This window comes from Strigops habroptila, chromosome 9 (assembly GCF_004027225.2).
Source record: "Strigops habroptila isolate Jane chromosome 9, bStrHab1.2.pri, whole genome shotgun sequence".
Lineage (NCBI taxonomy): Eukaryota > Metazoa > Chordata > Aves > Psittaciformes > Psittacidae > Strigops > Strigops habroptila.
In genome coordinates this window covers 8595421-8667509 of record NC_044285.2, presented here as the reverse complement: position 1 = coordinate 8667509, position 72089 = coordinate 8595421, and the positions used below count along the sequence as shown (strand labels likewise).

Sequence of the window (72089 nt, the reverse complement as noted above, 5' to 3'; positions counted from 1 at the left end):
CTTCTGGCTGCTGCAGGCTTGATACCAGGAGATCAGCCTGACCTGACAGAACTCGCTAGGGAAGGGATACTTGTAAACATGGGGCAAACAAAGAGCATTTTCCAGCAATAAGTGTTCCTTAGAAATGGGCCACCTTGGTCATAGGCTTCCCAAGACCATCGCAAAGGGCTTCTCTTTATCTCAACTCATAACACCCAGCTCTGGGACAAACCCACATGCACGGTTCCTCAGAGCCACTGTGAGCTTCGTGAGACCTGATTTCCCATCTAAAGAGCCAGGCTTGGTGTTGCTGGAGCCTTGTTACATTTTTCAGTATATTCCTTAATGCTAACCCATTCCTGGTTCTGTCTGAGTTTCCTTTCTAAGCTTCTCTTTCTAAAAGCTTATGAGATTTTTCCTAACACCAATAATTTTCAACAATGAGCACTGTGAGCAAACCAGCGAGAAAAAAAATCCACTTTGGATCTCCAAAGAGCTTACCCAGCGGTTTTTACAAAAAGAAATAACTTAAAACATAATTTATGAATTCAGAAGCCTGTTCTGAGATAAGTATTTTAGCCTTTCTTCTCCAAAAAGAGGGATGAGAGTGAAAGAAAGATGGAGAAATGAAAAAATAATCTGTGTGGGAGATATGGCAGATATCACTAACCAAGCACTTTCAAGATTGATGCCACAGCCCAAAAAGCTTTTGCATTTATTACAGCTATTTTGCATTCTTCACTGTATTTTGAAAGAGCTTCCTTAGTTTAAAATACCATTCAGATCTCCTGTCCCACGTGCCTCTAACCAGCTAGAATAACATATGTAAAATAATGTATGCCCTATGCAATTCCTCTGTGCCACCAAAGTGCAGACTAGGTCCAATGTTTTTAATAATGCAAATGGTGCTGCCCCTAGATGTTGGCTACTCTCAGAGTTATCGTTTAGCCAGCATTGTCAGGGTAAAGGGACCAACTCTATTTGGGCTGAAGACAGACAGTGAAATAGTTAGCTTTCAGGGGAGTAGGGAGCAAAAGCAATAGTCCCCACTGATCCCATGCAGCTGGAGACCAGAGTGGTCCTTATATCAGCATTGCTTTGTGCTGGGTTTGAATCTCTGACCCACCCAGTGTGGGATAAAAAAGCCATTCTAATTAAACTCCCCACACACCTTTTCTGAGCCTGAACAACAGCCCTCATGTACATTTAAATGGAAGATGGTATGCTGTGGGAGCGCATTGCAATTTTAGGTTGAGATGGAAGCGAGATTATAGTAGAGCTTTCACATCTTCACATAGCTCCCCAGTCATGAATGCCCAACCCATGTGGAAGACTAGGACATGTTCTTTGAAAAATTCACCAGCACCTTAAACAAGCATTTAAATTGTGCTGGACATGAGAGGACGATGTTGCCAGCAAAGCCATGCTGCACCCATTGATGTTAAACTGCTGGGGGACAAAGGACTGCTACCTCTCTTTGCAGACTCCAAGAGCGAACAATAAAACGCAGAAGAATGAGGAGACAAAGATAGTGGGATTTGAGGACTGCAGAGTTGGGGACACAGAACTGTTCTCTGATAATCATACCCCAAAAAATGATCCTGGTTTGGGGATATTTAATATAATACTCCCCTCCCCCAGTTCTTCTATGGTAGCTTTGCCACATTTATATGTCTTTTTGACATTGTTTTATGGTTTTTAACCCTCCATCCTTTCTTCCTGAAAGACCTTTCTCAGCTTGTTTGTTTGCATGTTCCCTTCCACAGGCTCCTTCAACAAAAATCACAGCCTGTCAAAAGCAAGGCACTTGCATTTCTGAGCCCTCACTGCCTTCCCAGGTAATTTATGAAAATGGAAGAGCCTGTTTCAGGTGTAATCCAATTCGTTCTCTCTCAGCATCATAAGCACATTTGAAACCAGATAAGACAATTATCACATGGATCTTTAATAGCTGCAATTTATAGCTAAAAGGTTTATTCTGATAACTCTGTTTTCAAATGCCATGTGCTAAAGCACAGGGACGGGGGCTCTGCGGCAATGAGACAGCAAAACTGTTCCTGCAGCAGTTCTCCTGGCACATCCATGCAACCATCCATGCACATCCACTGGCATAGGGAGAAGACATCTCAGAGCAGCAATATAAGAACATAGATTGCATTGCTCTTCAGGGAGAGGGGGCACAGGGAAGGCAGGAAACAAGGCTCTACTCCTTGCTGGTGGCATGTGGCTTCCCCATGAGGAGGTATGGAGGTGCTCCAACACTTCACCATTTCTGACATGGAGGAGGAACTCAGAAAGCACCCAGAAAGAGAGGGTTATTACCAAAATGTGTTTTCATAAAAACTTACTTTTCAGTTACCAAATGTGACTGGCATACCTAACCTTCCTCACCTTGTGCAGCAGGAGCCCACAGTCTAACAGCAGCATTCAAGGCTGAACACCAGAAAGTATTTTCAAGAGAGCTCTGTGAAGTTGCTAGCAAGCCCTCAAACATTTACTCTTCAGCTTTATACATGAATACTGATATCACAATGTATAGTTGCTCATTAGAAAAAGAATCTGATTTTTAATTGAATTACTAGCCTTTTATCATTGTTTATGACTCAGGGTGCAGAAATGAAATTTTCTATTTCGTGATAAGAAATGAAGATAAGAACTTACGATTTCATCATGTAGAATGATCTGTGGCAGCGTCTATTTTCAAAAGATAAGGTCTGGTTTGATAAAAATATGATAAAGAATTAGCCAACAGATACCATAACAGGTAGCCGGGAGTTATTTTGAGAGAGTGAACATCAGGCACTTTTTAATTCAATTCAGTTGTGCAACCTTTGAACATTATTAGTGTTTGTATTTGACCAACAGTGAAAAATCAAGTATATCATGACCATGCACTGTAGATTTTCCAAATAAAAAGTGATATCTTTTTGTAAGACAAAAATTAATTTGTTTCAAAATATGTAATTTTATAAGTCATCACAACAGCTTAAGAGCCACATTACTTCTCATAGCTATGCATCTAGGACACTACCCTACTTTTTTATCAATCCAAATATAAGAATATTTTATAACAGTTACAAGTTAAGACTCTTTGATGTTTGTGTGCTTCTTTGGTGAATTTTACTAGGAAGATCTTATATCTAATGCTATTTTAGCTATCTCTTGATATATCCAAGCCATCAGAATATCTCAGCTCAGAAGGTCTGTGGTGCAGTTCTTTAGGGACTTCATTAGTGCAAGATACCCTGGCTTAGTATATGGGCTACTTGTGATGCATCATTCCCACATACGATGTTAAACTCCACATCACAGGGTTGGGGGGATATTTGGAGGATGGAGACAGTGGGTATTTTGTGTAGTGATTTATAGTAGTTACCCAAACAGTGTTCTAAAATTAAAAGGCATTAATTGCATATGTATAACATTAACTAAAGACTTTCAAACAATAAATCCTTACTGTCAGCTCATGCCCACATGACCAATTAGCTTTTTCTCCATAGATAATGTGACCTGCAAATTACCCAGGATACTTCAGAGCAAACAGTCTGATCTCTTCCTGAATCCAGAGAACACGAGTCGGGTGAGTGCGGGAAGGGGGGCTGCAGTAGTGCGCAGAGGGGTGAGAGCAGAGGGGGCGTGCTTCAAAGGAAGGAGGAACTGGTCAGATTTGGGATAACTGAGGAGTGAGCTGAGCTGCTCAGAGGACGGCGCTTCTCCCCCATGCCTTTGCCTTTTTTCAAGGAACTGCAATGTCTCAAAGCAGATAAATTGTGTTAGCCTGCTCATCCCAGGGGAAATTGCTCACATTTAGGCAGAAAGAGAAACCTCAATGAGTAAGTGATGAAATGAGAATTTTACCTTTTCTGGAAGATGGTATTTGGCCCTAAGACAGGCGGAGATTATCCATTCTCTGTGCTGCTTACTTATACTTTGAGGAGCTGACAGCTCTTTTAAAAGCAGACGGAGGGCTTTTAGTCTGAGGTTTAAAATTAGGCACTGGAACTAATAGGCTGTTATTGTCTCATAATTATATTTGACATGATGCTCTTAACTCTTTTCTGAAACATCATCCTGCATCAAATGGAGTCAGGATGCCATAACTTTGCAGCAGCAGACATCAACCATGCCATGACATGGGGACATCACGGCTGCTGCTCTTCCCAGTGCCCTCTGGATGGCACACAAAGGACCAAGCTTGATAGAAACAACCCACCTGGGTAAAGCTATACCTTTAGCTGCCAACTTAAAGAAAGGGATGCTGCTTAGAGACCTGAGAGGTGCAATTCCTGTCCTTGCTTCTCCCTTGCACTGGGAGCAGAGGAAGCAATTTGTTGTTGGCCCATTCTAGTAGCTCCTTACACCACCTTCAGGCTGGTGCAGCACTCCATCAGAGCTGAGTCAAGCCAAGCAAGGGCCTGCTTCCCTCTGCCACCCTTCTGGTAGTGTGGGAAGATCTACAGACCTTTCCTTCTTCCCTTGTCATGACCTGGAAGTCTAAGAACCATGTTTTCACCACAGAAGTCAGACAGGCACCAGCCTTCTGTCAGCAGAAGGAAAAATAAAGGATTGCAAGTCAAGTCCCTTCAGTTACATGAGGCATTTAGGAGGTTCAAATTTTAGAGGTTTTCCTCCCAAGCTGCTGGAGCTGTGACCTTCAAGGTATTGCCTTTACAACTTCTGGTTTTTAATAAAGCACAGTCTGGTGAAAGGGAGTTAATTTACATGGGTTTCATTCTTTGAGCTCTGTCATCAGTGCGCCAGCCTCATTTATTGAATTCCCCTGTCGACAGAGCAACCAACTGCAGCACATTCGCATCCAAGTACCCAGATGAAGCACCTGTTCTCAGTTACTTGAGGATTAATTTCTCTTTTCTACTTAGTTCCCTTTCTTTCTCTGTTTTTGGCTTCTGATTCTCCTGGCACAGATACAAATACTAGGAGCTCCAGTTGGGGAGGCAGCCACCTTAAACAGCCCTTTTATTTGCTTAGTGCCTTTTCTTTATTTGCCTTGCTCTGCTCTTTCATCTGCCTCTCTCTCATTGGAAACCCAGTCCAAACCAATCTGTGCAATCTAATGCAAGCCAACATAAGGGGTTTTGGGTAGAGTTGTATAAAGCAAATAAATGGAAAAGGAAAACAATCATATTCCAAGCAGGTCTCTTAGGTTCTGCCATCAGGCATAGCATCATCTAGGCAAAGTGCTTGAGTACCTTAAAGAACTAAGTAGATCCCCCAAAGCCTCCCCTTCATCTGAGCCAGGTAGTCCCGTGGGTCCTTAGCTACCCAGGTGAAGAGCAGAAGACTCATCTCAGCCTTTTGCAGTGCTAAATGCACAGGTTGAAGTTTGACCCAGAAACCATCATTTTGTTTCTCCAGCAGTTGTGCTGGGATAGTGAAGAATGGGATCTCTCCGAGTGTCTAGGGATGGCTGTTATGGGTTAATTAATGCTTCAGCAGTGGTGATATATAAGGGAGAGTTATGCATGTTTAAGGTGATTCATGTCACCTCACTGGATTTAAGTCTAATGGGAAACTTATTTCACTGTATTTATGGGTAACGTCCATCCATATCCTAGATATCTCCCCAGGGAGCCTTCTCTCCACGGCCATCCAACTCCTACGAAGAAATATGGACTCCTCTGTACCCGTCTTGGCTATAAATCTGCAATTAAGCGAACGGTCCATTTACTTACAGCCGAGACGTTGCTAACTCATGGCTCCATCAGCCAACAAGCCCTTTCCCTGTGTGCCCTGCTGCAGCCCCCACCCAGAGCAAAGAAATGCTTTCACAGGGGAGCTGCATCTCCCCAAGTTGACTTTGCAGCTCTTTTACTTCCCTCTCACTTTTCAGAGCCATTGGATGTATTAATGGGACAGATCTGAGCCTGGGTTTTGGCTGTATGAACTGCTGCCCCCTCCCAGCACAGCCAGTGTTGCCCTCTTCCCCCCCACACACACTGTTTTCCCTTGTCCTCCCCTGAGGTTTAATTCACTCATGCCCTCAAGGCAGAGCCATTTTTGCATTGGACCTTCAGGGCAAGCTTTTTTTACATGACATTGGGTGATTAATTTCATGCTAAGGTGGCAGGAATAGGATGGTGACACGACAATCTGTTTAAATTCCCTTTTCTATCTTCTTTTCCCCCCTTTCTTTTGTTGTTTCTTGGCTTATGCTAAGCCTCAAGGAACTGCTGTCTAGTAACCCTCCACCATCTGCTGCAATGCTAGCAGAGATGAGCTATGGCTGGAGCTGGTTTTGATTCCTTCTTTTCCCTTTCCCCTCTGCCAGGATTTTTCATGATCACATATCTTGCCTCCACACTTCAAGGACCACAAAGGTCTGGGCTGCTAAATGAATGTGCAGAAATACTAACATCAAACTCTTCAGAGCCCAGAATTATCCTGATGTATACAGAAATGTAAGAGTGGATGCGCTCTTGATGCAAGACTGATTACTTAATGTAAGAGCAGCACTCTGCACACCTAACTCCTGCAGCTGTGTACAAGAGGGTGTAAACAACCTCAGCATGTGTATTTGGAGGCAGAAGGAAGGGAAAGGAGAAATACAAACTCTGTCAAACTCCCTTGCACAGTTCCTGGGGCAACCCTGAACCGGAGCCCTGATTACCAGCATGGCTGGATCCAGAATCAATACAGAACCTGCTTGCACTGAGAGAGGAATTAAGTGCCACCAATTCAGAAGACCTCCTTGTCTGAAACTAAGCCTTCAAGAACAGAATTTCAGAGAAAACTCAATCATCTGCATAATCTGAACACTTACACAAAGGGTTCTCATTGCATTAAGAAACACCTTCAAAACCCATTTTTCCCTGTTAGGCAGGTACTGGTGGCTGCAGTAACAGTTCGGAGATACTAGTGATGTTTTCAAAATATGCGGGAGACTTTGTGCATGTGAATGTGTCTGTGTCCTCCATAGCACAATAGGTGCCTGACCTATTTGGATGCTAGGCATGAATATATAAATATTAAGTAACTGTTAAACTGCTAAATCAATTCAGTATCTTGAAGAAAACCTCTGACTGAGGCTTTTTCAAATCAGCAAGATTTAGATTGTTTTCCCTTTTGCAGTTTTATCCAAGTGTATTGCCAAGTTTACCCCATTAGAACTCTGTGCTGAGTCGAGGTGGAATACGTGTTTGTTGAACAAAAGAAAGCACAAAGATTTCTTAAGGCAACAAAAAGAAGTCTAGTAAGATTTCTTAGTAGACTAAGTAACTAAGACTTCAGTAACTAACCCGTTACTGCGCAGCCTGAGCTGCAGGAGGCAGCATCCCAGCACCACCCCACAGGCTGGTGACCACCAGCCACAATGCATGAGCAGGGAGCAGGAGTGTACTTTAGCAGCCAAGCTATGTCTGCCCTCCCTCCACATCTACAGGGGACCACAACAGTGCAGACAGCCAGGAAAAGAAAAGCAAAAACAGCAAACAAAATCAAACAGATACATATATGCGAAGCGGATGACTGGACCCAACATCGTGACTGCATGGGGTTTGGACCATCAAGGTGGGTTTTGCTGGAATGAAGATGAGTGAATTTGAGGATGTGTAGCACAACGTGTCAGAGTACTTAAGCATTGTTTGTTGCTGCTGACTGTCTCAGTCCCTTGGCTCATTTCCTAGCCTCAGCCTTCAAGTCCAATACCCATACCCAGAATTACCCACAGTTTGAAAACCTTACAGCTCACTGATAGTAAAAACTGGTGCTTCCCTCTTCCTTTTAATCTTGTATTAGTATAGAAAGTGGCTCCCCAGGGTTTACAAGGCTGTGACAGGTAGTAGGATTTACTGGGGTAGTGAAGAATGGAGGGAGGAGAGAGGAGGAGCATAACAGGAGGGTTTGCTTGCCTATACCACCAGCTCTCAAAGCATGCACTCCTGCTTCACATGAGAGCATTCCCTGCCTGCAAAACCTCCCCTTGCCCTTCCCCATCTGCTCTGGACCAAGCCCTGTGTCCATTATCCAGCACAGGTTTTGGGGCTGGACCTGGAGGACACAACGGAGGCATGGTGCCTCTGTGGGCATGGGACATTTGTCTTAAATCCTAATGCTTTGCAGACAAACTGTTATTTAATCATCTTGGGCAAGTTACTGGCAAATTTATCTCTGCATACAGTCATTCCTTGGGAATTGCTTTGGGATATTATTTACAGCAAAAAGTCCGTTCAATGGCAGCAGCAAGAATCATGCTTTTTAATAGTGATGAGCTGCACAGTTTGAATCCATCAGGGCAAGGTGTGGTGATGAATTTCCCAAGACTGCATGCAAAACTAAATGAAACAATGGCATTACCAAATCTCTTACCTGATTTTTATGAATTCAAGACTCAGGGTCTGTGTTAAAAGATTCTTGTGAACTGAATTTTATGGAATATATAATTTTTCACAAATGTCTTCTATGTTCCAAATCCAAGACAAGCACCAGATCTTGAATCAAGCTGAGATAATACAAGCCATAGTAAGAGACAACTTGTATCCCAAAGACCCTAAATAAGTTCTCTGGAGAGGCAGAAGTAGGATCTCCCTTATACAGCAATCCAGGGAGATTAAATGGCTTGCCCAAAGTCACATAGGAAGCCAAAGCCAAGATTTCAATCCAGTTCTTCAGCAAATGCCTTAGCCCTTAAGTCTACCCTTTCCTCCTTAGCACAGAGTAAGAAAAATTATTACAGAAATCTCAAGTTCAAACTACTTGCTACTTGGAGAGCAGCCCATATCCTGGCTGCTTTATCAGTTTGTGTGGAAAGACTCCAAGACATTACTTACATTGACTCAATATGGCAATAACCAGCATGACAGATTTACTGTCTGACGATGTCTTCCTGTCTGCCTGTAGTAACAGTAATGATAAATTTTTTCCTCATTAAAGTATTTAGGTACTTAGTCCCTCTAGTAACAGTTCAGATTTTCCTGTTCTCGGGAAGATCAAATCCTTATCCACAGTGTTTTATCAAGGAAAGATCACACCTGGTGCTACGTTACTGCACAAGGCAGGTTTTGCCTGGGAGCGATGCTGTGTTTGAAGACACCATTTGGCTTTCATGCTGTAGTGCCACGCGGCAGCAACCCACAGGCAGATCCAGGATGCTCCAGGAGGATGCAGGCAGCAAACATCTGCTGTTCTCTGGGGAAGGTTCGGCTCCAATGCTGAAATAAGCGCCTGACAGTCATGATGAGAGGGAAAGAATGGCTCTGGCATCTCTGTACCAGCTTAAAACAGGATGTGCAACAGGAAAAAAAACCCAAACATACGGACCTAGGATAAAGTAATATGTCCTCTCTTTCTGTCACCTTAGGGAAGGGTCCAAAATGGAGAAAATTTTAGGAACCCAAGTTCGGGTTTCCCTTCGTTGTACCTTTAAACAGGACTTTAAAGCTGTTACCTGTCAGAAACCTGCCTTAGCACTCAGGCTCAGGCCTGAACGAGCACTACCCTTTCCCTGTTTCCTCATATTGCTTGCCTAAGTATGGTATAGGTGACTGAAGTGATGAGACCATTTCAGTTGCTCTTTGGTTTTTGAGCTGCAATTGGTCATGTCTGCTGTTACCAAACCACACAAACACTCATCCAGCCCGATCAAAATAGCCTAAATAGCCCTGGTGCTCCCTTTTGCATCACTGAAAATAGCAGGAGGCAACAAAGAAAATGCATTAAGGAAGGCCATACGTGCAGCACTTACTCATAATGTTTGTGCTGGCTCTGCATGTGCATACACCAATGCGAGGGACCTCTAAACTTTTGAGCCATATGCTGGAGGTAAATGGTGGGAAATGTGTGATGAATGATTTTTCTGACACCTCCTGCACTCAGACAGGCTCTGTGAATCTCACTCTGCTCCTCACTGCTGCTGCTCTCTCATTAGGAGCAATCACCAGACTGTTAATACCCCAAGGGAGCATGGTGGCCTCTGCTTTGCATCTCCAGGCTGTCCTCTAGCTGCGCTGCTCTTCTCCCCCTCACCTTCCTTTAAATCTACATATATATATTTATTACTTTTCATCACACACATCAAAGGTGCAAAGGGAGAGAAATGTCAACAATTAATCACAGGATTGGTGCTGAAGATCTGCTTTTCCACTCTAAATATCAGAATCAATGTCCACCACTTCAAGAGATGAAATAAAGCTAATGCGTTTGTGGCGCAGAAGACATAGTTCTGCACTTGACCCAGGAGGAACAGAGAAACAGGCACTAGAAGAAATACTATAACTAAACACTTATTTGCTGAGTGTCTTTGTTCTCTGCCCACTCTTTGATAACAGGTTGTTCTGTGCTGAACAAGCACAGGACTGGTTCAGGACGGTGCTCAAGTGCCTGCTTAGTTTTAAGCTTGTGCCTCTATTTTTGTCAGAGTTCAAGCCCATGCAGAAACACCAACCTGAATAATGACACGCTGCAGTGGGAGCTGGAGAAAGACGGAAGCAGCTATGTTATGTGACTCAGAACCTCACTAAAGTGTATCTCTGTCCTGGCTTTCCCTCCTTTGTTGACTTTGATTATTCCATTTGCTATCAAAGTGCCACCCATCAAAACTAACCAAGTGATCAATGCCTGCAGGCTTTCACAGGGAGAGGACACATGGGCTCAGGCAGTGATCCCAATCCAGGCACAGAGGAAGAACTCCTGGCAAGACCCTCCAGCTCTGGTTGTGACCATAGGATATTTTTTTCCTGCATGGGATCACAAGGCATCTTTCCCTCCTGTTGCATGCACCTGGATACATGCACAAAGAATTCACATTTCGCTCTCAGAAAGCAAGTCACCATAAAGCCCTATATGTATAAAGACAAAATAGTAACTCTGGGTGAGGGACTTACTGTGCTGCACACTACACATCAAACTACGAGAACAACTCCAAGCAAAAGCGCAGTGTATCACCCCATGGTGGCAGCAGCAAGATGGGTACCATCACAGGCCTGTGCACAGGAAACCAGGGTAAATATTTGTACAGTATTTTGAAGAGGTAATGTAGCACTGTCTGCATTATTCATTCAAATTAGATTCTTTGCAATGTTTCCTTTTTCCTCTCATCTTAATTCATTCGTGAATGAGTTTGAAATTCATTTGATGCATTTCTTATAATTGACCAGATGCTGTTTGGGCACATGGTTTCCAAACAGCCCAGGCTGTCTCACAGGCAGCACTGTCTGACTCTTCCCTCCTCAAACCCCCCCACTGTTCTTGATTATTATTACAGCTATATGGCTGGCCATATGTATTCTTTCTGCTTCCTAATTAGTCCAAATTTTCCTAGGGGAAAACTGTACAAGCACACTCCTGTTTGATGGGGGGTTTTGGTAGGAGATCTGAGAATTATTCTGAACAGGGGAAAAAAATCCATTCACCTAAGGAGCTGCGAGTTATGAACTGCAAGGGGGCAAAAAAAATAGACTGGGCTGCTTTATTGGGTAGAGCAATTAATCTCCTCCTCTCTCACGTCTCCTCTCTTGTTCTCTACTCTGGATTTTCACATGTTCAGAATTGTAAAAGCAAGAGCATCACTAGGCTCGGGAAAGTGGAAGATCCTGGGGTTTCCATGTAATTTTGGATTTGCACTGAAGTTTGCCAGTGTTGTTGGTGGGAAATGTGTGGCACCAGCCACAAAGCAAGGTCAGGGAAGGTGAGCCACCACTTGCAGAAGCTGCGGTGTCCTTGTTGCAAAGTTTAACCTTAATAAGCAGTGGTGGTTTGATTTAACTGGTGCCAAGTGATGCCGACTGTATTTCACCCAGGGTCCCTGCTGTAGGTATTCTGAAGCTTTGATGGGAATATTGCTATTAATCTACAATGAGGGCAGGTTTCAGCTCGGTGTTAATGATGCCCATGTTGCAAGCACTTGCTTAGGACTAGGGAACTTTTAACTGCTGACTGTGTCTATTCTCAGTTTCCTCTTCCAGCAGTAGGAAATAATGATCCATCTACTCCAGTGGAGCACTGCACATTTACACCTGCTGAGCATCCCGCCTAAGGTGTTTCATTGATTCCACTGTTGGAAAAAACGCACTGAAGTGTCTCATTCTGGTTTAGATTATGAAAATGTGTTCTTTCTGATGGAGCATCTGGGCAGCACATTTAAAGATTATCTCCTCTCCTGCACAGCACCAAGTACTGGCATTATTTTGTATCAAGTGATGATTTTTAAAAATATATTCAGCTTTTGCCTTCTATTATCCTGGATCATTAGCCAGCATCCTGTTATGCAATGCGAACAGTGGAGCTTGGTGCAGTATCTCACAATGTGATATCGTTTCTCAAACAGAGCATGCAGCGGGGAAGAAATTAATTTCTCAAAGCTGCGGCATCATTACTGACACAGTAAAATCAGATGGCTTCCCTCATTGTTTTAAAGGTTTTAAATGCTCAGGCTGAACACTGAACTGAGAACACTGGAGAGTTATTTAATGTATCAATTTCCAGGACAAGAGGGCTATTTTCTTTTAGGACATAATTACATCAGTGAATTAAACCTTCGTGTGCTCTTTTAGGTTTCCCTTTTGTTTAGGGTTGTCAGAGTAAACTCCGGGTTTTGGGCATAACTCAGATACACAAAGATGAAGGCACAGGGAAGAGCAGATCTCCATCCACAGGCTCTCTGATATCCTCCTGCAAAGCAATAATTTAATGAATGCCTCCAAGGCAGCTCCACTGTTCCTGGGCAGGGTGCAAGCTGGAGACATGACCAGCCATAGATTCATCAGACAGTCAGTGTTCTAGATATGTACAATACAGCCCCAGAGCATCCCTCACCACAGCACAGATGAGAGATGTGGGGGTGCAGCCTGCCCATTCTGCAGGGCACACCACTGTGCAGACTCTGCTGACTGAATGACACACTGACCTTCCCTGCATAAACCACTGCAAACTATACATTTTTTGTTCAAACGCCTGGACCCCTTTTTGTACATCCAGAGTTTAGAAGCATGAATCTCTCCTGCAGAGGCATTCATGCAGATAGTGCTGTGCACCACTTTGAAAAATTACCTCTAGAAATATGGATCAAATGATGCAAATCCAAGGGATGCAATATGGTGTTGAGCACTCATTAAAACCTTCACTTCAAGAAGGTTCCTTAAAAAATTGTTGTCTGTGCTGAAAACAGGCACACAGTCTGAGCCTGAGAGCAAAATTAGTTTGTTTCTTCCTTGGGAATGGAATAGCCAGATTTCATTTCAGACACTTCCTTGCACTTTTTCATCCCTAAATTGTTATCCACAAATAAATAAAGTAAATAAGACATTTGTCCTTGCCACCAAGCCCCAAAAATGCGAGAGAACATCAACTTTTCCGCTCAAGCTGTGACCTGCTGTGCATGTTAGCAGCTGGTGGAATTGCCTCTCCGAGGCAAAGAGGACACCTCCCCATCTGCTTTGTACTTATCAGCCTTGACTTAAGAAAACAAACTCATATTTTGCAGCAGTGCAGCTGGAAACTTATTTTTTGCCAGGGGGCTCATCAAGCAGCCTAGAGGAATCCAAATATGTGCCCTAATGTCATAAAAGCCTCAAAACCTGAGGGCAGAATGAATGCACTGAACCAGTGCAGTAGAGATGTTCCTCAACCTTTATATACAAAAGCAGAGACAAGCAGCTCACACCAAAGTAACCACAGAAAAATGCCTAATTCTTCTTCATCCAGCCAGGATCACAACTAGCTCCTCTCTGCTCTGGGTACAGCAGTCATAGGATTTCTGAGGATTGCTTATCAGCAGACGACAATGACACCTAGGGTTCTTAATTTCACTGCTGGGTTAAGCCTAGGTGACCTGGTCCTGGTGGGTTCATTTCCTCAGATAGCCTGGGCTCCAGATCACACAACAGACAGCAAAGTCACCCAGCAGGTAGCAGAGCCCCACTGCTGCCCATGGCTCCAGCACTAACATCCTCCAGTGGCCCAAAGCAGCTGCTCTACCAGCACCCTACCCTGAACCCTGTTAGTCCTTGAAACTTTCTCCAAGGGAGCTCTGGAAGCTATTTTCCCCCCTTATTTGTTCTCTGATCCTTTAGGAATATAGCATTTGTGAGCCTGCGCTTGCACCGGGCAGCCCTGCACACTCTGCAAACCAGCTTCTGCAAAGAATTCAGCCTTTCTAATGCACATCTTAGGAATGCAAATTTTTGCAAATGAGAAACGTTCTCTAACATTATGGATACAGTTTATGTTTTTGTGGAGATCAGAGAATCTGGCAATGCTACACAGCGACGACATTATTCCAACTCTGGCAATTCAAAAAACCCACTGAAATGCTGTCAGTCACATATAGAGTTTTTCTTTGTGGACTGCTGCTGCTGTCAGCTGCCTATGACTACCAGTTGGTGAGAAGAAGGGCACGGATTACAGGCACATTCCAAATGTTTGTCTTTTCCATGCATTTTTCAGAGGGAAGCAGCATGTTTCAAAGGGAGGCAGGAGATTTCTCTTCCCCACCCCCCCTCCATATCCAAGGCCAGCCAGACCTTCAACTGCTTTAGGAAGAATTCACAAATAAAGCAGCAAAGCATGAATTGCAGATATACCAAACTTCTTGCCTTTCTTCCTCTCTCTCTCTCTCTCTGCTAATATTGGGCAAACTTTATAAATTGTACAGTTATCAGGTGTCTAAGCAATATGACATTGCTACTTTATTCACCTTTTTGCCCAAAGCTATGCTTGATGGGACACATAACTCAGTGCTAAATGGAGAGTGATACTGCCCAAGTCTTTAAATCATTTTTCTTGAAAATTGAACTCATTTCTGTTATTCTGTATAAAACCCCTGGCAGCAGAGAGCGGCAGGGAAGGCAGGTATTCATCCTGCAGCTTTACAAAAGAAGCCAGGATGGGAAGGTTAAATGATGAGCCCAAGGCTACACAGCACAGGAGTAGTCAAGCTGTGAGTGGAAACTAGCAGCCATGATCCCCTCCCCTCACTTAACCATAATGCTGCTGCCCAGTTCTTCCCCAAGCCAGGAATGCTGGCATTTCATTCCATGCAGCTCTGTCAGAGGTACTAACTTAAGTTCAGTTATTCAGTTTACAAAGAGAAACACTAAAGGGAATGTTTGCCAGCAATCTCCTGAAGCGAGCATGTAAAGCAACAACGGTGCTACACTTGGCATATTTCATGCCTGAATGAAGGACCTGGGGAGTGGCCTAATGAAGAATGGCAATTCTTCATTGCAGGTATGGCAATGCATGTGATGAGTATTTAATGGTCAGAAATATGAATGATGATATCTAGCTTGGAAGCACACGAGAGGATTCAGAGAATTTCTCCATCCCTGAGTAGCCCTCAGTCATGTCTGTGGTCCCTCTGAAGGAAAAGGGATAACTGTCTCCAAAACCTGCTTGGCTGATAGAAATTTTGCAGAATCCATTTCAGACCCAGGCAGAGGTTAAGATATGAAATTTTACCAATATCATCAGCAAGAATCCCATTGATTTCAGGGGTGAGAGGCTTCCTGTCCAGGGCCTGAACCAAAGTCCAACCAAATCCATTGAAAATCTGTCACTGTTTTTGAAGCTGTGATGCACCTCATATGCAGACTTCACAAATGAAATGCTTGTCAAGTCTCTGAAATTCATGACAAAATACCTATCTCTTGAAATGATCTGGACTTTTGCATCAGCCATAGTCAATGCTACCCTATTTCTCCCTAATGACTTGCTTCTCTTCCTGCAGAGCTTGTGAATAATGTTGCTTTAGGAAAGAAACAGTGAAAGTTTGCCAAGAGCCTTATTTCTGTGCTCAACATTCACAGATGGTCGAAGAAATAACCTCTGCCAGAAGGATGCACTAGAACAGCTTTAAAAACCAGAGCCTGTGTATCCAATCTTCTGAGTTCATGAGCTTATTAAGTTTTTAAAACCAATTCTGTAATTCCCTTTAATTCCAATAACCTTTGCATGGGTTGTTGACAGTTCTATTGAAACTGCCAGATGCTGTTAACTGGAATTACCAGTCAGTTTTACATGTGCAGGTGCTGCTGTTGTGAATAGCTTTGTGCAATTAATTTAGCTGTCACAGAGACTTTGGAAGCCTGTTGTGGATCAGATTGTATTGGTCTATTTTAGGGCTGATCAAGAATCCTCCCCGGCCAAAGGTAATCCTTAGACCACACAGGCATTAAATCCCAGCCCACTTCCAAGCATAGGGACTGCTCCCTTTTTTCTCCAGGCACTGTGGCCAGAACAACCAGTTTGAGGGAAAGAAACCAGCTGCTCCAAGGGCTGGAGTAAATAGTTTCCTTTCCTAGTCAGAGGCTGTGATAACACTGCTCCAGGGCAGCAAAGCTCTGCCTTACTTGCAGGGTTACATGAAGTTTACACCACATCAACATTAAGAACTTCAGTCTAGATTCATCTCACCTACCAAAAAACTTCTACAGAATCTCACTCTAAGAAAGGCAATAGGCATGCAGAGATGCCACTGAATAGACCTTCCTGGGGAGCCAGACTAAAAAAGCTCAGCGTTTACCCTGTGCCAAGTACCTGAAACCTTTCTGCGCTAAATCTTCTGAGCCAGTTTGACTCTCCTAAAGTTTCTGCTTTGGATACAGATTGCCAACCCAAACCTTGTTTAGCTCTACCAAACCCTCCTGATCTGACTGCCTGCATCCAATTAATGTGCTGCTCTTCAATAGTTTTAAATAGAGATTATTGATCGAATGCTTTTTCACCCTGATAAAATCCTAGATTGATACCAGAAATCTAGTGATTGGTGAGGGAAACCAGTATCAGTAAGCACTAAAGATCAGCACAGCACTTCCTGCCGTGGGACATTACTGGATAAATGCTAAGCTATTATTATCATCATGATCTCTTGAGTGAAGCCTTGCTCCACATTTTAGAGCCTTAGATAATTAGATAGGAAGATAAAAATATGTAATGGAAAAGAGAGACTGTGGGTCTTAAGCAAACACCTAGCTGAGAGGCAAGGTGGCTCCTGAGACGCAGTAGCTGATCTGGAATTACTCTTTGTTGCTCAGTGTGGCCACTACTCAACCTCCCACAGGCATATGCACAGGGGCTTAGGAACATCTTCTGCTCCCTGCAGCCCCTCGGGGTCTCTTCCACTGAGACCCCCCTGGATGCAACGGCACTGGCAGTCACCAGAGCTGAAGGCATGGACCACCCACCACCTTAAGCTCCTTGCCCCAGACAATTTCATTAATCTCACCATTAATTGCAAGGGAATTTATGCTACTGCAATATACTGCTATGCAATACCAACAGCACTGCAGACCGGAACTGTTTCCAAGCCAAGAAGAGACAGGGTCTTAGGGTCATCAGGAGAGTACACTTCTAAAGTGGATTAATATGTTACTCCTTCCACAGCCCATACCCTACTGGTGTTCCATGGGTCACCTGGCACTTAGCTCTTAGGGCACTGCTATTTTTCCTCTGCAATGCAACATGAATGAGAAATACAGTCTGGAGGAACAAGTCATCTGGAGCAGGGCAGACAAGAAAGGGCCTTTGTAAGATTACAGTCTCCTTATGTATTTGAGGAATTAGGGAGCATCCTTACTTTGTCTTAGCAAACGCCGGGGCTTCAAGCTTGTTCTCGGTACCAGCCTACCCTGTGCCCTTGGATTAAATGCTTTCCTGTACTTCAACTTCTTCCATTTGATGGTGGGGATGATACAGATCTCCCTCATTAAATCCCCATAAATGGCAAGTATTTTTATGCTGTTTTCTGAAACCAGCCTGCTCTTGGATTGTGACCTGGCTGCGAACCAGATTTCAGTGGTCACAGACCAGTCCCTACCAGGAGAAGATCCAGCTCCCCATTTGCCTCCAGCAGGAAGCTTCCCCAGTCCCACACTCCAGGGTGATGCTGATCAGAGCTGACAGGCAGATGGGTGATGGTACCCCTGGTGCTGCAGTCAGGGGTGGTTTTGGTATCTTTCTCCTCCTCTTAGTAATTACAGAATATTGTGAAACAAAGTAAAATTTCTCATCTAATGTCTGTACTTAAAGATATGTTTAGATAGGCAATTCAAAGAAAAGAGGTGAGTCCTCCTACCCTGCAACTTAAGATTTAACAACATAACTTAAACAACGACACTTACTCCTCAGTGAAACATCAGCAAACCATGAGCAGTGGACCTCTGACATAACGTTTAGTCAGGCTCAGCACGAGTTAAGCAGCAAAGCAGCAGAATCAGCACATTTCCTTTTGTTTCTTTTACAAACTCTCATGTCAACAGTCTCAGCAGTTGTTCTTTGGAGGGCATTTATACTGTCGCACATTGCATTACACTGCTATTTATTCTTTCCCGGCTTTGTGAGAGGAAAGCAGAACAAGCAGACAAAGGCATGTGGAATTAACACATCCATGAGAGCAATTGAGGGAGTGAATATTAAAGCAGGAGAGCTATGTGACACATCAGCACCCTGAAGCTGTAGGTTTTTCCATTGAAGTAACAGTGCTGCTGCCTGCATGAAATTCATCTACTGGCAATAACATGGTGCTGGTGGCACGTTAATTTGATGAACGCTCAAGCAAAACTGGTATTCTCCTGACCATCTACACTGTGACATTAAGAACAGACTCAAATGGCTTTATAAACATACCTATCAGGTATGGCATGCCCCACCAAGTTAATAAAGTTATGTCTATACACATTTGGCCTCCAGCACTGGCTTCCACATGAGCACAGCAATGTTTAGAGGCTCCCCTTCTAGGGATTTGTGTTCTGGGTTTTTTCCACATTGACACAGTACAAACCATACAAGTTCTGTCAGCTGCTGGCCCAGTATTCCCCGCTGGGCTAGTACTGGCCAGCTTAGGATGTTCTTATTTGGCTGATGGAGTAGGCAATTCCTTTCCAGCTCCCAACAAAGCTTTGGTGGCTGCCACCACACAGCCAAGCACCACACAGCTACAGGTCACCATCTCCCACGCCAGCTGTCGGATGTGGTGAAGAACATCTGAGTTTACTTTGGCCTCTGGATTTGTGATTTTGTAGAACTCAGTCATATTCCTCCATACCCTCTCCTCTCCAAATGAGGAGACCCAGTCTCTTCTCACAAAGCAGCAGTTTATTCCCCTCAATTATTTTGGGCTACCTATTTTTCCCTGCTGATGGGCTCTTCAGGTATACAATCAAGCCCAATAGCCAGAAAACTAGCTTTGTGTCAGTCCCAAATCAGTATCACTAGCAGGTTAACACCTAACCAGATATGTGATATATCTATGACCTACTGCAATGATAAGATCTGCATAAGCAGTTTGTCAATTTAAAGGAAAATTTGCAAAACTATAGGTTTCCAGCACTTTGCTGACCTCAGAGTGCTCCTCTCTTCTCCTCAGTCCTGTGAGTAACACAGATTTACCCAGAGTGCCATTCTCCAGGTGAAGTAAGATCTGGATGAGAAGCAGTTGGCTCCAAATCAACCGAGACAAGAGAGGCAGCCGTTGGTGAGCAGCTGGGACCGTGAAAAATAATGGAAAAAACCCAGTTACCTCACCCTGTGCTCACAGCATCTCCTCTGTTCAAGAAGATGGATCGTCTTGGGGTCATAGAAACCTCATCTGCTACCGTAACAGCCAAAACCAAGTGCTGATTGCTAAGTGAATTTCCACAGGCTCCTTTTGTGCCAATCCCTGAAAATAAACCACTTCATACATTCCTGGGTAGGAGTGCTCAGTCAGTGTGGAATTTGGGCCATATATACTGTGGGGGGCATCGTTATCCTGCCACCCACACCTCGGGTACCAGGTTGTGGAGGGAAATAACCATTTCCCCCCTACTCGAGTAATTGCTTTCCCTGCAAGAAAGCAGAGGCTTAGTCCTTCCCCCATGGGCAGCAGATGGTCCAGCTACTACCAGAGAGCTGGAGGACGTGTGCCGGGCCAGCAGCAGGCAGATGCAGGCTCTGCTCCTCCAGAACAGGGAAGCAGACTAAGAATGCCCAATGTGCATCTCTGGTTGCTCCTGAGGCAGCCCAATGGGTTCCCCTCTTTCATTGTCCATCCAGCAGCCATTTCTCCATGGTAATGACAGAAAGTTGTTTTATAGCATCAATGCCGTCATCAGTCGTCTCAGACTTCATGGCCAGGCAAAGCACATGAACTGCCCATGCGAAACACAAATTGAGGCGCTTGAAGCAAGAAAGGTACAAGCAGACCAAAGGGGTGCATATAGGACTTCTTGTATTTAAAACCTGTTTTGGTTACTAAGAGAAGCAAAAGGTAAATTCAGCAAATAACCAAAACACTGACAACAGTGTTTCTAAGGATGGCTTTACAATGTCAGAAAGTTAAGGCAACATCATATGCATGAACACAAAGATCTGAACTTCTGTTCCCTTTGAGTGCCTTATTGCCGGGTTTAGGACTGACAGTAAATACACTCAGACTGCAGCTGATCCAGCACGTAATGCCACAGCTGCTGATTTGTACAGGCTGGGAAGGCATATTCTGTCCTGTTCTGCTCGAATCACATTTCCTGGCACAGGTAATTCATTTCCTGACTCTGCACCCTAGAGCAGCAGCATGAGGAGCCGAAGCGGAAGATTTTATTTTTTACTTTTAAGAATGAAATTTTTCTTGCTTACTTCATGAAATCAAAAGGCTGGGAAGAACCTCAGCATCTCCACAATTCATTCTGTCTAGCCCCTTCCCCTGTGAAAGCTTGACCATGGCTATGCCGCTTTTGATAAATACTTATCCAGCCTCTGCTTGAAGACTTCCAGCTGTGGAATCCCTATAACCTCCCCAGGAAACTCTCATCCTTGCCATTAGAAGGTTTTACTTTCTATTTAATCTGAGTCTTCCTTGCTGAAGTTTAAGCCATTACTTTATGCTGGAGAGAAGAAAAGATTATTCTCTTCTCTTCACAGCAACCTTTAAGTCTCTCATGCTAAGTAGGAGATGAGGAAGACCCAGCAAATGCTTAAGCCCTGAAGCTGTTTCTGCGCATTTTGGCAGTTCCCCTCATTGAAGGTAATTAAGTGTAAGGAGGTAATTTCTCTCACTGCAAGAGGCATGTTGCTAACACGCAAGTAGGCTTTGTGAACAGATGCATATGCATGTAGGCAAGAAAAGGCCATGTCTGAGCACCAGGCATGAAAATGGAATTGAAATTTAGAAACAGTCAGGCTAATATCATAATTTTAACAGAGATAAGCAGAAATTACATGTGGGTACAACATCTTATCAAACCATGATAGTTCCTTTTCCCACCCCCCTTCTGCATTATTCATCCCTTTGAAATTGGAGTTCACCAAGCTATTACCAGCAGCCAAAACCCAGAGCCGGAGTTGCAGCATGGAGTAGCACCAGTATTCCTGCAGCAGGCAGGAAATGCCCATCTCCAGGCCCACCAAGCAGTGACAAAGCCCCCAAAACCTGAGCCACCAGCTGAAAGGAACTTCTTCCAGAGTACCAAAGCACATGTCCCTAGAGCTATTTCATGTGCTGTAAGCTCACAAACCACAGCCAGCCTGTAACCCACACGGGTGCAATGTTGAGCTCTTGAACCAACATGCATCACTGCCCGCATCTCTGGCTGCCGTCCTCGGGAAGATGGCAATGGTCTCTGACTATAACCGAGTCCTCCATCCCTTCTTGCTCCCAGAAGCAACTGTCCAGTCTAATGCCAAGAGCTGTGTGGAGCTAACAAGGACCAAAGAGGCAGCAGGTGGTTCCAGCTGAGTTCATCACTTCTTTGCCCAAAATAATCTGCTGGACAGCTGCAAGGAGGAGAATCTCATCTGGCTGTGAATCAGCACAAGCAGAGGAGATGGGATGTGGAGTCAGGCAGAGAGGCTGTCGTGGATTATTTATGGTTCTTAGTGGATGGACAACTTTCCTAAGTTAATAACCCTGTAGTCAGTGCTTTTCTCAGTACTTCGAGAGCAACAAAGCACATCTGGTCTCACTTCTCAGGCTGGCAAGTATTGGATTGCTACGGAGATAGTGTCCTTGATGCTAAAAGGACTTTTTATCTTATTTTGCAGTATATACCAACGTAATCAAGAGGCAGCCTGAAGAAAAAGAGAGTCCCGTATAGTTTGTCTCTGCCAGAGACTGCTAGATTATGAAGCTTTGAGGATGCTCCTCTCTGAAGGACTTTGAGAGAAGGAAATTGCTGTCTGTGTTAGGCTGAAGGCTGCAGGTTTGTGTCAGACCAGGGCTACAGGGTGCAGAGAGGAGTTCTAATTCAGACATTTTTACATACACACAGGTTTTCTTTGCATCATCCCACCTTTCTGAGGTGGTCACCCACCTTTGATGTTTTCCCAGTAAGTCTCTTCACAGAGGAGATCTTTAGCCTGAATCACTCCTGAAAATAATTCTTATTCCTAAACTTCAGGATGAGATAAAGGAGATTGCAAGCTTTAAAATCACTCCCAAAGGTCAGAGCCGAAGTGTTAAGGCTTTCCAGAGTATGGTTTGTTGCTTGGATGGAGTGCCCAGCAATTATCTACAGTGTTGGATAAGCTGTTCATATCACATATCATTTCTGTGCACTAAACTGATCTATGCTGACATAAGTGGGATATTGGGGAGTGTGTACTGGGACTCCTGATACTTTACACAATCCAGACACTGATAATTGAAAAAGATGTTTCCTTCTGCAAAGCTCTGTGGGCCACCACATCATCCTTCTCTTTCTGTTCCTCCTTTATGGGTAAATTGAAATTGAGGGCACTGCTTGCCCTCCACTGCTCTTCCCACCATCTCCCTCTCATGCTACTGGCAGCAGAGCTCAATGTCAACCAGGTGGAAGATGCACATTATACTTCTGCTGTCAGGCCCTGGCACAGTGGGCAGGATGCAGGCAGTTGATCAGGGCAAACCTGTCACAGATAAAACCCAGACAAAGGCCACTGGGAATCACATCTTCTTCCTAAAGGCAGTATCTGGATCCAGGTTCCCTTCATTCTGGCTTCTAAATGCTTCTGCATTTGCATGCAGATAAATGTTCTCATTGCACACAGCCACTTAGGAAAGCAACCCCAAAATCCCAGGCAGTGATCAGGGATGCAGGATAGGAACAAGGACCCCCACGGCGTGCTAACTCTCATAGGCTGGACCGCATCCACACTTATTCTTTATTCTGCTCAGTGACCAGAGTAACTATGCAAAAAACAGGGAGAGAAAGGCAGAAATACAGTGCCCAGCACCAAGCTGCTGCTGCCCAGGCACAGGGATAACCAGGGGAGCAGCTGTGTTTCTTGCCACTGGGACTTCCCAAGGATGCTGTGAAGCTGGTACCATTTATGGTACCATAATCTACAGCATCAGCCTAGCCTTGGCTGTGCCTGGCCCCTATCAATCTGTGTTCTGGGCTCGAGGAAGCTGCAGCTTTCTTCCAAGACAGTCGTGTGCTGCATATTTTGACTGGGAGGTATGATTAACTCTGAATGTCAAAATGTACTGTGAGGTTGAGGAATAAACTCAGGGGAGATGAATGTAGTGAGACTTGCTATTATTTAAAAATACCCTGGATGATTTATGCACCTCCTGCAGCCCTCATACACCCCCTCACTAATGCTTATGCATTTATGAACTTTAGGTTTCATCTGCCAGTGAGGTGTTTCTGCCCCGAGGAGGAGATAAAGATTCCTGACACTGAACTGAGGCTCACAACCCACTATAAACCCAGCACTGCATGTTCCTGGCTGTCTTTCACACTTAAAGAACTAGAAAGTACCCAGCAAAATGATCAGACCACAGGTTTACAACAAACAGAAGGAAATATTTTTCCCTCCATGCATAACTGAGTGCCTCTTTGCCTTGGGATTACAGATACTGAAGGCATAAATAAGTCCATGGATGGATTAGAAAACCTATGGAAAACAGGACCAAGTAACGGCTGTTAAATGGGGTGACTAAGATGCAATTTCTAAGTAGGACATTGGACATCACCAAATTCTGACTGATGTATGCAATGGCAAGAAGGGAAAAGAAGCTGGATGCTTAGGGAAGGACTGCTCCTCTTGTTCCTACTCTTTTTTAAGCATCCGCTAGTTGCTGTTGCCAAAGGCAAGAGATTGAGATGAAGGGATAATTGGGCTGGGTTAAAATGGATATATTTAAGTGCCTACCCCAGCCTGGTCATCTGTCTGCAGGTGGCCCCATCATGATCCAGTTCTGACTCTGCCAAAATGTGTGTCTTGAATCGTGGTGAAATCCCCCAGCATCAGGGTGTGCATCACCAAAAGGCTGTTCAGCAGCCGCAAGCATTAACTTCACGAGGAAAATAAATCATAGAATTCATTTTGGGGGGTTATAAAACCAGTTCATTCCGCAGATATAACATTATAAAATAAAACATAAAATAAATCATTAAAAATGGGAACACAGCAGGAGGAGAAAGGAAGTGAAGAGAAAGGAAAGGAGAGGTAATGAATCTGGAAGGACAGATAAGCAGCTGGAAGATGAAAGAGGAAAATAAAATAAGAAAACAGACCTGCAGTGGAAGGAGGCTGCCACAGAAATATACATTTGAGGGGCAAGTTCATTTGGTGACTAAAGTCAGTGGATTTAATATTGTCTGCAGCTTTTCAGCTTAAACTTTCAAAGATCTAAACTTCTGAGTGATTACAATGTCATCTGACCTTCCAGAAATATCACCGAGTGGCTAATGCTTATATATACAGACATAAGTGTGTATATATACATATACACACATACACATTACACATAATTTAACTTATATATATACACACACATACAGAATTTTTAGGACTTCAGAAGAAAAAAAGCTTTCTGTGAAAGTATCAATGTTTGCTGTTGTCAAAGAGGAAAAGCTACATACATTACATCTGTTATTTCCTAGCTGAGCCAGAGGTATATCGCCAACAAGATGTTACCCAACAAAGCTTGGGAATGTGACAACTTTGAGTGAAAGCTTTGCAAAAACAGAGAGTGAAAGATTTGTAAATGAATCTGAAATGAGACGAATATGTCAAAAACACCCATCCACCAGCAAAACACGTTTTACAATTCAATGCTCTGTCACTAGTGATGGCAGTTTCTTTGCAATGCGTGATCACATGGGGAACGTGCCATAGCCCCGCACAGCTTCTACCTGAAGCTGGGCTGGTGCTCAGGGTGGAGAGAGGAAATTCTTGTGCACACACACTCTCTGTAAGTGCATAAGCACTTTATAGCAGCAAGGCTTTCTTTGACCTTTAGATATTGCATATCAGGAAATGGCACCTCATTATGCAGCTGCAAGAAGTTGGAGTAAATGGGGTTTTTTCCCCTACTGTAAAACAACAACAGAACAAAAATAACCCCCTCAAAACAAATAACCAAGTCCAAACCTGTACTACAGCCAAGATGCATTTGAGTTCTTTCCTTGGTTCAAGTCTCTCTCTGTGGAGTAATACAGCTCAGTGAATAAAAACATGCCCCTCCTTCCTAATTCACTCCAAAGTGGCGATGATTAAAACTAACCATTTATCATGGTCCCCTCTGCACAGGGCAACCGCTCTGAGCTGCAAGGAGAAAGTGTAGTATCGCTTAGCAAGGAAATTCCAACAAGGACATGGCACGCTTTCTTAGGACCAAATCCAATTAAAACGATTCCATTTTCATCTCCTGACCACCCAAAGTAAAGCAGAGTACATCTAGCCTCAGAGCACTTCAAAGCACTGTTTAATTGTATGAATATTTTAATGTAACACAAGAGGGACAGATCCTCTGCTGCTCTCAATTAGCGCAGCTTCACAAAGTGAGAGCGATGCACGCCAGTCAGGAGCCTGGCCCCAAATGGGAAAAAAGGAAAAAATAAAAACCCACCACAACAGCAAAGTGTTGAAATTCAGCTTTTGCAGAATATTTCAATATTTCTAGTGTTACTCCTCGAAGTGATGCTCTATATAAAGCACAAGTTTACAAAGGTCTGATTTTAGCTATCATTCCCATTTGGCAGACCTAACCTTGCTTGTACCTGGTAAGGATGCAGCCTAAACAATCAAGTCCTGCAGGCATGTGAGCTCCTTCTGTGTCCTGTCTTAGATTGCCTGGCTGTACGGGAATCTGGATCTCCAACGACATGAGATTAACCATTTCAGAAAGACTTAATTCTCCAGGCTTCAGCAGAAAAGATAATTTAAATATCACTTGAAATGTGATATTGAGTACTTAGTGTTGGAAGGCAGCCTCGCCTCCTGCATGTCATGTATCACTCTGGGCTCTGTGCAGTGTTTCTGGTACAGTGGCTCTTGGAGTTCTCTCATTTAAGGAATGAAAACAAAATACTCACTGAAAAGAGCCTTCTGCTACTGTGTTTGACATTCACAGCATTCTGAGTCTGGAAGGGCCAAGGAGATTGTGAAACAAACACTCATATTTCCTTTTAAGTGGAAAAGTGCAGAACTTCAGTATCTTGACAGGAAAAGATACCATTTGCAGGAAAACATTCTGTAGAGTTTAACAGATTTACATTACCACAAGAGAAATATCTTGGATGCCTAAAACCCCCACAAAGTCCAATTCTCTGGGGTTTTTCAAACCATTTCTGTGGAACCCCATTACGTTTTTACAGAATCCTGAAAATTCCCATTCTGATGGGTCCTCTGAGGTTTTGTCATTAATGTAATTCCTGAAAGAGCTCTCTGCTGTTAGAGGAAGGAGGAAATAAAGCAAGCGTTGCATCCCCGAAGAGCCAAGATACACATAGACCATATTCACAGGGGCTACAACAAGCAACGTGAAACTATAAAAGCTGATGGCACCATATTACTAAGTTGCTCTTTAGAGAACTTTGCAAAGTCTTCTGCTTGCACCAGTGATAATGAAAGCGATTAGCACAGTATGATTAAAGACCGGTAGGACATTTGTTTTAAATAAAAGGTTGGAAGTTGGAATTGTCCTCTTCTATAATGACTTTTGCATTATAGTGTCTGAACTGCATGGTTTTAACTTGCTATAAAGATATTAACCCATGAGAGAAGCTGCAGAGGTTGGTGGTGTTATGGAGTCTTCAGAATCTAATCTAAAAACTTCTTTTCACCCCCCTTTTTTTTTTCCCCTCCTAAAAGGTCTTTAAAGTAATAAATAAATCCCAGTTTCACACGTTTCTTAACCTCAAGATATTTAAAGCATTACCAAGTGCCACTGGCCTCATCTCAGCAATCTCCAGCTCCCTCAGCCTCAGAAAAAGGTTGTTGAGTTAACCTGAGAATGGAAGAAAAGCTCACATCTAAAACAAACCAACCCCCAAATCCCACACACAGCCCTGAATAACAGCTTTCTCAAGGTGAAAATTAGAATCTTCACTGGCCACTTCACCGCATGCGAAAGAGCTGGACAGGGGGGTCCAAAGCCCCCACAGCATGCCATGGAAGGGAGCTCTTGGGTCAGGCTTAGCAGCTCCCAGCCCTCATCCTTCCAAGGAGGAGGATGTTCTCCCCCAAGTCCCTCACAGCTGAGGAAGGGGAGCGGTATCTAGGACAAATCCTTCCCCAGCATCAGGCTGGCAGCCCCTGAAGACCTGCAGGACCCCGCAAGGCACTTTGCTTCCCCATAAGAAAGAGTCTGGTCACCTGCTGAAAGAGCTACTTGACAACCACAGCTACAGTGTCTCACTGCTATTGGACTTTAACACATCCATCATCATAATAGTTCCACGTCACTGACAGAGTAGCCCATTTAGCTTCAAGGCCTTTGAAGAATTAGCGTTCAACAGACCCACGGGGTTAAACAGACTCTCTGAAAGTTAATGGGAGTGAAACTGCAAATATTAAGGCTGGGAAAATTAATCTGATGTCAGGTGAATGGAATTTTCCCACTGACCCTCTTTCTGGGCAAGCAGCTAGAAGGAAGGACCTCAGGCATCTCCCGTTTCAGGTATGGTGGATCTTCTTGATCCCCTTAATAGCTGAGCTCTCACTGCAATAGAGTCCCAAGGACTCCTGCTGCCATCAGGCCAAAAGTAAAGCTCATAGTAACATCTTCCAGCCTCTGTTCATATTTTATCCCATGTTAGAAAGGACTATAAATTCAGTTCTGAGCTCTCCTGAATCAGCAGCCAGAGCAAAACTGAGGCAGACCCAAGGAATTTGCTCACAGTCTCCTTTGTTCCAGGTTGGGATCTTATGCAGAAGACCTTCCTTTAGAATATTATATTACATCCCAAAATTATTATTCTCTGGACAAGAAAAACGAGTTACGAGATACACAGTCCACAGTTGCACTTCTCCAGATGCATTTCTGTGGCCAGGAGTGTCTTATAGATGCCATACTGGCCTTTTTCAAAAAACATCCCCATGGGCCCAGGTAGCAGATGTTTTGCAACACAAAATTCCCTCTGACTTCTTTGTCACCTCCTACTGGCCTCAGCCTCATGCTGAATCCCTGTGCATGTCCCCAGAAAGAGATTGTGAAGGAAGGTTTGCTCAGTGCCCCAGAATAAGGCTGCAGCAGGCCAGAGTGCAACTGCATCACACTGATACGCAGGAAGTCTGTGCTTCTTCCCATTGCAGACTAATTTCCTAGGTACTGTCCCTCCAAGATGTATACATTTACTTTTTTTAGTACCCTGATCACAATATTTAATGTCAAATCAAATTTCTGCCATTTGATTCCAGGATAAAGACGACTTTTTTAAAAATAAATTCTAAAAAAGCTTCCAAAACCTGTCCAAATGCTCTCTCCTACCTTTAATATTAAAGAACTGATCTACTTGCCTGCCCATCGAATTTGAAGGCACAAAACTTGAAGGGCAGGGTCCAATATTTACTACTTAAGAAAGCGAGAAATCTATGTATCTTGCTGGATAAATGCTGCCTCCAAGTTTGAAAACAAGTGATTCAGTCTCTAAATATTTGTGTAAAGTTTTGCCAGTGTGAAAACATTCTTTAAACATCAAACTTTCATAATATTGCTTCTGAGAGTTCAGCTTTTTCTACTGTGATTCATCAAATTTGCCACTTTCTACTCTCTTGACTTCCACTGCACAAATGCCTCTCTTAGGAGGCAATTATATACACTTTAATATTCTTAAATGTTATCAGGTGCCTCTGAAAAACAGTTGTCAGATCTCTTACCAAAATCTAAGGGACTGCTGTTTTTCTTGGAGTGCCTTTGCTTATAATAAATCAGATTAACAAGACTAAGAGCAGTTTAACTCTTCCCACTGTGACTTGAGCCTTCCCCAAAGTACACGTGCTGCACTTTTCAAGCTGTGCCAGCTATTTTTACCCATCAACTGAAAATGAATCAGGGGAGAAGTTCTCCATAACGTACTTTATTTCTCAAATCAGCACAAGTGATGAGCGGGGTCTGGCAGTTGTCTCTTAATACGCACTTCTTCCCCTGTTAGACCGAAGATTAGACTGACAAAAGAGGTTGACAGCCCAAAGTGGTGGGTGAGGGCAATTTGGGTGCTTGAGTTCAGAGTGACTGCCCTCAAAACTGCTCTCAATAATCATAGAATGGTTTGGGTTGGAAAGAACTTTAAAGCTCATCCAGTTCCAACCCCATGCCAAAGGCAGGGACACCTTCCACTAGACCAGGTTGCTCCAAGCCCCGTCCAACCTGACCTTGAACACTGCCAGGGATGGGGCAGCCACAGCTTCTCTGGGCAACCTGTGCCAGCGTCTCGCCAACCTCGTAGTAAAGAGTTTATTCCCAATATCTAATCTAAATCTACTTTCTCTCTCTTCTAAAGCCATTACCCCTTGTTCTATCACTACATGCCTTTGCAAAACATCCCTCTCCAGCTTTCAACATAATAATCACACCATGTTTCAACAATAAACACACCTTTGCTAGCAAATTCCTTACACATTCTATGTTTTGCCCCTGTGTTAGTTGCAGGTTGCTAGTATCCCGACAGGGCAGCTCAGAGCATTCTTCCCATTTGAGATTCTCAGCATGGGGAGTCTCACAGTCCCCACAGCCCTGGCACATGGAGGTGAGCACCAGAAATCCAAAGTCACGTTCACAAGAGCACACCACAGTTATGAAAAAGTGAGACCAGAGGTCTCTGTGACACCCAAAAAGGGGGCTGACAACTGGGAAAAGTGGGTTTGAACCCCTCCCCGGCCACACAGAGACTTGTCCCTTTGTCTTTGTCAGTTCAGACTATGGCAGTAAGCGCAACCAAGAGGAACACCTCTGCCTCCTCTTTTGGCACTAGCAAGGCTGCAGCAGAGTAGTGGCCCATCACCTGGGGACCTGGGACTGGAAGAAGAACTCCAACAGTGCAAGATAAGCATCCCAGATTAGTGGACTGAGGCACCAGCATAAAAGAAGGCTGCAGAAACATCCCTCTCCAACATTTCTAGGCTCATCTAGGCAAGCCGCTGGCAGGCTGGGGACCCAACTCGAGAGAATCCCTCCTTGACCATCCTCAGCCATAGGTAACAGGAGCTGCATAGAGAACCAAGGATCCCAGACTATCCGCACCAATCTTATTAGCAATTAAGGCTAAATTTGACCAGCCTTTTGCCAGTAAACCACTTACACGTGTGCCTGGGATATTTAACATTCCTTGACCACTGCATAGCTCAATTAACTTGTACCACTGATTTCCTGAGTTCATAAAAAATAATAAATATGCAGCTGTCCCTTCTCATCTGTGAAAATGAGCAGCAGCAGCATCACTGCATTTAATGTCCTGAGATGAAAAAGAGCAGAGAAACAGATCTGAGAGAAGGCGTAATAAATACATTACCATGGCACCAGCCTGGAGAGAGGCCAGTGGAAATAAAGTAGAAATAGTTAACAGAAAGCCTTGTATTGACTTGAAAGGGTCTAAGGTTTCATCCTGCCCATTTCAGAGCAAGGAGCTCAGACAGAGGAGCAAGGCAACCACAAGAACCTCTCTCCAGAGAAGCATTGCCTTTCTATGCGCATAAAAATGTGCATTTGTAAGGAGGCAGATGTACAAAACTTGGAGATACTGTTTTCCAAACAAGACACTCTCATTGAAATTCCTGATGGATTTGTGTTCCCAGATTCTCTCAAAAAAAAAAACATGTCACTGTCAGCAGGGAAGTGATTGGGAGGAGAATGCACAATCTATATCTTAAATCAGAAGGATCTCAGCACACAAACTGGTCAAGGAACAGCAGAAGAGAAATGGGGCATATGATGAAAACATATAAATCTGTCCTTCAGCAACCTTGATGTCACAATTTCCAGACACCGTCCAAGGAGGGCTGGACCTCTGGTCGCCACTTCTTTTTCATGGGTAATCCAAATTCATTAAGTGGATTGAAAACTTCAGCCAAACTTGTATCACGACACACAACCTCAAATACTCACAGGGGGTTTGCATTATGAATTGCTGTGATAACTGGTGTGTGCATGGGCAGCTCAGCCATCTCTGCCCCTCTGGCTCTGGAGCTCAGCTGATTCAGAAGTCAGTAAGTTACCACGCAGAAAAATCTCTAAGTCTATTGACCCCTCTGGCCAATGACACACAGAAGAATCATTTTATGGCAGACACAGTTACACCAGATCAGGACAGCGAGCAGATCTCACATTGAGCTTCCCAAGGTCACAGCCCTGAGACATCTCCTGCGCTCAGGTGGGACATGCTACAGACCCCAAGGGCACTGCCCTGAGCTGGTGCCTGTGGGCATCCCGGCCCCATGTCCCACCATAGCGGTGGCACGCAGCACCTCCACCCTCTTCACATGGGATGGCAGAGTCCAAGTAGTGATGGGAAAGACCATTCACCTCCTAAACTGCCTGACCCCAAGCACGAAAAATAAGGATGAAAACAGAGTAACAGCAACTTTTTAATGCACTTTTCCAAGATAAAACTAAGCGACTCATCTAAAACTATCATAGAAACTTGCACCACCTGCAAAGTCTATTCCTTCAGGTACAATAACCCGGTGAAGAGGTTAACTCGGAAAAAATCTCACTGCACTAAATAGGCTTCCAAGGTTTTTCCTATGCTCCTTGTCTGTCATCTGGGCTATTTCCTACTAATTGCTTAATACCAGTTCAGCAAACAGTGCCATGACTGGTGCCATGCTTCCATAAATGCTCCGAGCTGAGCCTGGCCACAGGGAAGCTCACTGAGAACAGGAGTTAGACCAGCTGGTTATTTGACCTATGTATTTATATTTTTTTTAATATGCAATTGCAAATCTTATCTTTTCTACACATACGGCTGGCTCCTCTACAGAAAACGCTTTTTCTACTAAGAGAACCTCCAGGGCCATAGCATTAGCTGCAAGCAAGCAATGCAAAAACTGAAATGCTTTATCACCATACAGAGTCCAAATGCAAAAGCAGTATTTGACCCAGAGACATTTTTCAATTTATTTAGAAAAAATGGATGACTAAAGGCTTCTGTAGCTACACCCAAATAACAAACAGTACAATTTAAATAGCAACTGCTTCCTTACCAACTACAGCCAATGAGGCATGGTCCTCAAAAACTTAATCACAGGTTGTGGCAATTCACCATATTTTGCTATTTTCACATGTTCCTTTTACCATGAGACTTCAGATAACCTGCACCCATAAGCAGGTAAGGCAGGAATCAGACAGGCGGAACTGAGGAAGGTTTGCCTGAGACAGGGAAAGGATACTATTAAAAAGCGCAGGCAGGAGACTTTTAGGGGGGTAAACATCCTGTTGTGTTACTTGCACATGTCAGTGCAGAAAAACAAGTGTTCAAAGGAAGGTAAGCTTTATATGTGAACACAAGGCTATTCATGTAGCCTTTTCTCAGGAGACTAAATTACTGCACTGCTTGGGAAAAATGGATCGAGCTTAGTGCAAGCTAAGGAACTTCACAGAGCAGTTTGGAGCCAAAAGCCAGAGGCAGACACAGGAACAGGGGATGCAATAGCTGGATCATGTCAAAAGCACCACAAGATGTTTAACGCTTTCCTCTGGTCAGCTGCACAAGATGCCACTTCAACACTTCTCCTGAGACTTTTCTATTGGGTTTTGGGCTGCAATGTGAATTCCCAGTAGGTGTTCCATGAGAAGTTTCTGCCTTCATATATATGATGATTTGATTGAACCCAGAAATCCAGCTGAAACTGCTGAGCTTCATCCAATTACGAGGTAAACCAATGTAAAATCCAAACAGCGTCTGGGCAGCCAAGTCGTAGGTCAGAATTCATAAAAGAGAGCAAACCCAAGGGAATTTCCTACAGTTCCAGGTTTCCAAATATTTCTGACACTGCAGAGATAAGTTTTGATCTATTCTTCATAAAAGTTGTGGATTTTTATGTCCTTAACATCCCCGAGTACTTCAGCATCTTTTTGGTAGCTCCTATTACCCATGTAGTTTTGCAGGAGACACTGCTGGGTCTTTCTGGAGTCTGTGACCAGCTGGGGTTTATATGACTTTGGCCTCACACCTGGTGAAGTCTGCCACCTCAGTGGTTATCACAGGCACTGCTGCCTTGTCATTCTTGGCTGCTCCTGTCCCAGCCAGAATATAGGACTTTCACTGTATGTGGCTAATGAGAATGAACCATGTATTGATCATGCCATTTAGACACCCAGGATTAATCAAAGAAAGAAAAGTTATCCATTCACAGGTTAGCAAGCCTTTATGAAGTGAAACTGTTTTCCTCTACTGCATGTACTCGTTTTCCATTCTATTCCCCCTATCTGAAGCATAACACTGTGGTCTTGCCAAGTCTCACTTTGTAGGAGTAACCTTGTTTATTGGACCACCTTTCCCAGGTACTAGGATTATTACCACTCACTTTCCAGGTGCTCTCCTTTAGCTGCAGCCATCACTATCTGCACAGAAGTCCATAAACCTCAGAAAGAATCATCCTATTCGGAGGGCTCCATGTGGCTTACAATGCTTCCTAAGCAAACCTGCTCTCTTCAGTACATGTATATTTGTTTATCTAAACCACTGAGGAGACTCCAACAAAACATAAAACCTACACAATGATTTTTCTAAAACAAGCGAGTTGTCAGCTTTGCTGCTAACATCAGTTTTGACAATCTCAGATACAGGCTGAGCTTTTACTCTGCTTTTAGATTATCTCTGAAATCCATGAGCAGCCTGCCAGCGAGCTTGACTTTGATAGGTAGCAAGCCTGGGTCATCTTACTGGCAAGTTTTCACTTGGACATCCTTTCTAAGATGAAACATACCTATTTATCATGCGAGAAATTGCTTCTTTTTGTTATTACAGCACTTGGCTGACTTGGTACAACCAGAGAAACAACTGAGAGTACAAGCTACCTCACATTTTAGCTATGGGGAAAAGCAACAGAAACATTCACGCTCTCATCAGCTTTTTTTCTGGCTGCAGAAACAATGCCTAGGCATTGACCAAGATGGGCATTGCAGAAATCCCATCCCTCACAGCAAAGATTGCACCATCACTGATGATCACTAAGGCGATGGTTTTTATAATCAGCCATAACAGGTTACAATACTACTATGAAAGTTACAGAAAGAAGGCTGCTAATCATGCAAATTACTTCAGCCAATTTTTCCTATTTTTGTATCCCATGTGAATGTTCTGGGAACGCACAGAAAAGAAGCACAGAAATGAAACCAGAGCCAGCTTAAAGTTGTGAGGGAACTAGATTAGAGTTAGGACAGGTCCACAGGCAGGAGGGGAGAGGGCCTGCATACACATTGGAAGTTCAGAACTGCTCCAAGGCATTACTAAATGCATCAAGCAAATTCTAAGTAATATGTTTCTGGTCTCACAAAATTAACAGGGGTTAAAGTATTACCGATTTTAAAGAGAGCCAATCTCTTACTGAGATCAGTTAAGAAAATTGGGGTATGGAGCTGTGTTGTTTGTGTGTAAGATGTCAGGCCTAATCATAATTTATGCTGAAGGTGAGCTTCAACCAAATGTGACAGAGAGAAGATAAACAGGTATAAAACCAGAGGGAGCTGGGGCCGGGTTATGTTGGGAACCCTGAGCACCTTACCATGTTTGTGGCCAAAAAGAGAGGTGTTCCTGCAAGAACGTGGTTATTCATGTGAGTATTATTTCTTTTTTTTTGATATTTGTGTGACCCACATCAGAATTTTGCATGCTGCTGAGTTCTGAGCAAAGCACATACAAGTGTGAAAACTATTCAACTTCATTGTTCTGTAAACACTCCCAGAGAGCTTGCCCTCCCTTCTATCCCCACACTTCAGCCACAAGACAGATCCATAAGCGATATAGGAGAGAAACACTCCCAGAACTGTTTATGTGATTTGGGTTGCTGTGGTACTTCTGAAAATATTGTTCATCAGGAATTCAATATCTGCACAGGACCCTTTAAAACAACCGTTGATTATCTTGTTCCTGATCTACTCTTTATGGTTTGCAGTAGTTTTTAATATATCCTACATTTTAAGTGATCATCCAGGTACATCAAGAAATCCTTTAATTTCAGAAATCCACGTGTTCCTTCTTTTACAACCCATTGTCTGAACCGTTGGGGTTAACACTACAGTCTTCACAAATACAGACAATCATTGCTCTGTCCTTTGAAAGCTAACCCAGGCTGCCTCTTGTAATTACCAGAGAACAGCAAAGTCCTCAGTGTCTATAAGAAGCACCTGAAGGCAGCATCAGACAGGTTATGTTAGGGAAAAACCAAGAGCCACATAGCACCTGGAGAATTATCATTACTCCACCAATTGCACTCAACAGTACTGATTTACACAAGGGGCAAAAAAATGGAGCTTTGCAATCTAAGATATGGAATATTTAATTTAGCTGTAAGAAAAACCTACAGTGCTTCCACCCTGCCATTACAGCTCAGGAAAAAAACCTGAGCTGTATTTTGGCATCTTCTCTTGATCCTTCCTGTTGAGAAGGACACTAAAGGTGAGAACCTCAGCAAAAAGGTCACATCTTCCCTTGGACCAAACACACATCAAAAATACCGATGCTTCTACTACTGACCTATATTATGGCTGTGCTGACCATCAGCTAAAGGCTGTACTGAGCATTGCTGCAAACCACCAAACCTTTCTCTTGCACTTATTAACCCAGCTGCACTTCCATGATACTATAAGAAAGGTGAAAACAAGCAAACCACCTCAGTGTAGATGCAGCACTTATGGACACAGTTTAGTGATGGACTTGACAGTGCAAGGTTAACAGATGAACTCAATATTCTTAAGCCTAAACAACTCTATTATTCTATTTCCACCAAGTTTTGCCCTAAAGGGAAAAGTTTCTACTCAGCTCCCTCACCAGACAACTTCTTCACATCCAGAGAGACAGCAAGAGAGCTGCAACCCCCAAATAAGTCTATTCAAACAGGAATGAAGAATCTGCTCTCATACTTTATCTTTCTGGACAAGAGAAAAACTAAATCCCTGGCCAAAGCAGGGCCTTACCTTGAAGCCGCAGCAGGAAGGATCCCCAGGAGCACTGCTGCCGTCCAACTCACACACTGTATGGTCAAACAGGCTCAGCTGCTGTACATCCACAAATCACAGACGGCATAGATAAGTGCTGCCTGATGGAAGAGGGGTCTACATGTGTTTTCACTTACAAAACAACACCTTGATTAGTATGCTTTGCCCAAACCAGGGCTCTGCTTCAGCCCAGAGCAGCTTGTGGCTCCCTGTCCTGAAATCTCTTCTAACCCTTATGGGTCTTTATGGCTAGGGAGCAAAGTGTGAGGTTTACATCAAAGGGAACCAATGCCTCAGTTTTTCCTGCTGTGCTCCACAAATCCCCTTATTTAAATACAGACATAAAGATTAGTATTTCTATTTTCCTAGCTATTTGGGTTGGGGCACTTTTCCCTTCATAGTGCAGCATGTGAATCACACTGCATATTAAAACACTGCTGTAAAGAGCAAAAAAGTAGTTATTCAGTGGTTCAGCCACAACTATTGGAGAAAAAGGTTCACCCTCTTCTCTCTCCTCCATTTTAGCCTCCAGATGTGGGCAGAAAGAGGATTCACTTGAAAAGCGCAGCAGCTTTTTGCATTGTGAACTGTTTGAAATAAACCTTACCAGCCTTTGCATATGTTTGCAGTTTAAAATGAATCTGTATTTACACTAAATGAAATATTTACCAAAATGATTATGAACATTTTTTCATTTGCATAAGTCAATGAATTATATCTTTAATGCTGTTTGAAGGATTGGTGCATTTTTGCAATGAGAAGTAATGTTTTGGCAATATTAGCTTTTTGCATAGTTAAAAATCAGCTATTTTTGGCAGAACAATTAGTATCAGGCAAATATTCAAAGCTGTTCTGCCAGTTTCTCATTATGGATAAACACTGCAGTCTCAGTTTTTAAGACCTTTGCCAATTACTAAGAACCTCCAGCATTCAGCTCTGCCTCATTAAAGCTCAGGCCCACCTTCTGATGCAGTGGGAAGACAAATTCCTGAGGGAAACCTGTCACTGTCAACAGGGACACAGAGGAAAGGAAAAAGGGGAGGAGGACAAACACGTTTAGAAACTGGAATATCCAAAACAAAGCCAGACTCTTAAATCGTATAATTTGCTGTGTATCTCTGAAGCCAGTGGAGCATCATTTCCCAGCAGCTGAGGGTTTGCACACACTGCCATGCTTATAGCCACACAGCAAAATGTTGGATTCCCTGCTCCACACATGTATTTCTTCTCTGGCAGCTACTCCATCTGTCATGGTGTTACAGCATCTGAATTTGCTGGTGTACTGCCAGAAAGGATGTTCTCTTCTCTGTTTGGAGGACCAGTCTTTTTTCCAGCTGATCTTTGATCTACTGAGCATTAGGAATCCATGCTGAGTGTTCTCCAAAGACAAGAACTCCCTGGGAAAGAGTTTTGCCAGCCTTTGTCTGAAAAGGTTCATTCATTTGAATGCGAGCCTCACAGGGAGACCTTATATATTTACACTGTCCAAGTGTAGTCCTTTGCTGTAGGGATATATGATGGTAATAGCACCATAAATGCTTTTCTTCCCAGCACTATTTATTACACATTATTGTCAGACTCCCTACCTTAGCCTTCTAAAGGGAAACGGTGCTTTACAGTACAACAGCAGGGTGGCAGCATTAAGTATGATGGAATAATCTTCTTAATTGATCTTGAAAGGGGTGGGCAGTGATTTCCTGTCAGTGATTTTCATTAACTGAGTTCTTTGTTGTTGCTTGGGTGTGGGTTATGAATATAACAGTTTTCACATGAGTGTACCTTCAGTTCAAATACAATATAATCTGCTTCAATAAAGAGGTGGAAGAACGCAGTTTTCAGTAGCATTTTTATTAAGTACTGGCAAACCTTTATGCATGTTAATGCTTGATAAAAATACAGCTGACCCAGATGCAAAACACTGTGGTGAGTTAAGGCATATGATAGGTGAAGGAAAATAAATCCAGTACCACGTGATACCTACCATCCCTGCAAACTCAGTTCACAAGAACAGGGAGGTAGGAGGGGAGCATGTTAAATTTTGACCATCCACTTTTTAAAAATCTGTATTTACACTAAATGAAATAAAATAATAAATTTCACCCCAGGAAGGCTATCCAAAAAAACCCCCTACAGAATAACTGGATTAGACATTGGCAAATGGGTTGTATCTTGTATTGATGTTCAAGATATTCTGTGGGAACACAGTGGTAATAGGTCATTTATTTCATATTCACATTTATAAACCCAGCCAGAACAACAGACAATTAGGTATTCTTATGGCCTGTATATGCTAAGAAACACAACTGTGAGTCAGCAGTTATAATTTCTTGCTGTTTGAGACACTAGTTTTCTTTATTCACTTTTGCCTATATATGTAACCTAAACAAAAATGAGCTTAGGAAACCACTTGGTTAAGCAACCAAACAGTTGTAGGTATGTCCTTGACCACAAGCAGTTGAGAACATGAGCATTGCCTATCTTGTATGACAGTTCTGTTACCGCTTAAAATTGATGTAAGCTGGTTCTGCCACCAAAGCAGCCATTCCTGTCCTGCACTGCTTTGTCCTGTCCACTGAGAGAACGTGAAAGAGCAAAAGCAGCTCAGTTCAATTTGTGGTATTTAGGAACTACTTGAACCACTGCTAAAGGACTATGCAATGTAAGTAGGCATGAGGTCAGAAGAGCTCCCAATACAATAAATAACTCAGTTTTGAAAACATCTTTTCGTGTTCATTAGGAATAGCAAGTGTTAAGCAAGTAATCTGTCTCTTCAGTGCAATTTCAACATAATATATGTCATGACTTGTCTTATGAAATGAATTGCAGGGCTTTCTGATAAGGCTTCATTTTACTAATAGTAAAGTGGCTCCGTACACCCAACAGGGCTTTGTTAAGATGGAAGCATATTGTAGCACTAATGAAGCATGAGTTCAGTCTAATTAACAGGATGGCAACAGCAATCATACAGCCTTTTCATTCACTTTTATGCATTCTGTCACAGTAACAAAGTTGTGTTCAACACTGCCGGAACCCTCTGGCTTTGCTCCCTATTTGCACTCCTGCTAATCCCACTTCTTTGTTCAAATGGGCCCGGATCCAGCCAAACTCTAAGCCCATATAATCATAGATAATAAGGCCTAGCCCCTGGGCAATCACACCGCACATACACCCACCTGCCAGCTCCTACTCCTCATATTTAACTTTAAGCATGAGAGCTGATCCCTTGCAATCAGCAGGGCTGCTCACAAATTTCCAGTTAAGCACATAATAAAGCGCTTTACTGGATTAGGGCCATGGTTTCTATTGTAAAAGGAAGAGTCATAGGCAGAATTTATTTGCCTGAATAACCCATTTTGCCCACATTAGAAAACAATAGCATTTTCATTACCCACTTCACAACTCACCTGAATGAATGGGAAAGGCTCCTTGCCTCCAGCTGCTCTTTCAATTTGGGTTTGTAAGCTGAGCCACTGAAGGGCATTCCATGGTACACCATACTGGTGAGTTGTGTCTGATGAGGGCATGATGGAGGAGATGTCCAGACAGAAATTAAGTTTGTTTCATTAATTTCGATGTGTTCTGTGCAATCCCTCATTTGAAGTGCTGAAAATTAAGCCTGCAGATGGAGAGCCACAGATCCTCTCCCTTGGCCTGGCTCCAGCTAGGGTAATTACATGCTCTCTGGCTGAATCTCCTCATATGGCTTCAAATTGAAAAGTCATTCTCCAGTTTTCCTCCTGAAATACTGCAATCACAGAACAGCAACTGAGCAGTACCTACAATTCAGCAGTGGTGGGAGCCATTACTTACGGGCTAAATAAAAACTGAATTCCCTCAGTAACCACCACAGCTTCCCTGGAGAAGACTGTCCCGCTTCAGCATATGGCTCTTGGCACATGAGAACTTGAAAATGAAGGTGTGCAGACAGGGCTGGTTGGAGGGATAGCACAGAGATACCCATTATACCATACAATTGAGGGGAAAGTTCATCTCCAGTTCTGAAATGATGAAACCTGAGTGCAGAAGATGACTTTTCCATTTCATTATAGTATTATAGTCGATAACAAGCACAATGATGTTCTCTGGTGCAGCCCCACTGTCAGCCACTTGCAGCATTCTCTCCAAAGGAATTGCTCCAAAATCATTGAAAACCTACACACAACTCAAACCTAGAGATTGGCCATCTCCCACCTTCAGAATGGATTTGTCTTTCCTTGGTTAAAGTAAATCATACACTACATTTTTACATAGTGTTACTTTGTAAGCAGCATGAAAAGAGATGAAGAAAGATATGATCAAAGTGTTTAGTAAGACTACAGTCATTGAGGGCATCTAACAAGTTGCCAGCTTTTGCTCTTGTTCTAAAGTGTTCTTCAGAAGCTGAATTTTCACTTGATCACATATTTAAGTAAAATGAATCACTGCAGCAGAACTTATTTTTCAGGAATTTCATTCACTTCAACCACTTACAACCTATGGCAAACTGATAGGAGTAAAGATAACCCACTGTTACTGGAGAAAACTTGAATAGAACAAACTTCAGACAGGATGGACAGCTTCATAGATTAACAATGTGCAGGGAAACCTCCCTGACTAATGCTTTTCAAGTCTCATAGTGACTACTATTTTTGGCTACAAGGAGGCTGGGTCAGGACAAGATTTGAGATGTGGGACTCTTCTCGCATGGCATCTCTTAAGTCCTGTCCTTTACTGGACTGGTTCTTGCTTCTACATTGCCATATTGCTCCGCAGAATAAAAATGGCAGCATGTTCCTTCTTTGCAGTGTTTATAAATGGTTATATTTTATCTGCACCATTTCTGAAATAGAGTTGATTTGTGTAGCCTTGGCACTTCATACGCGTGAAGAGTCCTGGTGATATCACCTCAGCTTCCTGAAAATATCAGCATCATAAACTCATCTCTTCCCATTGGTCCCAGCAGACAAGCCAAACACTAAATAAAACCAGGCACTGGATTACCCTCTTATTCCTAAAAGTTTGCAGAGGAATTCTTCCAGATTAAAGATACGTGATGATAAAATAATACATACAATGCTGTCCTTTACTTGCCCTGAACATAGCTCTTCAGTTCCCAGGATATTCTTTCTCTTTCATGATTACAGTTCACCTAAAAAAGACACAGTTCGTTTGCACTTAATGAAAAATAATTCTGGAGTACTACTTTATAATACAGTAAGATTAAAAGTGTGTTCTGTGGTTATTTTTTTTCATACTTTTATGGTACTGCAGAAATGCAGGCAGTGAAAGCAAGATGAACACCTCCAAAATGACTTACAGGGTCAAAACTATGTGAAATACCATTGCTCTCCAAATGTTTCAGTAGACACTAATCTTCCAGGAGAGGAGCATGACAAACTTTTGCCAAGAATGGCATGAAGCAGAGCTCTGGAACACTCAAGACATTTTCAGTAGCAGGCCCTGATGCAACATACATCTTTACTTGCAGGTATCTTCCTCCATATCTGGCAGGGAGAGATCCTGAGAACAAAAGAGACTGATGCAGGAACGGAATGTACTAATACATGACAATGAAGCCTTTTACAAATGGATTTCAAACCACTTTTGTTGACCTGAGTAAAATCTCCAGGATAGGAAACCTCATTACAAATGAAAAACTTTGAGACAAAATGTGTGCAAGCTCAAGACATAGACAAATAGTTACAAAATGGCTTTATTATCCCAGGGAACATAGCACCGTCAGCAACAAATATGCTGCTTGTCTGTCTGTATTTAGTTTTGCAATGGTGGTGTTTCCCGTAAATCACTGGTTCTACATTTGCCTGGATTTTCCTCTTTTTGTGAAATAAATCATATCCATTAACACATACTGGCATGAGACGTTCCCATGCATAGTGTTCCTTTCAAATCCATCTAGATACTCCACCCCCTGGACACGAGCAGTGGAAGGACAGCCTTTTTCCAAACTGCTGGTTGGTATTTCAGCTCTTTCACTTTGAAACCATATTTCAAGTGGGAAGCAGCCAAGGAAGACAGAAATGGGGGACAGATACCGCAAGGACAAAACCCTGCTGCAGTGGGTGGGATGGAGCAAGGTGACCCATTCCATCTCTCACCAGCAGAATGTATGTGAGCTCCTGCAAGGAAAATCGCAGGGAAAAGGCATTCAAGTTCTTTTTTAAAAGAATTCACAGCCCTCTCTCTTTGCTTTTTGCTCTCCCTCTGTTTCAGGCAGCTGATCAAGGAGTTTTCCCCTTCACCCACAGCTGGAACTGGGAAACCAACAGGAAAACCCTTGTTGCCAGCAAACAGCTCAAATACTTCCCCAGCTGGGGACCAGCCAGGGCAGAGGGATTACAGTAACCAGCATCGACAGATTTGCATATTCAAAGATTGTAATTGAGGAATAAGCAGTAATGCCATTATGCAAATCCCCGGGCCCTGAGTGGCCAAAGCCAGAGCTCAGCATACAGCATCCTTACTGAAACAAACTCATGCCAACAATGAGGCAGCGCAGGGGCAAGCACAGCCAGGGAGCAGGGAATTGCTGAACAGGAGGAAAAGGTACCATAATTCATCAGTAACTGTGCTCAGCCCTGCACTCCGGTGGCTGGGACATCTCCTTCTTGCCTCAATATTAGATATATTTAAGGTCACAGTGCTCTTCTAGGTCTATGGTGAGTTAGATGGCAAAATTATTGCCTGCAACTGAAGAAAGGCCATAGAAGTATATTAATAAAACAACATACTTTCATGTGCTACCCATGAGTTAAGCAGCCATTATCATGGTTCCTTTCTTAGTTTTGTCTTAAACCTTATCAACCTCCTCATCAGCGGAATTGAATTCAAGGAGGCATATTTCATCCTGAGGAAAATTCTTCATCAGCTCCACTTGTGCAATATTGCTTCAAGGTCAGTGAAAGTTATGGAGAAATAAGGAGTTCAATCGGTGCATTTAAAAGCAATCAGTAATTGCTGCAAAACTTTAAAATACCTAAGATACGGCCATACTTTCAGAGGGATTCTGTTCAAGTCTGTCATACATTATTTTCCACAGTATATGGCGACTCTGCACCAGCAACTGAGTTCACCTTGATTCAGGAATAACTATCCCTCTCTTCCTACTGTAAATACAATTCTAAACATATGGGAGACAATTTATAGTGAATTAGGGTTGTACATTATCACCATGATTAGCTGCATTTGTTACCCAGCAGATGTCTGGGTAGTAAAAATCCCCCATGAGTACAGTATCCTGGAGTTTCCCAATTCCTTGATAACCAGTCCAAGAATTTCTCATTCCTGCTGTGCTCTGATCCTGGTGGCCCAGAGCAGATGCTCGCTGTCTGCCCATCTCCTGCAGCACTAATCCCGCTCTCCCCATGCTGCGATCCCAGCAGAGTATCGTGCTTCCCCTGCTTTTCTCGTTCCTCCTACCCTCCCCAAAAAGCTTTTCTGGTGACATTCATCAATGTCACAATACCAAAACACTTAGATAAACTAAGCCAAATACCTCCCAGGTGTTGTGTCACTGATTACCAGCAGAGTTACAAATTTGATGACTGATCTAGCAGTAACTGTTTATGATACTGGTTAATGCCATTATAAGCATCAAGACAATGCTTGTAAGATATCTCAGCCTGTGTCTGGCCCCGATTTTCCTCAGCACCTCATGATCACACAGCAAGGGAAAAGTCCTGTTCCAAGAAAAAGCCTGAAGAGACACAGTGAATAACTGGCATGAAACTAAAGCCTGCAGAGACCAAGTGACTGGTTCCAAAACACAGAAGGCATAAGGTAATGCCTTGAGAGCTTTCACATGAGATTATCTTTCCCCCCGCACCTGGGTTTCTCCATCCCAGGGATGCCTTAACTTTTGTCAGCTCCTGTCTTCCAGCAGAGAGGAAAAAATGTCACTGTTCCCCCAAAAGGCTGAGACGGTGCAGATGCTCCCATACATACATGAATATTTTTGCTCTCTACCAGATCTTTGCAGGCTGCTGTCACTGAGCACTTTGCCAAGTGATTTCTTGATGTGAACCCAGGGTCTGGTGTCGTTGGGGACCACTCTGTGAGACCAGTGGGCTCGTGCAGTGTGACTTGGACTTTATCACCAGACAATCGCCTGCCCTCAAGCTCCACTACATCTCAGCTGCTCAACATTTCATACTTTCCTTTTGAGTCCCAAGTGATCAGAGCTTTACCTCTGACATCAATGATCTTGCACATTGCACATATCCCAAACACTATCTATCGTACAAGACAGATCATGAGCACTGAGTTTTCTTCTGGCTGTCAGACAAAGCTTTGAAATAAAAAACAAGCACTGTCAGACATCATTTAAATTCCTGCCTCAGCATCCTGAAAATATTCCTCCAACCTCTTCTGTTCAACCAGAATACAAGCAAGCCCTCGTCAGGTTATTTGCTCTGCATTATTATATCTGTCTTTAACCTGGAATACCACATGAGCAACTCCCTTTCAATTGGTAAAAAGGCTGCAAATACTAATCCACCCTTCTAGCAGAAAGTCTCTTTTTTTTTTTGGCATAGTAAGAAAATGTAAATCTAAACATAGATAACATCAATTAATTTGTAATTTACTGAACTGTTATTGTTCACTCATTCCAAACTGCACAGGGTGTAACTCCCAGGATAACACTAACATCTAGTTCAGCCTTTCCAGACAAGAGTCATTGTTAAGGGGCACATTTTTAATCCACTGCATTCAGAGACACCTGGTTTTGAACCTTTCAACTAAATGCCATGCAAAGGAGCTGAAACCCAACTGAACCAACTCACAAGGCCAAGATTTTCAAGCCTCTGATTGCATAAACAAAAATGTATAAAAATACATATCTGCATGTTCTGCACGCACCTTTTTTTAACCATTACCTGGGAAGCTCTTTGAGGCAGAATTATTTCAAGGAATTAAGTGCCATAAGCAGAGTAAAATGTGAGCCCTGCTTTATTGAACAGCCATTAGCCGTACTAGAAGCTGATCCATAACATTAATTTTGCAGCTACAAGACGTTGGCCTTGAAGAGAATTAATGCATGTGCACACATTGCTACACAGTCATAAATTTTAGAAATGCAATTTTACAAACCTCTTAAAAGGTAACCATTGGAGGAAAAAAGAGAAATTAGTAACAGGAAAGGCAGGGTAAAGTTCAAGAGCAATATTCCATTACCAAGACAAGGAAAGAAGACAGATGACTCAGCCTCTTTAGTTCTCCCCTCTCCCCCCACTATTACTTGGGGGAAAACACATACTGTGACACAGATTTGTTTTATTACAGTAAGTGTGTCAGCCCAGCAGGACAGCAGATCAGGAGGATTTTTCAATACAAGCAGAGATTTGGCTGGTGCTAAAGCAGAGTTTACAGCAAAGGTTTTCAACAGGGACCAGACTCTCCATCGTTTCCAAGGACAGGCAGAATAATTAGCATTTCTCTAGTCCCTCTCCCAGGTAGGGCTGTTTTACCACATGTAGTTCCTTCTTTTCCTCTCTTCTGGGGGACACTCACCATTGTGGACACAGGCTGGAGTCCCACCACGTGCTGAGGGGCAACATGCAGACAGCACACCGCACGCAGGCTCAAAATAAGCACGGAAAAAAGAGCAATTTTGCTGTGAGTAGCAGGATTTGACATTTTACTTAAAGCACCAGCAATCAGAACTGCATGTTCTTACCCAAGGACTTCACTGATTTATTTTCATCCTTAATAAATGAAATCAGTTTTCAATCCTCTGGTTGCAGAGACTGGCCTGGAAATGCGACTTCCGCAAAGCTCAACATGAAAGCAAATGGGAGTAATCTTCAAAACCCTGCCATTTCCAGGGTAGAGATGAGTGAGAAGAAGGGCCAGGTGACATTTCTTAAAGTGCTGTCAACCCCACCAGTGGGACACAGAGATCTCAGACCTCAGGGGATTTTTTCAGCTGAGGTCAAAGCAGAAAATTCCATCTATTTTCTGAGGAAAGCTGGTTAACTTTGAGAAAAGGCAAGATATGAGTCTGCACTGTATGTCCAGAGACCTGCTTAGTGCCTCAAAGGAATATCCCAAAATCCACAGATCCAGGGTGCAGGAGGACAGGGAGAAGCAGGATTGGGGATGGGCAATTGCTGCCACAAAGCTCTTCATTTCTAAAAGCCTGAGCCTCAGCACCAACCATGTCTCCAGACACCCACCATTTCCCCAACCCTAAACTGTATTAAGCTTTGTGGACAACTTCCCTGGCATGGCAGACAGCTCGGCACATCTTCCCGCATCTACTGCTGCTCCTGCATCCAGGACCATGATGCGCAGTGGCACCGTGCACAGGCCAAGCATAGTTGCTTTCTTGTGCTGTGCTAATCCAGGACCATTAACTAATTTCCTTGAAAATCACAGACTCTTGGGAAGGATTAGATGTCCTGGTGCTTTTGGAGTAGCTTTGTGGATCTTCTAGACATAGTTTGTGCTATATTGCAGAAAATAAATAAAACCAAATGGAACTCACTTATGTGAGGAGTTTGGCTGCTGGCAGGACACTTCTTTCCTTGTTGAAGATTTTGCTCCAGTTTCTAAGTGAACATCATAGATTCACAAAACAGCCTGCAAGATACAGAGTGGTCCATGGTCTCAGAAGTAATCTGAAGTGACAAAGCACTTCAGCACTAGCAGAGTAGCACTTTACAAGATATAGAGCTGTTTCCTGAAAAGATAACAAAGAAAAAATAAGATGAAAGAAAGCACCTCACCTTTATAATTACTTCTGCAGGTGCTTGCCTTTCCCCAAAGTGCACACCAGCACTGACCTTTCCTTTCAACAAGACCACATTGCTATAGGCAGGCTATTGGCTGCCTTCTCTTCTTCCATGTGTGGATTCAATGGGATGGAGTCCCTGTAGCACCTCATAGGGCAGAATATGGCCTCAAGATCCAATATCTTGCTCTTCACTCTTCTGTGCATAAGACAGAACCATTCATCAAAGCTAGATCTGAAATAAAGAATTTATTCAACCAGTACAATTGATGGCTCTAAGCAATACATTCAAAGAAGTGCAGTGATCGTGGGACTGGGTCTTGGTCGCTGTTACAGGAGCTTTCTTCTACCTTGAGACTCAATGACTCTACCCAGCAGCCACTGTAGAAACCTGGCCACTGCCCCATCTTCCAGCGCAGTGATGGCCCAAATGAGGTCTATATATCCTGCATATCCAGCTTCTTGACAGAGGAATGCTGACCAGTGCTTAGGATTTTTTGGCATGAGCTTGGTCACACTTAGCATTTTCATGAAAATTCATGCTCCTGGATTCATGCTGTAATGTAAGGACACTTGTAAACTTCTGGACTTGATGGGTAAAAACCTGAAACTGATGGAAAACCGTGCTACCATCTCCAAAACTGAAACCAACACTAACTTGTGAATAACAATCCCTCCCAAGGGGACCTATGATGGTTTGCAGCCCAACTCATGACACGCAAACACCCAAAGCTGGATATGGTGACCTGGGCCTGCAAAGAGCACTTGGCACTTCTCATCCTGACCAAGATTGCTAAACCAATGAATTAAAGGTGCTTATGCAGTAGAGATGAGGAAACCAAGACCTTACATTACTATGTTTTCAAGGCATTGTTGATTACTTATGCAGGCCTTCTTCCGTGGCTGTCATTTGCACCCTCTGATGCTGGATTACCTTTAGTGGTAGACTCAGCATTATCTTTGTTTCAACACCTGGAATTATACAACAACCTGGTTTTGCAATTAACAGGTCAAAAGCAGCAAATTAAATTGATAAAGATATCCTAAGCAAATTGATTGCCTTTTGGTAGGTGACTACAAATAGTTATATATAGTACTGACTTAAAAGGGACAGTGGTTGCATAAACATGTAAGTGAAATAGATACAAAAATATTAGTCATGACCTTGTTAAAACAGTTGATATGGCAAAACCCAGCCATGAAATAACCTATAAAATGAAATATTATGATTAGTGTCAAGAGTTAATCTCCCAGAAGCCCAGACAAAGTGATGCAAAGGAGCTTGTAAAAGAAACCCAACAAATTCATTTTTCATTATCTTCTGCCATCTTATTATTTCACAAGTGAGAAATCCATTAACAATTCTGCCAAGAACTAGATAGGCTGTTTAGTTATCTAACACTGAGATACTCGCATCCCATGGCTATCTTGATGTCCCTGGGAAAAGAAAAAAAGAGGAAAAGCAATGGAGTAATAAATTATTATAACTGTTCCATTAAAACTTAGGACGCTGAAATGTTCAAGTTTATTTGGTATTATATTTAAATGAACCAAACGGCAACGTTGTACAGTAACTTTATAAAATAAAATTATTACATAGTACATTAAACAAAGCCCCAATAAAAAAAAAAAGTCCTAAAAAGTTATTTGGGGACAGATCCTGCTCTTGCTCTTCTGCATACGCTATTTATTGAGCTCAGTTCAAGCAGCACTCTTGTTTTAGGAAAAGCAAATGGGATTTGCCCTCAAAAATGGAGTACCTTTTTAATAATTCTTGTAGTTTCATTTTATCATGTGTAATATATCAAGTTTATAAGGCATAAATATGAAAAACAGTTCAATATGCTCATCATTATTTTAATTAATACAATCTAGGACACTTTTTTCAATCACATCAAGGATTACAATGTACCTATAGCTTTAATTTATTTCTTTTTAATACAAAAGTCTATCATATAGTATACAATATATTCTAGTTGGTAACTGGTTCACAAGGTTGATCACAATATTCTTGCAGGTTAATATTGTCAGGATTTCACCTAGCTTGTACACTCTGTGCAGAACCACAGGGTCCCTCCTTCCCAGGCTGCTCTCCTCCGGCAGCAGCATCCCACTGCTCCATGTCTTTACCTGTTTTTAAGTGAAGAGCTCTGTGCCAGATGTAAAACCCACTGGGAATGGCAAGGGATGCACATCCCAGTGGTGCCAGAGGCAGACAGGGAGCAGAGGAGAAGGCGAGCAGTGGCTCCCAGAGGTATTCTTGGAGCAGGGAGGCAGGGAGCCAGGCTCTGCTTTCCCCACTCCCCTTGGGCTCCTGGCACTGTGGAGATCAAGCCCCGAGAGGGAGATCCATGACAAATCGCAGTCTGGCACGTAGGGAAACCACTGCCCTGATGGAGGTGGGTGCCACTAGCTGCTTGTGCAAAATAAGATGGGCAAAAGCACCTTGATAAATTAAGAGCAGCATGGATGCCTGGGATGCTGAGTGCTTGGGCTGGGCCAGCTCCACATCACCCACAGCTCCATAACCTGCCAAATCCTTCCCAGGATTTTGGGCACCTCTAATGCAAAGACTCATCTGGTGCCAGCTGGATGATTCTTGCACAGACAAAAGAAAAATCCCTGCACAGACAAAACAGGGGCCATTACATCTCTAATGCATCAGTGCAAGCACAGCCCCAGCCTGTCCCTGCAATCAATAACATCCACTGCACCCTTCTCACATCTCCACTTAGGTATTCAGATATTTTCTAAAATCAGATTACTGAGATGCAGCAGAGGAAATGCTGCTGATTTCAGGTTGGGGGCAGCAGGGTCAAACTGCTCGTGCTAGCAGAGGGGGATTGGTGAAGGCAGGGGGGCTGTCCCGCATTCATCATGCCCCTCCAAAGGAATTGTCACTGCTGGTGCAGGCAGACAGGGGACTGGGACTGTGCCAACACAGGGCACACTGTTATTTCTGGCAGCCCCTAGTGCTTCCTGTCGCCAGGCCAGGGAAGGGGTGTAGAAAGATTTTCTGATGTTACCTGGAACCAGGAATAGATTTTTTTACATATATTATCAACCTAAATTGTGCATAAGGTAAACTGCAGAGCAATACGTTCCGGAGCGTATTCACATGTCTAATATTAGATATCTTGCTGGCATCTCCACATCATCCCTCGAGGTTTCTCTACCTGTCTATATTTACTACGCATGGATCCTGAGCTTCTAAACTCAGGTGCTCTGAATCACACCATAACCAAAGGCAGCCTAAAATAGACAGTGTGAACTGCTCCCTCCCTGCTGTGACTTCATCCTGCAGCATCTGGGAGGAAAGAGAAATAATCTTGGTGTTAGGAATGGGCCAAAGCTACAGAATTTGGGTCAGGATTCAGGCCAGGCAGGGGCAGCTTTTGGTCTAGGGGTTTCTCCTTGCTCTGTGTTTGCTGATGGGACACCCGACCTTGTGCTTACACTTGTTTTTCTGATAGATCAACAGGGATCACCTAAATCTAACTCAAATACAGCACACGAGCAGCGCATAAACAGCTCTCCAGCTGCAGGAAAGAACTGACACACTTCTAAAGTCACAACAAAGCCTTCGCTTTCCTCACTACTTTTTATAAACCAGCCAGAAACAAAGAGCAAGCTGGAGGAATGAGCATCCGATGCTTTCCTAGCTGCTGTGTCATCGCATAGGGAGGCTGCTTCTGAAGAAACCAAACTACCCTACATAAAAAGCATTCACTAAAAGAATCTCCTTTCCCTTACAGGACCAGCAAGATCATGTTATCGCCTGAAAATATATACTTTTTTTACTTTATTTTTTGTTTTCATTTATACTTGACAGAAGAATAATACTGTCTGGGTATTTGTTTCACTAACTATGGCAGGTAATTTCTGTCGTACCTTGAGAATTCCTTTGAACCTGCTATTTGCATTTGGGATAAAGTATCAAATGGACATTTCCCATGGGATACAGACTGCCTGATGTCCAGTAGAGTCAACCATCATCCTTAAGTACATTAGCAAAAGGGAAATAGAAGATCTCCCCATGCTGAATGCATTGCATTAACAGCAAGTTTGCACTAGTGCTGAAAAATTGTGCCCCTAATATAAGTGCTCAGCAACCACCAGCCCTGCTGTTTGAGGAGCACTCTGAACTGTATAGAAGGCTTGCGGGAAAAGAACGTCCATTAGTATCCATTATGCTGTGATTTATGTTATGGGCTTAAAATAGCAAAATTAAACAGTTCTATTTAATCTACAGTCTAAAAAAAAGGCACAAAGACTTTGTGAAAAAAATTATAACTGTTCAGATTACATTTCCAAGAGCTTTAACCAAGCGTTGCTTTGATTTGCCAGCTTTGCTTGCTGGCAGGAGTGAAATTGAGACGATTTCACTGTCTGCGGAGGTAAAGAATATCCTTTTGGCAAGGCAAGTTTGCCGGCTCTATGCAAATGTTATTCAACAGAAGCAACTAAAACCTCTTGTGATTGCTTTAAAACATAATCTTTTTGGTCTGCAGCACATTGCACTTATCTAAGTACTCAGTGATGATAGAGTGGGTCTTAGGGCAAGACCAAATACAAAGAGCCCTTTTTAATCTGAACATAGGAACGAACTCTGTTCATGGCTACACAGTCTGCTTTCAATCAAATGATCATGAAATACATAAATACAATACATTCAGAGTTTTCTACATTGTAGACAGCTTTAAGACTTCCCTAACTCCCCGATGTAATGCATATAGAACATTCCCTTCTATACAGTGCTACCTCCATGTACGCACACCTCCGTTAAATGCAACATAGCTCAGACAACATTCCTCTTTTGCCTGGATTCTCATCAGCCTCTGATTCTGTAAAACATTATATTGGTTCTTTAGGAAAAAAAAAAAATATTGCACTTTTAAAAATGCATAAAAATTGAACTGAGTTCCCATTAACTCCACCGCAGTCTGTTATTTAAAATCATACTTTTCCAAAACAAAAGATGTTTCCCTTCAGTTGTTTTGTGTTTTGCCTACATTTACTGCATTCACCATCAGGATTATCCTCGGAACATTCTTCCTTAGTAAATTCCTTACAGTTTTGCCATCAGACATTTGAAACACAGCATGAGCTATCTGAGATGCACACGGCTGGGAGTCACGGCTCTGTCCGCAGGTTCAGGATTTCATTGTACAAATAGGAACTACAATGACCAGAATGACCGTACAAGCTGCCGCTGCTATCAGAGCAGTGATCTTGCAAACCTTTGCTCTTCTGAACTCAGCTTCTTTGCGTTTTAATAAGGAATCATAGCCAGGAGTATAAATGTCTTCCATCCAGTATTCTAAGTTGTTTGGGTTTAAAGATTCTTGAGTCTAAAAATTAAAAGGAAACAATTGTTAATTGTCTGGGATCTGTCATTAATAAAATAAATAAAGCAGATGTGCCTGAAGGCCTCCCAACTGCATCTGGATCTGCTGGTAGGATAAAACGGGTTGTTGCTGCTTCTCACGTACCTTCAGCTCCTGCTCCCAGTTCCATAAGGCTGATGAAAGTGGCAGCAAAGTACTGCAAAAAATAAACTCCTGCAACAGTGTGATTCTGCTGCAAAGCCCCTCATGTATCTCTGATTCACCGGAAACTTCGTCATCTTGGATGGCATTTAAATAAAACCTCTTTAATCTGCTAGACAGCAGAGATGTCAGCAACTACCGGCCTGTTACTGCTCTTTAAATTATTAAAGCCTAGATGATGGGAAGGGTTCTTAACATATACTCCTTATGCATTACATTTTATAAAGCTAACCTTAATATTGCTACCATAGCTTGCTTTCAGGGCACAATTGCGCAGTCCCATACATCATCAAACGACAATTAGCAGACCCCCTCTGGAACAGGAATGCCTGGGAACCCCGGCCCTTCATTCCAGCGTGGGAATACACAACCACAGGCAGCAGGCACTGGGCATCCCACAAAGCGGGGGCTGTAAGTTGGTTACCATGAAATCACCCAGGACAGTGATCCTCAGTTTCAAGCTCTCCTCCCAGCTCCATCTTCTGAAGTCATCTGAATGCATAATGCTTTTAGGGGCAAAAGGAGCAAGGAAACTGGATACCTGGCATAAGATTTGGTACCACACATTACTCTGGACCATCTTCATAAATGAGACCATTTAACCCCAATGGCACAATCTATATCTCCACAGGAAGCAATACCCTGCTTATTGCCAAAGTCTGAGTCTCTCCGGGTACAGGATTTCCATCTGAATGTTTTACTTCTTTGGTTTTGTTTTGTTTGAATCTTTAGGATTTTTTCCTTCGAATTTGTGAGCTCTTCAAGCTTTGCATTTCCACCTTGCTTATTTTTCTCCCTTCATCATTTCTATGAGGGAAAATGACGTGGAAATTGGGGAAACCCAAACACTAGGCATTATTGCACTTACCAGCAGAAAGGAACAAAGCAGAAAGAACATTGTGAAAAATGACAGCTTTTCCTCAAAGCTGTCTCTTGTTTCTGGGGCTCCAAAAGGTCATTTCTTTAAAAAAAAATGAAGAAGATTCCACATAAAAATGTTCCAGTGGGAATACCCCAAACACACACCATTTCCATGCTCATAACAAACCTGATCCAAAGCTCGTTGGACTCCACACAAAGAAACTCCAGCGGACTTGAGAGGGATTTGGGTAAGCCTTTAATTGCTAATTCAGATTTTGTGGCCATGAGCTACTGGCTGAGATCTTGCTTCGCCTGACAGCAGCATTTGCTTTTTGTACAGAACTACTACAAGAAGTGATTTTGTAGCTACCCCAGAAACCGACAATTAAAATCGAGCAGCGGTTTTATGACCATTTAATGGAGATCTCTATGATAACTCTAGTATGCTGAAAGAGAGATCATCAGCCTAGTCTGAGATTGTACCATTTCGGCTCTCAATTACCTATTCCAGCCTTCCGAAAAAAAACAGCAACCTCATCTCTAAATGCGTCAGAAAATAACCTGACAATGTTTCATCCCAGTGGATCATCATACACAGAGCAAAGCAATGAGATCTCACACAGACCCCACACATGGGGCAAACTTGCCTGACTAGTTTTGCCATTTCTTTTCCTGAAGGAAAACCCAGCAGACTTGTCAAGTTCCAGGAGAAATTCTAAATAAACTAAGGTAGGAAAACCCCAAAGATATCCATGCTATGCTTCAGGGAGACTACAGTTTTGGACTTCTCTGACTTGGTATTGACCTTTTAACTACTTCAGAAGCAAGATGCATTATTAAAAAGGCCCATTACTGTTAATCAGCTTCCTTTCCCATTTCATTGCCAGACATAGGAATGTTCATTAAAGCATAATGTATTTACTTTCAGTTCTAATAAACCTAATCACTGGGAGAAAAAAAAAAACCCCACTCATCAGTCTGCGTCAATTTTTTAAGTTTGTCAGTAAGCTCTATTATGAAGTCTAGACATGGGCTTTGCGGAATAAATGCAATTCTGACAGTCCTTTTGGAGGGAGAGAATCAAACCAGTAAAGTTTTATAACCTTGATCCTAAAGATAAATGATGGCAATAAGCCGATTTCTCTGGTTTGCTCACAGTCGCGCGGAGCTGCTTACAGAGAACGTAATGGCCCTACGAGGAGCAGATGGAGAACACCTCTCCCAGGGGAGCTTTGCTCCCAAATATCACCTCCCTTGTTGCCTCCACACAGCAGGTAAGGGATGCTTTGCGACTGCCTCCTGCAGAGAAACTTCAGCCTATTCCTACTCTAGCATACAGGCTCTGCATGCCAGGAATAGGAATTTAGTAAGCCCTCTAAAGCTTTGAAGACACAAAAAGCAGCAGGCAGCTAGAGCAAGATACAGCAGCTATGGTCCCTGTGCTGCTTGGTTTCTCTCTGAGTGCTCTTTAGCCACAGCAAGGAGCAGGAGCTGGTGAGGATGGGGAATTTTGCATGAGCCAAGCCAGGAGGTGAATTTGTTGTGCACAAATTCCTGCACAAACACACATGGGAGTTGCACTACAGCATCACGTGGATGATCATTTAACTTCAAACCAGCCAACACAGGGTCCTGAGACATGGCATGGGTCCTGAGACTTGGGCTGTCCAAGTCTTTCTCACAGTACCCTGATGCACTCCTAGGGCTTAGTCTGATAGTTTGGAGCTGGGTTAGGTACCTTGGCACTGAGCCACTGAGAGATGATGTGGAGCAGCAAGTCCCAGGCTCCCGTACACCACGTTCCCTGGCAGAGAAACTTTGGAGACAAGCAGACTCGTTGCCTGAGTACGGCTGCACCGCACAGGCTGCTGGTCAGAGAGCCCTGAGCTGCAGGTCAGAGTGTCCCAACTCTGCCAGCTGAGGCAGCTTGCTCTGCTCTGGGGCACACACGCACACGTGCAAAGAGCCCAAAACGCCTGCAGTCAGCACCAGTCCCCGGGCTGGTTCTTGCCAGCTGAATAAATGCATATAAATGATACTCAGTGATCTCGCATCAGTGTGGATTGCATTATGGGATGCATTTTGGGTTTCATAACCAAATACTGCAACATTTGTTTGGTCTTTACACGTTCTGGATGTAGTTCTTCATGCTTCCTCTTTAAACCTGTGCTCAGATATCTTCCTTCCTAAAAGATGTCTTGCCTAGATCAGGCTACACAGGCTATCCAACGTTGGCACTCAGTCCTGGGTCTGGGCATTCCATTATATATCAGGATTTTGATTTAAAATACACTACAGTTTGGAAAAATTTAAATCCAGCATTTGAATTTGGCTCCCAGTAACTTGCTCTGCTTCTTGCACACTTCCAAGCTGAACTAAAATGCAAACAAGACACACTATGAGCTGATCTGCTCTTCACATGACTCTGGTTTCCAACAGCCACTTCAAAAACACTCATGGTGTCGAACATCTTCTACAAGTATTTTATGTCTCATGTTGCTAGCAAAATGGGAAATCTCTAACATTTAAATTCTCTGTGAATAGTTCAGACAGCACAAAAATAGAAGAAAAAGCAGCAGTGCCAGCTCCTGTACCACTCTGCCTTACTGCAGTTAGGGACCGGTTCATCTCTGCACCCCTTTATCCCTCAACTCTAGAGCTACTAATACCATGATGGCTTAGCAGACATTTCTACATTGCAGAATAAGCTGGGAGCATCAACCTGTCAAGAATCACCGTTCAGCAATGAAACACCCACATTCTTCTTTGTCCCTGGCCAGGATGGATAGGGATGAGCAAGATTAGAGGCTCAACACTGCATAGGTCTTCCTGAGCTATCCAAATCCCTTCTTAAATGCATATTCTGGCAACATTCATTCACAATCAAGCCATTCAAATCAAACAAACAAGACTTACTTGTAGATCCAATGCTGCAATCTTGCCTTTGTCCCCCGAATTCCTCGTGTATTCCTCTATGGTCCATGATGGCTGGGCACGTTTCACTTCAGCCAGCTCTGTCAACCTCATGTCTGTGTAGAGTGGGTTGCTTTTCATGTGTGACTTGAGTGATGCAGGGTAGGGATGAGGACTAAAGACTTGTTCAATCAAGAATGCATCTTTTGGTTGTTTAGAGAGTCTATGTGGCTGAGGGATTTCATATTGCCTGTCTGCCTGCAATAGGGTTCAAAAGAATTTGAGAGAAGAAACAGGACTATGAGGGGGTTAAACACAAAGGACAGAGGTATTGCTTTCAGAATCACCATAAGGTAAAGTATCAGCTAGGACAAAGGTTTTGGATGGCCTTAATCCATTTGCCCACCTTAGCCTCCCAACCAATCAAAGAGGTATTTTACAGACACAACTCCACGTTCACCATAACATGAACACCAAGCTGACACAACAGAGAAAAATTAGGGTTTGTACTGTTTACAGATTATAAAACTATTCTGAAAATGGTCCTGACATGCAGAGAAGCTTAGCTGATCTGGAAAAGCTCAGACCCATGCAGATTCTAGATTCCTGTTAGCACATCAAATCTCAATACGAAGAAGTCTTGAGTGAAGCCCCCAGATAGTACCCCCTTGACACCACACCATCCATGGTACCAGTCCAGGGTTAGCCACGGTCTACTGCAGGAGCAAGACAGGGACTTTCAAAGTCAGCATTTCATCCTGGGCAGATCAATGTACAGAAAAGCCAAGTTTGGGGGGTTTCTGTACATTTTCTTAGAGTAACCTTCTTCCCCTTCTTCAGCCTACTAATAACACATGATTTATGCTTTCTTATTCACCCAACTGCACTCATTTCCATCAAACCTCTTCCTCTCCTTTTCAATCCTTCTCTGCCCTCATTCCCCATTGTAAGGAGGCACAGCATGCCTATCACATGGTCCTGATCAGCAAGGGAGCTGAAGGACCCCCAATGCTCTCCACTGTCTGTGGAATAGAAACAACCACCCACACCATGCACAGTGTCAACTGAGCAGCAACCAGACCCCAGAACAAAGACAGCAGTGGGCAGCTGCTGAGAGGGATGGGCAGAGTTTTTCTGACCAACCAAAACAAGACCACGGCTATGCTGCATTTCCACAATGGGAGGCTTAAGGGTCACTTAAATGACCGTGAAAGTCAGAACATAGCTACAGTTAGCATCTCACAGTACACACACAAGGATTCTTTTCTTGAGGGATTTGAATCCATGAATCTATTTTGTTGGCTTTTAAATATGCACATACTTCTCTGATAAAAGCCATCACAATGCAATTGCAAAACATCCCTTCTAAAAGAACCACTAGAGAATTTCAATTTTCCCCACACCTTTTTCACCAAGTTGATTACCCGGCCTCCTTATATTGCCACTGATGAGGAAGAATACCATCATCTTCCAAAGATGTCAAACACATTATTCCCCCTCCCTTTCCAAAAGAGCAAAGCTTTTAAAAACCAACTTGACCATATTGCAGCTACCAAGCAAGAGCATATAGGTACAAAATCAGTCAATTACGATAACAGTAAAGACAGGCATAATATGGCAGGGCAAAGTATTGTCATAACCTGAGGCTTGAGATGACTGGAAGACATTCATAACTAGATTATTTTTAAGTGCTTATTATGCAAGTTAAATTTTAAATTACCTCTTTAGATTTCCTGTGCCAGTCCTTATTTTCTCCTCCATCTCTCTCTTTCATCTCCTCTTCCGTAATGCCAACTTGGTTGGTGTAAGTAATAGCTCTCCAGTCTCGGGGAGAGTTTGAAATACTTGCTATTTTGGATTCCGTTGCACTGTTTTCCTCTGTTAATGATCTGGATGACCTCCTAGTAAACAAACTTTTCTTTAAGGCTTTTACTCGAAGACTCTCACTATTACTTCCACTGGCATCTGAGCAGCACCATTCTGGATTATTCTCCAGTTTGCCTCCATGAGGAGTATTGTGACACTGAAATATCTGCGGGGAGTTACTCTCATCCGACGCGGCCTCGCTTGTCAAAGAATTGAGATCTATTTGTACACTGACCTTCTCTGGCTGCTGGATTTTTTGATCCAACTTGCTTAGTTTTCCCAGGACTTGGGAGATTTCTTCTCGGACGCCTGAGAGAGATTCCAGTTTCTTCTCTATTTCACCAATCCTCAAAACCAGTTTGCAGACACTCGTTTTTAGTTCATCATCTGTGTTACTGGCATCTGCCCGGGCCACTTTATCCAATTTGTTACAGGCACTCCCATTGGAGATCTTAGTCAAATTGTGCTCAGGTGAGCTCTCACAGTCTGATTTGTGCATCTGAGACAAGGAACCGGTGCTGTTGTAGCACGAAGACTGCATCACTCCCGTGGACCCGCTGATACTCATGTCATCCAAAAACCGGAAAATGTCACTGATGTCATCACTCACAATCTCAGAGTCATCGTCTGAGTGCTTCAGAGAGTGCCGCTCTCCATACTTGGCTTGGCCCGCTGCACACAAGTCCTTGCATTTCTTGTGGTCTAGAACTTGCTGCTCCGTCTGTGTCCCAACACTTGTGGTCCTGTCAATGCTTAAGATCTGAACAGAAGTACAGTTAATGCTTTTATCCTTAAACTTTTTGACTGGCTCATGTTTCTCCACGTCTAGAATGGAAGGGATTTCTTTGGGTTTATGCCCATTTGGTTTCACAGCATAGTTTGCCTGCATAATTGGTTGCGGATCCTTCGGGTTTAAGTAGGACTGATGCCTGTCAGCTGAAGGAAAGTTTGGAGATGGGTTGTTTGAACTCTGGTATCGCAGCTTCTCTTCAGACTGCTTCCTATTAAAAAATGATCGTTCAAAGTCAGGTACCTCTTCAGTATTTAAACTCCAGCTTTTAGCTGGCCAGGCAGTTTGCTTGGCTGGCTTTCCAGTCCACTTTTTGGTGTCCTGTGGCCCGAGAATAGTAGTTGGGCCAAAATACGTTGAAGCTTGAAGATCATCTAAGCTTTCATGCTTCACTCGTCTTTTGTCTGGTATAGGAGAATAAACTGGATTCAAGTACTGGCTGCTGTATGGCATTTCAAAGCTGTGGTTGAAGAAAGTCTGCTTAGAGCTTTCTTTCCTGTTCTTAGGCTCTCTGTGTCCATCTTCTGGCTTTTTGCTGGCCGGTATTAAGTTGGGAGATATTGTAATCAGATTATGAAAATCTTCTTTGAATATATTTCTTTTCTGGACACACGACTGCATCACAAATGGCTCGTCATTTGAAATGAAAGTTTCTTTTATGCCTGCATGTATAGGCAAAGAGTCCTGGTCTGATTCATTTTCAATGTTCATGGGGAAGTATGTACTCTGCATCTCGCATGGTGGAGATGTGGCGATGGAGTAGGATGCCAGTGCTTGCAGCCTGTCCAGAGAGGCAGCCCGGCCCTTCAAGTCCTTATTAACACCAAGTAAAAAGTTGGGTTCTGACGAGGGGACAAACTGTTGACAGTCTTTGCAATCCATCTTTCTGCATTTTGAGGACCTTCTGACTGGAAAGCCCTGGTTGAACTCCTGGTCATTCAGCTCGCAGTTGGGCACGCAGTCTGCCACGTTGCAGATTTCTGTGTCAGATCTACAGGACTCGAAGGACTCTTTCTTCTTCACTTTCTGCCTTGCAACTGGAAGCTTCTCCTTGGCCACTCCCCCATTCATTTGTATGAGGTTGAATATTGTTACTATATCTGCTGCAACCATGATTTTCTTTGATTGCTGATTGTTTACAGTGCATCTCATTTTGTCTTTGAACAAAGTCGCTGGGAAATTAGGATCCAGGCAAGCAGTGTAAAACAGCACACTTCTGAGCTTGGCCAACTGGGATAAATCAAACCTCGCACACAGGGACTTGCAGAGGTCCTGGTAAGAAACTGTATTCTGCTTTGTGTCCAGCTCCTCCAAGATCTTCACAAGGAAGAGCGAGGATTCTTGGTTGGACTCCATGGTTTAAGTGTATTTTGCTGTTTAGCCTGGAAACTGCGTTCCACTTCTACAGCAACACACAACAGCAAACAAAAAAGATTGTAAGTCACCCATAGATAATATTCAGGACCTTGTAATTCAGCCCCAGATGGGACTTGACTCTCTAGCCATGTAGTTGAGGGCTTGCTTGTATAACCCGTCCTCATGCGTCTGAACTCCAGGCTGTAATCCTAGCACTGATGAATACAATACTTAAATGGAATCAGGATTTCATCCAAGGAGGCTCATTTATATCAGTGTCTACTAAAGCAAGGAAGTGAATAAACAGCAGAAGCTTTGGAGGCGCTGAACTAAGGGCAGATATACAATCCCAGTCTGCTTGCTGTGGGGCTTTCACGGAATTTCTTACCAACTTGTGAGAGGTTGAAAGAACAGACACATCAAATTGTTTGGAAATAATTCTAGCCCTAGCCTAATCAGAAATTATCTACCACACCATGACAACCCCAGCTGTTTTCATATGACTGCGAGCGGCTCTCAGTAAGATTTACTGATAGCAAACTTCTAATGTGGTTTTAGAAGCTACCTGAACACATAATTACCATTGTGCTTATTTTAAAACATTATTTTTGCCTCTACTCTGGATACCATGAGGCTTTTCCAGAAATACGTTTTCCTAAGTCTATGATTGAGGAATGCAAAAGTTGCCTGCTCCCATGAAAAAAATCAGTGTGAGCCCCATTTCAGCTGGAAAGTGCAGAATTTAGAAAACAGCAGAAAGAGTTAAACACAAAAAACCCACTGAACCTTGAAACCAATCCAGCAGATGCTAGAGGCCTGCCTGCCAATCAGGGTGGATTTGAAGACTGAGCAGTATCAAGGACAGAGAACATCCTCTTCAGTGATGTGCTCCCAGAGAAGCCCGGGGAGTGCAGCTCCATTCACCAGCCCGACATGATAGGGCAGAGGTGGAGAGCAAAGGCTGTGCATTTATGTGGATAAGAATAGCCTGAACAAGCACTGCTAATGCTAGCAAACATCTTGGGAAGGATATAAACCCCTGCCCTTTCAGACTTCAAGCCAACCTCTAACCATTATGGATTAGGAAAGGATATTGATGGGAAGCAGATTATTTTTCATCTGCCTACTGTGAATATCCTTGTCAGTGTCTCTGCTGTTGGCTACTAGGAGAGGCAGAGCACGCAATGATGCGGTCTGCCAATTCCTATGTTTGGTCACTTTGTCTTTGTTATTCTTACTGATAGGAATGAGAAAAATACTTTCCTCTCCCCAAAAAGGTATGGTATCTTCCCCCATTCACTCCCACCCTTAGATGACCCCTGGAACAACTGTCTCCATCCAGCCAAATGGCAAAGCACAAAAGTCAGGCTTGCAAGGTTTCTTATCGCTCATTTAAAGTCACCTCCCAGCCAAAATCCTCAGGACTCCTGAGCACCACTCCAGGAATACAGGGCTCCCATTCCCACTCTTGTAGCCTTTCATCTTGCCCTGACATTGCATACTGGTGATCACTCAGTGTCAGAAGCCAGCGTACATCAGCTTTTGTGGCAAAAGTCACAGTAGCATCTTCCAGAGGGAAAAAAGAAAACCACCAGGTTGCCCATGTGAATACGAAGCAAGTCTCCATACAGACTTGGCTGTTTAAGTAGCATCTTTCTACTGTCTTATGATCAGAACTTGAGCAGCAGCAACGTATTTCTGTGATCGTAAACACACTTCTCACAAACCAATGGCTACAGGGATTTTCCAACACCTCCGCTGCATGCGTGTTTGCTTTTAAAGCTCCTGTATTATGCATAGCAGCACAGCTCTTCTGCTCACTGACAAGAGAGTAAGAATGTTAAATTGCTCAGAGCTCGGCTCCAAAAAGTAATGCTAAAAGCTGGAGAAGGATGTTTGTATCCCTTTTCTCTTTATCAACAGTCTGTGCTCAGAGGCACAGCCTTTTTAGCAGCCTGCCTTTGTATTTCTCTGGCATGTCACCACTAGACAATGAAGCTCCCAAGCTAGATCTAAACCGTTCTACCTGCCACCAGAGCCACCAAGCACTCCCAGAGTAAACTTCACATGTGGGGCCCAGAAACTTTCCGAGCTGCCAGGGGCTGGCATTGCAAGTCAGTTTTCTGCATGTTATAAATCTGCCATCTGGGGAAAGAGTGGAAATCTGTCTTTTTGTCACCTCTAGGCTCAATACCAGCAACACCAACTATCTCCTCCCATTTGTAACTTCACAGCTTCTTGCAAAACCCTCACCTGGATATGCATTTTCACACCCTGTACACTTCCTGCACTGGCCTGCCAGCGCTCTGCTTTCTCCCCGCTCACACTCCTGCTAAAATATATGAGCAGACACCTTGCAATAATATATTTCTTATAACTGTAAACCTGTTTTGTTCCCTGCCTTTCTGTCTTTGCTCTCTTATCCCAGTAAGGACATCCTAGGTACAGTTTCTTGAATTTTGTTTTGTACCAAGCCGTTCTTAGCATACCCCTCCCATCAGAGGTTTTAACTTCAAATCATGTTTCTAAACCCTATGAATCTAAGTAAAACTTAGGTGGAAGCCTTGCACACCCCCCAAATCTCACACTGCTTTTATTTAGCATCAAGGAGCCTTGGCTTGGGGACTCCAATCCATACCAAATCAGTAAGGCAGCAGCACTGAAGCTTGGATCCCAAGCAGAGGAGGTCTGCTAGACCTGGTCTAGCTCTGTCTAGGATCCTGTGCTCCCAGAACCAAGCCTGGGAGGTGATGGTCAGCTGTAAAGCAATGAGAGGACAGGGAAGTGACAGAGGTGTGTCACTTAAGACAAGGGTGACCAGGTGAGAGCTGAGCCTGCTGAGGTGGGCATTTGGGCAATTTGCTCAACTGAGGCTCAGCTATGGGAGGTGGGATCCGGCAAAAGCAGGTTGAAAAATCAGGTGTGGGTCTGGAGGAAAAGCTAGCTAGGAATAGGAATAATTTCCTCTTGGCTGTTCACTAACAGATTTCTAGTGCGAGCACACTGTAGGTGCGAAAGGTACCTTTGGGCTTCAGCCTGGGCATGGAAATGTGTGTTCCCTCATGCCAGAGCATCAGCAATGTCGCTAGCGGAGCACGCAAAAGATTCAGGCTGTGAAGAATAAGATATATTACCCTGTAAGAATAATACATAAGGGCCTTAAAATCTTGTTTTCTGGGTCAGGAATGAAAAACCCAGTGCCAAGGTTTTTAGTGGCGTATTAAGCTCCTCTGTCTCTTGTCAAGCCTCCTAACAGCCTGCGACAGAGACAGGTGACTCTTGGCAAGTCACTCCGGGAAATGCCACATCCCAGGTGCCAAGCACTTGGCCGAGCACCATCTCAGCTGTTATATCCACATTCATTCATTATCTCTCAGAGCAGGACCAGAATAGACCTGGACGTGGCACATAAACGCAAAGCTCCATAAAAAAAAAGAGCACAGGAAGGCCTTTTAAAGAGGGTACAGCATCATGAATCAGTCAAAAGCAGCAAATCAAATGAAATGACCCACAGCAAGAGCAGCAGCATGGAGCCTCCTCAGATGGCCTCAATTCCACTGATGTCCTCATGCCTTACCTTCACTACCAGCATCCACATGTACCATCCAAACCACCCCCAAACTGACTTGGGTCTCCAGAGACATGGAGCTAACCAGGCACAAGGACAGGATCTACCTTATTTATCTTCAGCAAGACAGTCTCTGACCAAAGGAGCCACTTAATATTTCATCTTTAATGATTTTGTTATATTAACACTGGGAGGGTTGTTTTGACTCAGCTCCCCAAGATTTGACATTTGCTGTTCTAACAGCACAATTATATCGCAGCATGGACTTGTACAGCATCATATTGCATGGCTAGTCGATGGGGTCTGACTCTCCTTGCACGCAGATGAGCTCCAGGCTTACCACAAATCAATGTCTTCTTGCCCTGCACCAAGAGCAGTGAACTGAGCTCTCATCTTACCATTATCTCAGCCTCTGGAGAAGACAAGAATATTACAATTACAACCTCCATCCCTAGTGGTGCTTTTCCTGCTGCACAAAGGGAATCTACTGTTCTATTTTCTGGTGTCTTTAGGAATCAAGCATCCATAAGACCTCTCCCCTGTGGTTCTCCAGAACAGGGGAACCTGTGCACTCTTTCATGCAGCTTGGTTCCCTGCAGGAAAAGCAGAATGAGCTTTCCCTCCTCACCACCTCCCAAATCAGTGCTGGGGCAGGAGGTCCCCTCACCTCCTGCCTACCCTATAAATTCACCATGCACAGGAATTCATGATATTAGTATTGGCCCTCAGTTGCCCTGGCTGCTTTCCCCCATGGCACCTTCAAACTCTGCCCCAGTGCATGAGCTGAGGGCAGCACACATCAGGGCAGATAAATCCCAGCATGGGATGCAAGAGAAAGTCTCACCAATCGACTTCCCTGAGCAGCTGTGGGGTGCCAAGGTGCCTTGCACAAGCCTGAACCGTGGCTACTGGCGTTATCTTATATTATCTTCCTCTGTTATTTCCTCCTTCATTTCCTTCCCTGTTCTTTGTGCCTCTGACATTTGCTCTCCCCATTTCCCAATATCCACAGCAGGTGCAGCTAATACACAGCCACGGTTGCTGGAGCCATCATTTCCCCTCTCCCTTTGATTTGCCAGCCGAGAGGGAAACAGCATCCTTGTTTTGCTTCCCCCCACGGTGACTAACGGGCCACCCTATAATAGCGTTACGGCGACGCCAGGCAGAGCGAGCGATCCTCGCATAAATTCCCCCAGAAAGAGCCAGCTACTTCAGTGCAGGAGAACATTAATATAGAGCCCGTGATATGCTGTTTTACTATTAACTTGAGCCCATAAATCTTTCAGCCTGTCTTCCCAAAGACAGGTACTATAAAACAAAGCAGGCAACACACACCTCGTGTGAAACATGTAACCCGTCGAGATGGAATTCAGTTTTTGCTTTTTCCCATACTCACAAATCCATTTCTCTGCCAAAACATTAAGAAATCTGTGATGAACAAACAGGCACCTCGAGCCCTGTCTGGCTTCCACCACACACACACACACCGGAGCCAGCATTCAGGGAAACACTGCCCGTTTCTGCACACCTTATTCCTCCTCCTCCCCTGCGTTCTGCTGCTCCTTAGAAAGAAAACTAAAAAGCGCACTTTGGAGCCTTGCCCACGCAATGGCAATCACTTCTCTCCGCCTTTCATTGAAGAGACGCTCCTCTGAACAGCCCGACACCAGCAGTCCCCTCCGGACCATTTCCTCGGCTGTACGGAGCAGGGTGGGCTGCACTCCCCAGGGCAGGTAGGAGATGTGTGCTGGCTCCCCACCTCGCTGGTGTGGTTCTTATTCACCCCTCCAGAGCCAAAGGGGACGAACGCCTGCAGCCTGGCTGCTCGTAGGGCTTGTGCACCCGCTCTTGCCTGCAGCTCACTGCTGTTCTGCTCAGGAACAACACACGCTTTGCACCCTCCGAGCATCCCACCACTAACCTCATCTGTGGATCACCAGCGGGCTCGGTGGGGACGAGCACTGGAGGAAGTTGCTATTTTCTGGCTCTTGTCTTGTGGGAGCAAGGCTTGGAAAACCACGCTTTATAAACCCAGCTCCTTAACAGCAGAGGTTCTGCTGTAAAAGGACTCTGCACAACACTTCAGCTTCCCCCCACTACAGAATTCAGCAGTTTTTAAAGCCTCCTAATGCATAAATTAATGGAGAACTTGTGGATAAAGGCAGTGTACCCTCACGGATGTGTCAGGGCTCAAGTCAAACAAGGATTGCCATTGATTTTTCTTGCACAAGAGCATTAGGCTGATTATTTGCATTGTTCAGTTATGCAATCCAGGATCTATATGATCTGGAAAAGTGCAAACAATCATTCTAAACCTGTACAATAAATTACTTGAATTATTACTGCATCATATGCTCTCGGTTATTCTTTGCCAACTACCGGCCCATGCAAACACACACAAATACCGTCCTCTCAATACCTTATCAGAGCACATCTAAGTCACGTTTTTTCCCCAAAATTTTTGAACAAGGAGACACCGTTGCAAACACTGGCAAATAGACACAAAAAGGTCTAATCGAGTTAAATGTGAGCAATTTATTCCATCGTGGGCAAACCTACAACAACCCCACTGCCACCCCAGACCTGACTCTGCACTGAATGGTTTCCTCACCCTAGTGGGTCCGGTTCCCTGGTCCCCATTCCTGGTGCTTCCCATCCCTCCAGGCTCCCTGCTTGGGGTTTGGGGGCCCAGACCATGGGTCACCCATTCCTCTGCTCCAGCTGCCCGGGGACGGATCCAGCTGTGCGGGACTGAAGTGGAGCTGCCAAAGTCACAGATAGAGTTCCAGGATTTTGGAGTCCTCCTTTTCCCGGGGAGCCGGACAAAGAGCTGGGACCCCGGGGCGCCCGGCGCGGTCTGCAGGGGCTGAGGGGGGTGTCTTACCTGCACTTAACCCCTCTACCCCCGACCTCTCGGAGGGAGCCGATGCTGAAGCCCCCATCCCGCACCCCACAGCACCGCTGGGGCTGGGGAGCGGAGGGCGCTTGTCCTCAGTCCCCCTTTCCGCTAGCGCACCCCCGTGCCCCCCTCCCCGTACCTGGGGCTCACCTGGGGGCTCCGCCTGCCTTTTGCCTGGGGAGCGCGGCTGTCACGGCTGGCTCTGCCGCTGCAGCAGCCGCTGCCCAGCGAGGAGGAGGAGGAGGATGAAGAGCCGGAGCCTGGAGCCCCAGCAGGATGCCATAGCGCCGGGCTGCACTGACAAAGGCGGCAGCAGGTTGGCATGGGAGGAGGGAGAGACGGAAAGGAGGAGGGAGGGGGCTGCTCAGGCCGAGCCTCCCTGCACCGCCCCCGGGCCCGCAGCCGCGGGGGGGCTGCCCCGGCCGGCCCAAGCGCTGCGGCAGCGGGGCCCGCAGCGGCGGTGCACGGCGGGGAGCGGGCACCCGCGCTTCGGCCCTTTACGGTATCATTGTTATTATCTTTATTATTAGTGCAAATCCCGGCCGCTGTCACCGCGTCGAAGCTGCGGGGGGCGGCTCGGCGTCCCGGCACCACCGAGCCCCGGAGCCCACCCCCCCGGCGCTGTTTGGGTCGGGGGAGACAGCGCCTGGCTCCCCCTGCACTGTCAGCCCCCCTGTTCCCCCCATCCCTGCACCCCAAATCCGGGCAGAGGGTGACTGGTGCAAAGGTGTGCACGGGAGGGGGATGCCCAGCACCTGGGGACACCGCACCCCTGAACACCCACTGCCCTGGGGTACAAAGGCCACTGATGCACAGACCTTGTGCTGACCATGTGCCTGACCTCTTGTGAGGCCAGAAACATCCTACCTCCCCTAGAGAGGGGGTTGTGGTTCTTGCAGGGATGGGTCCTGGTACTGCAGGATGCACACCTCGGATGTGCAGCACCAAAGCAGGCAAGAGCTTACCTGGTGTCAGGGCATTGCTGCTTCCCTTACTGATGGTCGGCTTGCCACGCCATCCAGAAGATATTGCCTGGAGTTTTTAATAGAGGTGTTGCTGGGTGAATAAAGCAGTCAGATGTCAGAGGCTGGACTGTTCATCTCATTAGTACTGTTTGGAAAGTGGACCATCGGCTTTTCTTTCCTAGATGAACCAATTCAAAAGCTTGTATGCACAAATACATCATGGCCATTAGAACACCGTGGACAAACTGGCATAAAACTGTGTGTTTTACTCTGGCAACCTTAGGAACAGAACTCCCTCCTTTCCTGGAAGAAGGAAGAACTCGGGGGGGGGGGGGGTCTGAAACCCACCAATGTGCAAGTCCTTCCACTGACTTTGAAGAATATTATACATGATTCAGTGTATGTATAATATCTGTAAAGATACAATGCACATAGTGGTTAATGCAAGAGAAGATAAACATGCATCTTTGCAAATAGAAGAAAATCATGTTTATACTACCCTTATTCTTGCCACTACTTAACAGCACTGAAAGAGGCAGTGTCCTTGGGCCCCATTTTCCATGCTTTTGTCAGACTGTTTTACAGCTATAAGTAGCCATTTACTTGCAAATTGCATGGCTGGATGCTTTCAGCCCTATGCCCCTTCCTATAGAGCCTTCAGGTCATCAGAGCTCTCTGTAGCTTTCAGAATTGCAAACACCAGAGAATAAATAGGAAACATTTCTTACCACTAGTCCAGGTCTAGCTGATCTTACTTGGTTTCACCCAGGTTCTGATAGGTTTCCCGAGTTGGCTCCCATAGGGAAAGCTGGTCCAGCTAGAAAGGAAGGAGCATAATAACAATGAGATCGATAATGCATTCCCCAGTTATGAAAGATGGTGTCTGATCAACAACCCCCTGATTGACAGGAAGTCCCCAGCCACATAACCCTGAACTCCTCATGGGAGGAAAAGGGATGAATGCAGCTGAAATGGTTGTGTATCAGCCAGTGCTCCCTTGGCACGCAGTCCTGGTGTGTGCTCGCTGGCCCAAGTTGTAGCTGCGATATGAAACTGCCTCCTGTAAAAGCCTAGTGAGAATATGCAGCAACTAAAAATTTCAAGGCTTCAGTGGAAAGGCTGTTCTTCAACACACATCCTTTGCTCCCGCATTGCATGCGGCATACTTCATGCAGAGCATTGTTCCCTCAGCCCCAAGGGAGAAGCCATGCCCCAAAGCCAGGCTGCAGCCACAGCAAAGATTGGCAACTGTCTTTTGCCTTCCTCGCTTCTCCTTCAGCACACAGAAATTACGTTTAATTGATGGCAAGGGTTTCATTAGCCTTTTGTGGGCTGTGACTAGGAGCATGTAATTAGAAATCACGTGCAGAAATCGGTTTGAAACAGTTAAACATGGTGCAGATTCATAAACGCAAGATACTGATTCTACAAAAAGGCACTGGGTGGTGTATGTAGTACCCTGGGGCCAGGGAAACCCCTCTGAGCCGCTTGGGGTGTGCAGGTCTACAGTGATTTCCCCCCTCTCTTCTTGCTTTCCCATCTGGACTCCGGTTGTTCCCCCTCTTCCCAGGCCAGATTCCACAGCAACTTCAGTGGGAATTTCATCTGAGGGGAGAGCACCAGAGGAGCTCTCCCTGTCCCCATTCCCCATCTAATTTTAGCACCTTCATCTCCTGTTTCCCCTCCCCACCTTTCCTTGATGTCTCTGCTTTGTTCTCCACTCTTCCCTTTCATCTCTGCTTTCCTTCAGTGGCTGGCACATTTACCTTGTCTGGCTCCCCCATAGCCTCCACCTTCCCCCCAAGCCTCCCATCTTCCCTTCAGCAGCTCCTTCCAAATTATGCAGGTGACCCACTGGGTGTCAGAGATGCCTTCTTGTGCCAGGGGTGCCCAGGACTCTGCACACTTGCTTTTCCTGGCTTCTCTGGCATCACAGTGCTGCAGAAACTATGCTACACAAGGAAGAGACTATGGCCCCCTAAGATAAAGATATTTCAGCCCCATTTGCTTGCCAGGGCCAGAGCATGTTCCTCATTCATTTGTGATGCTAGTATCAGCTACACAAGAACACACACATTCCCATTGTCTTGTCCTCTCTCATAGCAGCAAGAGTGCTTTTTGTCTGTGCACAGGATAACCCCACAGGGCTGGTAACACTGAAGCTGATAGATGCTGAAGGAGAAACTCATGTTGAGAGTGAGTGAGGTCTAAGAAAGAAAATCTGACTTCCATCACTTCAATACTCAGTAGCTATTTCTCTGAAACTTTTTGACTCCCTCTCCATGCTGATAACTCCACGATGGAGTTAGGCTTTTTCCACTCACATGCTGTCCACGCTGTCTTGCTGAGTGTTTTCTTTCAGTTGCAACCCTTCCAGAGCAGACTGCATCCAGCAAACTTGTATAAAGTACAGCAAGGGCACCTTGCCTTATCTCATGCGATGTGGCTGTAGCACCACACAGCTGTTACAGGCTCTGCCTTGCAAAGACTCAAACAAGTGATTAATTTAAACCAAACTGTTTGTCCTATTGACAGAAAGAGACTGGCCCAAGGGCTCGTTTTAAAGCACTAAGAGGTGTTCAGCAGTTTTTTCTTTACCTCCCTTATTACAATCTCTGGGCAAATTTGTGCTATTAGGAAAACAAGAGCTCAACATACCAAAAATCCTCAACCAACTTGGTGGCTTAGGTGCTCTCAGGAACCCTCAAATTATTTCCTGATGAGCCTTTTACTGAGAGGTAAAAGAAAACAAAGTTCATTTTAACTGGGACATAACCATACCCTTCTTCTTCTTCAGCACACCTGTCTTTTAAAGAGCAAGCAGCAGTCAAATGGTATTAAAATGTAGAAAAAAAAAAAAAAAGAGTCCTTCATCAATGCAGCTTATCTTAGAGACTGGTGTACATTTGCCAGTGTGCCAATAGCAAGTCCTTAGTCTGTTCAGGGTTTGCTTTTAAGAGAAAATCTAAAGTCCAAAACATAGCCCTATGCTAAGATGACAAGTAGCTACACTCCAGTTAGGCAAGACTCTCTGAACCTGTAGTGCTCTCTTAAGTGTTTAAGCTGGATTTGGGAGTGCAGGGCAAGCTCAGGGGGAACGGCTGGACAATCCAGGACACTGCTTTCTTCCCCTCTCTGCCAGAGTCTGAGTGAAGCTCTGGATTCTCTCCTAGTTTAAAGACAAATACTAAAACTTTCTGAGTCATTAAATAGCGCTTTGCAATATGTAGCCTGCAGATTGCTATTTTTATCAAGTACTCCATATTTGCACTTCCTCTGAAGTCTCAGTAGGGTATCAATATTGCTGAAGTTGGCTTCTGTGGCCAGCATGCATGCAGGCTATGCCTGGAAAGATGCATCTTTGAGTTGGCAGGGGTTATCAGTGAGTGATTGATAATGGGCAAACTTCTTGTTCAGCTAAATGGATTTTGGCAGAGGATCACTTGAAATATAACAACCACCAAAAAAAAAAAAAAAGTCTGTTGAATAACATCCGCCCATACCAGATGTGCTGAGTGGAGAATATGCCAAATTCTTCAAAGCAGTATACTTGACAGCAGTCCTAGGCAGAAGAGATTTGTTTCCTCTCAATATATTTACAAACAAAGACAAAAGTAACTGTGGAGTGGGATGGAGAAGATAAAATATTTTTGTGAATATTGGTCTAAATTTTTTAATGAGTTTCCCTCTGCTGTGTTAGATTTCTTTCCAGTGGGTGTGGGAACTGGTTTTTGCTGGCACAAATGCCTGTGAGTAATAAACCTCCATATTGCACTTTTCGAGTGTTTGTAAAATGAGCTTTGAAGACCACGTACAAAAACACTGATGGCTGAAGTGGTCACAGGCTAATCCATCTGTGATAAGAAACTTTGTAGTTAAGCTTGTTTAACCAATTGAAGCAGACCCAGAGCAACTTGTTTATTTATATTCATGACCACTATTTTTTACAAATGAGCCGTCACTTGGGCTTTTCAGTTCAGGTCTCTTTGAATGCATTGTTAATCATGAGCAAAAAGGGCAAGATTCAGACACTTCCAGGTAGTAGCTCACTTTCTGGAGCGAACATGCACAAAAGCATAGGTGCAACTGATTTTAGGCCAAAAGTGGGGAAAAAAGTAACCAGGGGCTGCTTTTAGATCACAGCCCCTAAAAGGGAGTATCTTGCATAGTGCTCGAAGGCTGCACAGATGGAGTTGATGCAGCTCAGTGTATCTGTGCTCAGCCATTGCTCTGCCTGTTGAGGCACCAGTTGCTCCTGCTCTGATGACTGAAGGCAGCAGCAAGTGTGACAGGTAACCACCTGTCTGCTTTGCAAGATTTCCTTG

At 44.0% G+C, this 72089-nt stretch overlaps 1 protein-coding gene across 6 annotated transcripts; it reads right to left on the bottom strand.

The window, feature by feature from the left end:
- Positions 1-48475: 48475 nt before the first annotated feature.
- Positions 48476-68828, bottom strand: MINAR1 (membrane integral NOTCH2 associated receptor 1). Of its 6 annotated transcripts, XM_030498295.1 has the most exons (5): positions 68493-68828; positions 67765-67855; positions 58041-60378; positions 56324-56578; positions 48476-52348 (listed from the first exon to the last, which is right to left on the bottom strand). In XM_030498295.1, the coding sequence occupies exons 3-5, from the start codon at positions 60330-60332 to the stop codon at positions 52151-52153; spliced, it is 2745 nt and encodes a 914-aa protein (XP_030354155.1). In that variant the 5' UTR covers positions 60333-60378; positions 67765-67855; positions 68493-68828; the 3' UTR covers positions 48476-52150. The 6 variants fall into 6 exon arrangements, with proteins under 6 accessions (XP_030354155.1, XP_030354158.1, XP_030354154.1 ...); XM_030498298.1 differs by lacking the exon at positions 68493-68828 and having other exon boundaries at positions 67765-67875; XM_030498294.1 differs by lacking the exons at positions 67765-67855; positions 68493-68828 and adding an exon at positions 66950-67122.
- Positions 68829-72089: the final 3261 nt, after the last annotated feature.

Coding starts and splice junctions, on each gene's coding strand:
- MINAR1 (XM_030498295.1), bottom strand. CDS start 60,332: ATGGAGTCCAACCAAGAATCCTCGCTCTTCCTTGTGAAGATCTTGGAG. Junction 56,579..58,040: donor GGCACAGGAAATCTAAAGAG/GTAATTTAAAAT, acceptor ACCCTATTGCAG/GCAGACAGGCAATATGAAAT. Junction 52,349..56,323: donor TTGCAGCATTGGATCTACAA/GTAAGTCTTGTT, acceptor TTTAATTTTTAG/ACTCAAGAATCTTTAAACCC.